At 36.5% G+C, this 72,089-nt stretch overlaps 1 protein-coding gene across 2 annotated transcripts; it reads right to left on the bottom strand.

The window, feature by feature from the left end:
* Positions 1 to 22,965: 22,965 nt before the first annotated feature.
* TUBGCP5 (tubulin gamma complex associated protein 5) lies at positions 22,966 to 61,797 on the bottom strand. Of its 2 annotated transcripts, none has more exons than XM_044667005.1 (23): positions 61,652 to 61,797; positions 57,025 to 57,078; positions 56,509 to 56,617; positions 55,080 to 55,176; positions 54,760 to 54,839; positions 54,092 to 54,227; positions 49,415 to 49,532; positions 48,385 to 48,474; positions 47,329 to 47,422; positions 46,167 to 46,413; positions 45,795 to 45,997; positions 43,624 to 43,739; positions 39,989 to 40,257; positions 38,627 to 38,825; positions 37,601 to 37,789; positions 37,133 to 37,315; positions 35,150 to 35,234; positions 34,928 to 35,048; positions 34,111 to 34,289; positions 33,249 to 33,374; positions 32,340 to 32,428; positions 24,691 to 24,791; positions 22,966 to 23,106 (listed from the first exon to the last, which is right to left on the bottom strand). In XM_044667005.1, exons 1-23 carry the CDS (start codon positions 61,795 to 61,797, stop codon positions 23,060 to 23,062), a joined length of 3,078 nt encoding a protein of 1,025 aa, XP_044522940.1. In that variant the 3' UTR covers positions 22,966 to 23,059. The 2 variants fall into 2 exon arrangements, with proteins under 2 accessions (XP_044522940.1, XP_044522941.1); XM_044667006.1 differs by having other exon boundaries at positions 49,415 to 49,529.
* Positions 61,798 to 72,089: the final 10,292 nt, after the last annotated feature.

Below are 72,089 nucleotides of genomic sequence, written 5' to 3'. Positions count from 1 at the left end.
AACCCTTTGGGCATAATTCCAAATTGCCTTCCAGAATGGTTGGGTCATTCACAACTCCACCAGCAGTGTATTAGTGTCCCAATTTGCCACATCCTCTCCAACATTTATTATTTTTCCTTTACTTTCATATTAGCCAATCTGCCTAGATGCTCTTTTTTAAAGTCTCATAAAGATGACATTAAATTAAAAAAGGTTTGTGAAAATAAAACCAACAAAACCAAAATTGTGAGATAAACAATAAATTTGGCAAAATATTTTATAGCAAATGTCTGACAAAAGTCTCATGTCTCAAATATATAGAGAACTGAGCCAAATCTATAACACAAAGCATTCTCCAATCAAAAAACGGCCAAAGGACATGAACAGGGAGGTGAGGGGGGTTTGGGAGGAAGGGAAAGAACATGAATCATGGAATCATGGAAAACTATTCTAAAATAATTAATTAAACGTTTTCAATTAAAAAAATAAAGAAAAACCTGTAAAGACTAAAATGAACTGATGCAAAGTGAAGTGAGCAGAACTAGAAAAACAGTATATACAGGAACAGAAATATTAAACAATAATCACCTGCAAAGGACTAAACTATTTATCAGCAAAACAAGTCTCCACAATAAGAACAAGGGACTCATGATAAAAATGCTATCCACAGCCAAAGAAATTGTTGTAGTCTGAGGCAGATCAAAGTCTCATGAGGTTTACTCTCATGCAGCTTAATTATCTACACCTGACTAAAACATACTCCGTAGAGACCACAGCAGAATTAGTGTTAATAATTTCTTTTACTACCTATACATGACACCATTTGGGCAAAAGATCAGTCCCTACGGAGGAACAACTAGGTGGCTCAATGGATAGAGAGACAGACCTGGAGAGACGGGAGGTCCTGGTTCAAATATAGCTTCAGACACTTTTTAGCAATGTGACCCTGGGGAAGTCATTTGATCACAATTGCCTAGGCCTTGCCACTCTTCTGCCTTGGCACTGATACTTGGAATCAATTCTAAGTTGAAAGAAAAGGGTTAAAAAAAAAAAGTCAGATCAGGTCCCCAGAGGGTCCAGAAACCACAAACTGATTTCTACAAAAGGCTAATGAGCAAACTCAGGTGAAAGTTGCACCCTAATTATATTTAGGAACTAACACGGCATTAATAGAGGCAGTGTGAGAAAGCTTAAACGTCCTGGAATTGGTGGTTCTACCAGTTAAGGTAAATGACATCATGTCCCAGCCCCCTGCATTTCTTCACCTGTAAAATGGGGATGAGTATCTATGGTAGCATGTGCACTAAAACTGGAACTAGACAAAGATTACCACAGCCCTCCAAGCAATGAGGAAATATAACGTGTGAAGCGTTCCATATTTATTTCCAAATAAGATATTTGTAAAGCCCTTGGCACAGAGCAAGTGGCACATGGTATAAAAATGTTTATTAAAAATAAAACAGGGATGATAGTACATGACCATCTCACCTCAGAGTTACAAATGGCAAAAATGTTAAAATTATTCATAAGCTGCAAAATATTATACAGATATGTGGGGGACAGATATAGGAAAAATAATCTGCATTCGCCTGAGGACATTCTCCTTGATTGCCAATCCAAAACCAATTTCACTACACTAAACTGGAGGAAAAGACTTTATTAATTTAGAGATTCAAAAATAATGTCCCTTTGGACCAAGTTTTATTCCCAAACTAACAAATTTTCTCCCCATCTTCCTATTCCTAAACCAAAATGAGTCTGATATTAGGAAAGCAAGACATACCTGGTATAGAATTAAAGTATTTAGAGCTAAAAGAGACCTTGGATAGCACCTAGTCTACCACTCCCATTTTACAGATGAAGCAACTGAGTATGTGAATGATTTACCTAAGGTCACACAATCAACAACACTGTATCCCATCTAGGCTAAGGAACTGTTCTAGATGCTGAGGATACAAAGACAGAAATGAAATCATCTCTGCCATGGAAGTGTATAAATGGACATTTTGAACCTTGGACTTCATCCCCAGAAGTCCCTTAGTTTTCCAAAAATTCCCTTTAATCTCTCCTCGTTCGCGTGGTCACGTTATTGTTTTATAGTTGGCTGTAACTCCTCCCTCTCTCTCTTATGTTCCTGGGAGGGAGCTGGTTAATACCTTTTAGTTAGTCTCTTTTGTTAGTTTATTATTAATAAAATATTCATAAATATGATATTTAGTATTTTGCATATTAATTTTAATCTTCACAGAAAGCTTTGCATTTTATCAGGGGGAAAATGTACACATAAGTACCTCAAAATACATATGAAGTAACTTTGGGGGTAGAACAGCTAGGTGGGCTAGCCAATGGACGAGGAAGCCCCAAGTTCAAATCCAGCCTCACACACTTACCAGCTGAGTGACCCTGGGCAAATGACTTAACCCAGTTTGCCTCAGTTTCCTCACCTGTAAAATAAGCTGGAGAAGGAAATGGCAAACCACTCCAGTCTCTCTGCCAAGAGACCCCTATGGACAGTATTATGTGCTATATAGTTCACAAGGTTACAAAGAGTTCCCTAAACAATTAAGGAATTTTTTTTTAAAGGATGGCAGAGATGTGGGCATGTTCACAGGTGAGAAGGATTAGTGATTCCCATAGTGGGCATTGCAGCGATGGGGGGGGGGGTGATGGCCACAAGTGCATTTATCTTTTCTATTAATTGCTATTAAAATTAAAAAAAACATTAATTTCCAAGGGGGCTAAGTAATATTTTTTCTGGAAAGGGGGCAGTAGCCAGCCCCTTCACTCCAACAATTTTCTCCTGGAATAATTCTTATTTTTTTAGACAAGGGGAAAGCAATATAATTCTATTATAGCTTTGTATCAATATCGAGTACAAGTATTTCAGTGGGCTGATCAATAAATACAAGATTATCTGCACCTTAAAGGCAAGAACCATTTCCTAATTTCTTCTGGATCCCCCAAAGAGTCTAGATTTCCAAAGCATATGATACAATTTGTGAATTGAATGACAAAAAAGGACTCAAAAAATAGAATGTCTCCAAGGAGTTCAGCCTTTTAGGGAAGTCAAGATCCCTTAATGACTAATGTAAACCTTAGAGTTGAGGATGTGTTTGAAGTTCTGCTAATAGCAGCCAACGAGGCTGACAGTTCCCTGCCAACTCTATACCACAGCACTGTAAAAGGACTGATGGGACGTCTCCATTGAATAAGCAAAATCAAATTCTATTCATAGAAGCGGGGAACTGGCGGGGGCAGCTCTCCTTGTCGTCAACTGAAACGCAGCCTCCAGAGGACTTGGTGTTACCAGGATTTAATCATCATGATTATATCTCCACCTTACATTTGTGCCGCATTTTACAGGTGACGTCTTTTGGTTAATTTCCCCAAATTTCTGATTCAGACCTTGTGATTTCATTGATATAGGGAAATGTGGTTTGAGGAAACCCCCTCCTTCAATGCAAAGAAGCAACTGTTCTATAACTTAAGAGGCTTCAAAAGTTGCCAAGGTCAGAGAGGTTAAGTGACTTGCCCTGGGCACCATATTCCAGAGGCAGCCCTGAAATCCATGCTCCTCTCTCTCTCTCTCTCTCTCTCTGTCTCTCTCTGTCTCTCTGTCTCTCTCTGTCTCTCTCTCTCTCTCTCTCTCTCTCTCTCTCTCTCTCTAATCTGTTGCTCACATCTGATTCTTTGTCTCTCTCCCTCTCTCTCTCCTTAATCTGTTGCTCACATCTGATTCTTTGTGACCCTGTGGACCACAGCACTTCCGAGTGGTTTCCCATTTCCTTTTCCAGTGGATTAAGGCAAACAGAGGTTAACGGACTTGCCCAGGGTCACATAACTAGGAAGTATCTTAGGTTGGACAAGGAATTATCTGAGGAGGGATTTGAATTTAGGTCTTCCTGACTCCAAGCCAAGCACTTCACCCAGACGGTGCTATATCTCTCTTATCATATTTTGCATTACCATATTTATCTATGAGATCATTATCTTATTTGTGCCCCACGACTACCCTATAAGATTGGCTGAAGTTACAGTATAATAAAAAAGACCCCTGAACTTTGGGTTGAAAAGATTTTAGCTGGATTCCTACACCCACCAATCAGCACCTAGCTGTATCATTTTGGGCAAGTTACACTCTGTGCCTCTGGTACAGCAGTTGTATTATTTCCATATTGTTTTATGTAACTGTAAACTATTTTTTTTTCAATATCAGAATCCTTTGCTCACTGGAGGTGGGGAAGGGGAGGGGGAGAGGGGGAGAGGAGGAGAGGGAGAGAGAATAATAGAAAGAAACAGAGAGAGAGGGGGAAAGAATAGAAAGAAGGGGAGAGAGAGGAGAGGGGGAGAGAAAGGAGGGGAAAAGAGAGGAAAGGAGGGGAGAGAGATAAAAGAAAAGGGGAAGAGAGGGAGAGAGAGAGGGAGGGAGGGAGAGAAACAAAGAGAGATATGGAAGAATGTGAGATGAGGAGGTGGGGATTGTTTTCAAATAGATTTATCCAAATAGGTCACCAAGGGGGCTGAGGAAGATATATGGATGGATCAGTGGAAATATACTGCCATTACTGGAAGAAAAAAAAAAATCAAAATCATGGGTCCTTCTGCAACATCCCCATTAATTAAATGATAATTAAGAAATAGACTAGCACAGTATAAGTGATTTTGGAATTTGGCCCAAAAGATAACTTTTTTTTTTAATCTTTACCTTCTGTCTTGGAATCAATTCTGAGTATCAGTCCCAAGTTAGAAGAGGAGTAGACAATGGGGGTTAAGTGACTTACCCAAGAACACAAAGCTAGGAATCATCTGAGGCCAGACTTAAACTTAAACTTAAGAATGCTATCTATCCACTGAACCACCTAGCTGCCCCTCAAAGGATAACATTTTTAATAACATTTAATAAAAATAACATAACCTTAAGAAAAGTCACTTCATATCTCTAGGCCTTAGTTGCCTCATCTATAAAAAGAAGGGAATAGACTAGATCAGTTTTTAACTTTTTATATGACATGGACTCCTTCTGTGATCTGGTGACACCAGTGGTCTTTTAAAAATAGTTTTTCAGGGGCAGCAGGGTGGCTCAGTGGATTGAGAGCCAGGTCCAGAGATGGGAAGTCCTGGGTTCAAATCTGGTCTCAGATACTTCCTACCTGCCTAGACCTTACCACTCTTCTGCCTTGGAACCAATATATAGTATTGTTTCTAAGATAGAAGATAAGGGTTAAAAAAATAAAATGTTTTTCAATGCATAAAATACGTAGATTACAAAGAAAACCAATGATATTAAAATATGATTATTAAACTATTCAAAACAATTCATGAACTCCAGATTAAGAATCCTTGGTATGATCACTAAAGTCCCAAATTCAAATGTGTACGCACACTCTCTCTTTCTCTCTCTCTGCCTACAAATCTTTTTTGGCCCAGGAAATCTTCAACACCATAATCCCATTTTACTATAAAGGAAGACCATCAGTGGACTTGAAAGTAGAACTGTAATGCTAATATTTAAAATTATTTTTTAAAGGAAACAGTATTTACCTATAATACCATTTAAAATTCGGATTTAATTTCTTTTGGGCCCCAAACTAATTTATGTGGCATTAAAACTCCTTCTACTAGAAAATGTCAAGTAAAAGTGCTCCAGAAATAACAAAATAACAAGTGCCAATCTAACTCATGTGCGTGAGAATGTATAGTTTTAATAATGATACACTTTTAAAATTGTCAGACATGACAAGATTGGTCAAATGTTCCAACACACTCACCAATATGCACTGGAATTTTTCCTAGTTGAACACTGTTGAAGTCTACCCTGGAGACAGCTCATAGAGATTAATTAACATTTCACACCATCAAGCCAAAATGAGCATAAATCATGGTAAATGGCATTCTAAGGCATACAGTATTGAAATTGTCTTTTAGTATTAAATATTGGGAGACCAAAGCTTCAGCTGCCCAAAGATAACAAATAATACAATTCAGGCTTTAATAAGCAACTACAGTCTGTCATTGTAAAGACATCTACCCTGGGATTGGCATCAAATACTCCTGGCTTTAAAAATGATGCTTAAACTTAACTCTTTAGTTTTTCATCTCTTTTCCCATACCCACGTAATTTGTGACCTTTCTAATAGGTAGACATCTTATATTTAAAATATGGAAATTTTTTTGGTATTATTATTTTTTTAAACTCAATATCAGGGGAGGAAAAGTGTTTCTTCCATAGTTCCAAAAACTGACCATTGAGCACCAAACACATCAACAAGAAGCTAGAGCAAAACCTTGCTTTACATTCTCAGTCCAGCAAATTCCATTTACTTTAGAATAATCTCCTCTCCTCAGGGAGAGGCATAGCATTAAAAAAGTTGTTTAAAGTCTTGATCTATCATCTTCATGCAAGATTAACAGGCTTACATAAGTGCCCTTTCCTTTCCATTACTTAACATCTCAGCCTCAGTTTACTAAAAGGATATGAACACTAGCTTTCCAGGGCTGTAAGTTTCAAATAAGACAAAGCATTTTGTAAGCCTTAAAGCACTACATAAGTGACAGTTATTGTTATTATCTGCAATGCTCTACATGTTACTGGTGTTCAATAATTGATTTTCATTGCAAATTCTCTAATTTCGCAAGTGCTCTGAGACCTTTGTAAAGACAAATGTGAAGTGGGTTCCTACGTTCAAAACATAAGTTTTAAACTTAAAAAGCCAACCCTACACCACTATACTAGGTGAGTGTACCCCTAATAACTGTCTCTTCCATAAACAGCGGAATTATTTCTATTTTCTGGTTTGTTAACTGAAAAAGAATACACAAGAAAAAAAGGCCACGAAATATTTTAAAAATAAATATTTCATGCAAGATCTCTAAGAATTGCTGCTTACTATCCTGTTCCGATATAATAACCTGGCCACTACTGATTTGAACCATATGCTATCCGAACAACCCCAAATCTGTGCCACTGTGACTCACAGAAAGGTAGCTGTAAACACCGAATTCGAGGCCTCTTTCTCCTTAGGGTAAACTAGGGCTCGGTGTAGAAGAGTAAACCATTGGCCAAAGCCAGGGGGGATTAATTTTATCCGCCCCAAGCCACCCTTTCCGTCTTTTTTTCTCGGAGTTTATTTGAAGGGATGGCATTTCCAAAGGACCACGAAGATGTGAGACTCTAAAACACACACATATACACTGGTTGGAGCATAAGGCTGCCCTCACGGTCACCCCATCTTTTTCTAGGAGTTGATTTCAAGGAGTGACATTCCAGGGAACCAGGAAGGTGTGGGACAGACGGATGGACGGACACAAACCTACACTCTCACTCTCACTCACTGCTTGGCCGTGAGGTTTCCCTGGATGGGATTTCACGCGTGGGTCCCTCCAAACCCAAGAAAGAATAAGTCCCGGGGCTGGGCTCTGCTCCTTCCAGAAGGGACATCGAGGCTCTGAGCCAACTTGGAAGGGCAAAGGGAGTCGGTGGGGGCCGGTGCAGGATCCCGGGTGCAATCCCACCTCCGCGCAGCACAGACCGGAGCCAACTGGCCCTCCACCCTAGCCCCGGCGCATGGATGCAGTAACTGGCCGCAGGGAAGGCGCCAGGGAGCACCCCCAAAAAAGGGGTTCCCCTAATTCTGGCTTGGACGAGAATGGAAACCCTGCGCCCAACTGCTGGGGACCACCGCGTAGGGTGAGGGAGCGAGAAAGGGGGAGGGGGATGCAAATGTTGGGGGGTGGGAAGAAAGCAGCACTGGGGACTCCTGCGCCTCTTCCCCAAGCTCCCACGGCCCGCGTGTGGTGCGGGCCCCGAGGGAGAGAAGGAAGGAGAGAGAGAGAGAAGCAGAGAAAAGTTTCTTACCGGGCGGTAGGGGAGGCGCCTCTGCCCAGCTGTGACTTCGCAGCAAGGCGTCCCTAGTCCCCCCGGGCAGGACCGAGGGGTTCGCTCTCGGGACCCCGCGCTCCCCTGCTCCGGGCTGGCCGGTCTTGGGGAGTTTCCTGCTTTGAGTCACTCAGAATGGGAACAGCCCTAGGAAACACCCTTCCTTCTCCTCTTCCTCCGCCTCCTCCTCCCAAGTACACACACACGGTCCCGACGGCTCCTCCTCCTCCTTTTCCTCGCTGCTCCAGCAGCTGCCGCAGCGGCGAAGGCGGCGGCGGAGGCGGCCCCAGCTGCTGTGGCTGTTATCCCATCCCTTCCCCTTCCTCCCAAACAGCTCCACCTCCTGCTCTTTAGGTCCGCTCCCTTCCCCTTCCTCCCTTCAACACGCCGGGCCCCGCCTTCTCTAGTCCGGTTCGAGGGAGTCCAGCCCCGGCACCGCCCAGCTCCGTCCAGCCCGGCCCCAGGTCACTCCAAAAGCCACTCCTCACGCTGTCTCCTAGGCTACCCACCCCACCCCCGCCTCCTCTCCTCTCTTCTCGGCCCTCAGCTACGGAGCTCCAGTTTTCCTCGCTTTTCTTCCTGTCCCCTCCCCGCCCCCATCCCAAGCTCCCTCCTCCTATGGTTGGACACGCCACCCATTAGACCATGTCCAGGGAGCAAAGCTCCGTCCGTACCCTTCCCCGCCTTCCCTAGTGCACGCACATACATGCATACACACTGAGACACATACACAAGCTCTCCCCACCCCCCTTCTCCCTTCCTCAGCACGCCCCCACAATCTGGTGAAGAAGGAGGATGGAAGGAGCGAGCTATTGTTCCCCCGCCCCCGGTTTGCTAGGCTGGTAGAGAAGGGAGTTTCCTGCCTTTACAAAATGGAGCCTGGGCCCTTTTATTTGGGAACTGGGACGAAAAGCCCCAGTCAACTAAGAGGGAAGCTGCGCTAGAAAACTAGCCGTCCCTGAGAAAAGGGAAGGTATCCCTGCTCTCCTACCGTGTGGAGACAACGTGGGCTGCTTCCTTTACAGAAAAGCCTGGAGAGATTTGCAAACTTTTTATGGGGAGGGGGTTGGAATATTCTAGAAAACTCTGGGGTATTGGGAGAACTAAAGAGTAGGGTCATAACCTATGGTTGATAAGTTTTCCATTAAGTTCGAATCTCAGAAAATGGATGCGCTATCCCATTGGGAGTCTCTACCTCAGGATCGGCAAGAGGAGGATTCGGTTGAACAAACGATAATGCCAACCACAGCGTTTGGTGCCAGGGATTCAAAGTCAAGTGGGAGACGCTGATGAAATACCAGTTTTACAACCTCAACTTAGTTGATGAATGTACTGGAATGAGAACCTACACCTAGGCTGTTTCTATGTGCTTCTTTAAACACTCTGGAAGAGACTTACAGTTTCCTACTTGTCAAGCCTCCCCTAGAAAACAAAAAACCCTAACCTAAATAAAACCATCCCCGAAATCCGACGGTTGGGGCAGGTCGAAGAGTTGGGACCTGGGGAATTGCATTTTTACCTGCTCTAGTGTATCAGGTGCCAACGTGCCCCACTACACTATTGTCAGCCCCACAGGTGGAGCCCAGGGAAGGCAAGATCACTATCACAGCTACACAAAAGGTACACAACACCTTTCAACAATCTCACCTGCCTCATTTAACACAGCTCCAAAGGAATGCACAGAAAACACAGTCTGCTAAAAAAAAAAAAAAAAAAAAAAAAAAAAAAAAAAAATCCCCAAAATTTATGTGCTAAAAACAACAGGATACAAATTTGTTAAGACTAGGAAGAAGTGGATTGGTGTCCTGGCTAGATTCCTGTGTAATTGGGGTTCTAACTTCTTTAGAGCCTCAGTTTTCCCATCTAAAATGTCAACAATCCTTGCACCACGTTCACAATATTTTCCACAAGGTTACTGAGGCAATATATTAAATGGCTTTGTAAGTAAATAAGTGCTATTCCAATCTAAAGTATTACTACTAAATACGTTTTCCAGACATATCCCAAATACTAGCAGGTGGAGGGTTCTTTCAACTGCTCTCTGGTTCCTCTAAATCATGTAAATAAGGGGAAAAAATTGACCTCATCACTATGATTTCTCCAGGTAATAATCTCTTAATTACCAAATTTTATGATTTTTTTTTTGGTCCTGTTCCTTCTTGACTTATTTGCTGCCTTATACACTGTTTAGTCCCAGATATTCTACTCTCTGGGTTTTGTCATGCAATACTCTCCTCAGTCTACTATCTAACTGTTCCTCCTTTGATTTATCAGCCAGATTACATGCACCCCTAACTATAGTGGCTCCCTTGGATTGTGTCCTAAGCCCCTTACTACAATCTCTATATTCATAATATATGATATGATATGATATGATATGATATGATATGATATGATGTAATAACCTCATTAGAATCCATGGGTTTAATTGTCATCCCTTTTCTGATGACTCCCAGGTCTCTATAGACTGCCCTAGTCTTGCACTGCTGCAAGACCAATTACGTATTGGGCATTTCAATGAATATCCCTGAGATATTTGAAACTCAACACATTCAAAATAGAACTTGTCTTTCCTTCCCGATTCTGTTCCTCTTCCTGACTTCCCCATTTCTATCAAAAGCACTCCATTTCTTCCACTCACTCAGGATCATAATTTCTATTTTCCTCAGCACTTTATTGTCCCTCATTCCAAATAGCGAATCATTGACCAAATCTGCAAGTTTTTCATCTCCAATCAAATCTCTCAGATTTCTAATCTCACAAATTGTCCCTGTGTAGGACAACTGCCTTCCCTGACTTCAGGCGGGCATTGTTGCTGCCCTCCTTTTCCTTTCGTCTCTTCATTAACTTTCTGGCTATTTAAGCCTCAGCCCTCCTTGCTGTAGAACTGTCTTCTTTCTTGGCATCATTATAATCTTGGTTCCTTCTTTAATAAATTGGAGAGGAGAGAAAAAAATGACTCTCCCATACGACCCCTTCACTCTATTCACAAAGTTACCAATTTACTTCAGGTACTCATCATTTCTTAACTAGATTATTTTTAAAATATTTTTAAAATTTATTTTAAAATTTTTTTATTTTTATTTTGAATATTTTCCCATAGTTACATGTTTCATGTTCTTTCCCTCTCCCGCAAGCCCCCCCCCAACCCCCTGTAGCCAACGCACAATTCCACTGGGTTTTACATGTATCATTGATTAAGACCTAATTCCATATTATTGTTAGTTGGACTAGAGTTATTGTTTAGCACCTATATCCCCAATAATCTCCCCATCAGCCCATGTGTTCAAGCATTAACTAGATTATTTAAAGTCTGATTGGTCTTCCTGCTCCATCTCTTCCACATTACTGCCAAAGTGATTTTTTTCTTAAGCACAGATTGAATACCATGTCATTTTCTCCATGAACTCCAGTGACTTTCTCTTGCTTCTAGAATAAAATCTAAAAATCGCTGCCTAGCTTCTAAAGCTCTTTACAATCTGTCCTCAGTTTATCTTTCCAGCCTTATTTACATTAACCTTCCTCCCACACTAGGCAATCCAGCCACACTGTCCTCTCTATTATACATACATGATGATACTCTTTCTGTCACCTTGCCTTGCAAAGGCCACTTCATTTCCCAATGCCTGGAATTCCCTCTCTCCTCACTTCTACCTCATTGAAATCTCTCATTAACTTTAAAAAAAACTTTAAATGTTTTAGTTTTAATTACATTTTTTTCAATTGGTGATATAATTTTTGCTCCTTCCATGTCATTGCACTGTTGAATTAAAAAATAAACTTTCTATTGTGCATAGTCAAGCAAAACAAATTCTCCTGTTGGCCATGGCCACGGGGTCCTTTGCTTCTCAGATGTGTAGCATGCTTTATATTTAGCCCTGTAGAATCACAGTCTGTCAATGAATTTATGAGAATTCTTACATTTTCAAAGTTACTTGGTTTTTTGGTGCTCTTGCTTTGTATAAATTGTATTCTGCATGTTGTTTTGGATAAACTGTTCCTTTTCTTTCTGCTCATTTCATTTTTAGTGTATTCAGTTCTTTCCATGTTTCACTGAACCATAATATATTCAGCCATTCCCTACTTAGTTTTTGGTTTGGGACTACTATTAAAAAAGTTGCTATAAATACTTTTGTACATACAGGTTCTTTTCCTCTTTCTTTGATTCCTTTAGATCAGGGGTCGGCAACTTTTTTGGCCGCGAGAGCCATAAACGCCACATTTTTTAAAATGTAATTTCTTGAGAGTCGTACAGTGCCCACAGTGCGCCCTCCTGTAATAGCGCCTGAAAAAAAAATTGACTTTATGGCTCCTGCAGAAAGAGCCATATCTGGCCCTCAAAAGAGCCAGATATGGCTTGAGAGCCATATGTTGCCGACCCCTGCTTTAGGGCATAGGTCTATAGTGATATTGCTAGGTGAAGGGGAATAATGTAGTTTAATGACTTTTGGGACACAGTTCTGAATTCAAACACCATCTTCTATATGATTCTACTGATAGTGCCCTCCCTCTCAGATTACCTTATATTTAACTACTTTATATTTGTTCTTTTTTATTTTTATCCTATACAGATATAAGCTATGTTGATAGGATATATAGATAGATAATTCTTATTTCCCCCCTTCCTGCCTAAAATGTAAACCCCGTGAGAATAGGGATCATTCATTGTATTTGTGACCCCAGCAATGGCATACAGTAGGGTGGTAAATACTTTCTAGAGGCTACAGTTTGGTCAGAGAATTTCAATTAGAGATTCAGTACTGGCATTTCAAGAAGCCAAAAAAATCAGATATATCTGTCTTTTGAGAACTGGTGAGATTACCCAAGAAGAAAACATTGAGACTTAGGGAACATATATTTAGGAGGTGGGAGGAAAACAATGATTAAGTGAAGAAGACTGAGGAGTGGTTGGCAAGATAGGAGAACCAAGAAAGAACAGTGTAATGGAAGCCAAGGGATGAACATAAAAGGAAAAGGTGATCAAAAATTATTTTTTGGGGGGGGCAGCTGGGTAGCTCAGTGGATTGAGAGCCAGGCCTAGAGACGGAAGGTCCTAGGTTCAAATCTGGCCTCAGACACGTCCTAGCTGTGTGACCCTGGGCAAGTCACTTGACCCCCATTGCCTACCCTTACCACTCTTCTGCCTTGGAGCCAATATACACTATTGGCTCCAGGACAGAAGGTAAGGGTTTAAAAAATAACAAAAATAAAAAAAAACAATTATTTTTGTTCTCTCTTTTTTAATCAATTAATTAAATTAATTAAGAATATTTTTCCATGGTTCCATGATTCATGTTCTTTCCTCCCTTCCTCCCTCTTGGAGCCACAAGCAATTCCACTGGGTTTTACATGTATCATTGTTCAAAACTTATTTCTATATTATTAATATTTGTAATAGAGTGGTCAATTAAAGTCAACATCCCCAATCATATTCCTATTGAACCATGTGGTGATCAAAAATTATTGAAAGGTCAAGGAGGAAACAAGTTGATATTACAATTTTGAGCACATTTCTGGAAATTGAACATTCATGGTAGGGGTGGCTAGGTTGCTCAGTGGACAGAGCACTAGACCTTGAGATGGAAGGACTTGGGTTCAAATGTGGCCTCAGACACTTTGTAGCTTTGTGACCCTGGTCAAGTCATGTAACCCCAATAGCTCAGCCCTTACCACTCTTCTGTCTTAGAACAGATATTAGTAGAGAGTCCAACGCAGAAGGTAAGAGTTAAAAGAAAAGAGTTAATGGTAGAGTAGTGAAATAAGTCTGGAAAGAGAGGTTTGTGATGATGTGGAGATCTCCAAAAGCCATGAATGAATGTACTTGACATGATGGAAATGGTGTTTTAGTTACCTGACCTCTCTATCACTTACTGCATCTGTAAAAAGAGGGGATCAGACTATATGGTCCCTAAGATTTCTTTTACCTCTACAGCCATGGTCTGAGGAAAAATAATTTGACAATTCACATAGACTAAATGTAGAGGTGAAGAGAGCTTTAAGGTGAGAAAATTGCTTCAGAATTTATTTCTTCATGACCAGCTCAAATGCTTCTTTCATAAATCTTTCCGACTTCCCGGCTTTTTTTTTTTTTTTTTTTTTCATTTTAAACCCTTAACTTCTGTGTATTGACTTATAGGTGGAAGAGTGGTAAGGGTAGGCAATGGGGGTCAAGTGACTTGCCCAGGGTCACACAGCTGGGAAGTGTCTGAGGCCGGATTTGAATCTAGGACCTCCTGTCTCTAGGCCTGGCTCTCAATCCACTGAGCTACCCAGCTGCCCCCTTCCCGGCATTCTTAGAACACTTTTTGTACTTATTTCTCTTGTTCTATTTATTTACATATGTTGAAGGAATTGAAGGGATTAGGACAGCAAGTGGTCATTTGTGGGAATTTAGTGAACCACACTGACTACATCCAGTGACTCAATTCTGGAGCTAGCTCAGTTCCCTTTCTATTCAATTATGTACCTAGTTCAAATTCTGTCTCATGAGAAATTTTTATTAAATTGTGAGAATTGGGAGAAAAAATTATTGAATTGTTTAAGCTTAGTCCAGAATGGCTAGAAAACTGGACTCCCTGGACCTAGGTTATGCTGACCAGAAATGTAGTCAGATCCTAAGATGGATGCAAGGAATTTTCTCATAATCTTACATCTCAAGCAACTCATATGCTTTATCTGAAAACTGGCCCCATTTATTGTTTGACACTTGAGAGGAGTAGGATCCCTCTTTTTCTGATTTCAGGGAATTGTACCCATTCACTCTCCCCCTCCCAACTTGGAAAGTCCCTAATCTTTCCTCCAATTAGAGATCAGATTACCTAATGTATTGTCTTCTGTTAATGGATTGGCTTTGATTAATTATTTTTAATGTATAAAAGTCTGTCTTTCCCTGTATTCGGGGCCTAGCCCTAAGCTGAGGAAGGGGCCTTGTCCCAATTTGTTAGGCAATTGGCATGCATTGCTTAATAAATCGATATGCTCAGGAGATTGAACCTTTGTTTCCTCCATCATTTTATCATTTGCTTGTAACAATATGTTTCATCTCCCCAAATAACTCCTTAAGAATAGACATGTCCTTATGTACCTTTGACTCTCTCCTGGGCCCCATTGCTGTACTGCAATTAATAATACTTAGACAGATGGATGAAAGAGAGAGCATTTATTATGAGCTAAAAAGTAGGATACAAATACAAAAGCAAGACCTTAAGGAGCTCCTCCCTTCAGGGAGCTTATTAGAAACAAGCAAGATAGAGTTTTTTACATACATTCTTTTTTCTTTTTCTTTTTTGGTTAAATGTTTCTTTCTCTAGTGTGAAGAGGAGAGGAAGGGAAGGAGATAACTGGAAACTTTAATGTAACAAACAAATAAAACGGAAATTGGGAAAAAAAAACTCAAGTTGAAATATGTGTGCAGTTGTGGGGCTAACTACAAAGTCCAGAGATCCTTTAGTCCCAGCTAAGTGGATGAGAAGTCCTGGCTTTCCAGAGGGTACAGTGGTAGAGGAAATAGCAGAGTCAGAATTTCTGGATAAATATTCATCATTATTTGTTAAGTTTAAATGTTTAAGGTTTGGGATTAAGAAGATCCACTATTATTAGAATAAAATAATCAGGATTTGGACAAGATGAGAGCTTGAAGAAACTTCAGCAAGCATTTAGTCCAGCCTCACTATTTGGCACGAAAGAAAACTGAAGTCTAGAAAAAGTGAGTGATTTCCTCAGGTCACACTAGTGCGTATGTCCTTTTAAGTTAGAATTACCCTTTATAGTACACCACAGCTACCTCTGAAAAGAAGGAAACTTGGAATACATGGAAATACAGATATGGAGCATGGAAGAGACAGTATGGTTCAAAGTAGATTTGGAGATCATTTTTATAGCATTGAAACTGCAAAAATGTATAAAATCTCAGAGAAAATATAGAAAAGGAGGCATAAGAACCAAAGACTTCCATGAGGGATTTCGTTCCAGCCACAATGAAACAACTCCTACGTCATTCTCCCCCAGTGGAACCCCAGGCCTAGCTTTGGTCTGTAAAAGAAAGGAGACCTGATGATTATGAACATCCCCAGAGTTTCTAGGGCCATGCTTTACTAGAAACCTCTAGGACATTTGGAGAGGTTGGGTGACTTGCCAGTATCACATAGGAAGTGGGTGGTTGAACTTGAGACCAGGTCTTCCCGACTCAAAAGCTACTCAAATGCTGCAACATCATTGATCTCTGTGGCTTCCAGAGTATAACATCCGGCTCCTTCTGAGCAAGGAAAAGGGAAGAGGGAAGAAAGGAAGCTCTTGCTTGTAGATCTCTCCGAAGTTACTTAACCTCTGTTAAGTCAGGAAGCCCCACATTCTGATAGGGGCGCAGTGAAAATAGGGAGTCATCCAGAGAATTGATTGCTCAGGCTGATTTCATGATGAGCTTTATTGTAATATAGCAACAGAGTAAAGATAGAGGGCTAGCTAGTAAGGGGTAAGGAATGGGTGTGAGGGGTTCCCAGGAAGCCTTTTAAACTGGATTAGTTACTAAGGAAGAGGTTGTTTGGGTGTTTGTGGTCCTGTCATTCCCAAGGAACTGATGTCACTCTACTCATAGTCCACATTAGTCTGTGTGGCTTTACCCATGATTCACTCTGCCCACTGTGGTGGGGGGAGTGTAACAGGCAAAGCCCAAAGACCTCCATGGAGTAAAGCTCTGAGAAATACAGACTCTAGTAAAACCGAGGCAGAAGCTCAGATGAAGTTAGACCCACCGCTCACCCTTCACCTGAGGCCCCCAAACCTCTCCTTTCCACCATCTAGCTGTAACTGAATATTCTTACAAAACTACTGATGTATGCATTCTCTGGGAACCTGGGTTTGATGGTTACATATCAACATATTGATTTATTAGCCTATAGAAAACTCTGTCTAGATTTGATGAGGTAAACCAGATCCATTGTACATATTGACATACTGATTTGTTAACCTATAGAAAACTGTGTAGACTCAATGAGGCAAACTAGATTACATTATACCACTTTGCCAAATATTTACCTTCATTGTGTAAGTGGAAATTTGTGCAAAATCCCCAGCTTGCTTTCTCCCCATATAAAAGGAGATGTAACTTTCAATAAAGTGCTTCTGGTTGCTTTCAGCACCTCTAGCCCTCCTGACCCCCAATTGTGTCTGTGTCATTTTCCTTGCCACCTTTTGGGGACCCTAATTGATTCTGTCAAGCCAGCATTTGATAGATTTGACAGGGGATACAGGGGAGCAAACTATAATGTAAATGGATGTTGATAGGTTAAGCATCCCAGGGCAACTTTCGAATTTTGCTCTTTCTGGGCAGGCTCTAAGGAAGGCAGTGATTGTAGAAATTGGGCATTGTTTGAACCTAGTCCTGTGTGACTGGGAAACTGAACCCCTTTAACCAGGATCTTAGGTTATGTGATATTAGGAGCTTTCTCATAATTGTAAATCTAAGTAACCCATAGGTTTTACCTGAAAGGTGGCCTCATACTAATCAACTACTATTATTCCATGTTTATAGCTACTGGGCAGGGTTTAGTGGGACATTTCAGCCCACATTGGTTCAAATATGACCCCAGACGCTTCCTAGCTATGTGATCCTAATCAAGTCATATAACTTCTGATTATCTGACAAAAGGATCTGCTGGAGAAGAAAATGGTATCCTTGCCCAGAAACCACCCTGGCTATATCAGACACAACTAAGCAACTGAACAACATTACTGGATAAATGTTTGTGGAAAAAATGAATGCTGGACTGCCAGTCTAAAGACTTGAATTCTAGTCTTGACTCTGTCATTTACTTGAAGTGTAAAATAGATGTTTGGTAGACTGAACTCTATGTAAAGTAGAATGTTTGTACTAGTTATAAGTATAAACAAAGCAATTGACTGTGTTTATTAGAAATTTACTATATATTGGGCACTATACTAAGTACCATAAATACAGAGAAAGATTTAAAATAGTCCCTACTCTCAACATATACATACATACAAAGTAGACCTGAGAGCCAAAGGCACCAACAGTCATGGGAGCCTGGAAAGGACTATATAAGATGATACTTCAGTTATTCTTCTACCCTTAATCTTTAGAACCACTGAAGAAAACAAAGTTTACTTAGAGAAAATCTGGTTTTTATGAAAAAATTGAGAGTAAGTCCAAGAGCATTCCCTATCAAGCTAGTAGTTGATAGAGAATCTATAGTCCACTGTTTTTCTTCTCTATAATCAAGATGCTAAATCCATTGAAAGAATTGTTTTTGTTTTATACAATAGCCAACATTTGCTGATGGTTTAAAAATAAAACTCATCTAAAAATTACTAAATCAAGAGGACTGTATTTGTAGTTTTACATTTACTTGTTTAAATTTCATATTAAAAAAAACCCTTAGCCTCTAGATGGCACTAATGTATGCCTTTTCCTTTCAAAAGTCATTATTTAATAACTTTAAATATATACGATAACTACAAAGCTATCTAATATTTGGCTTCTAAAAAAATGTAAATCTATAGTCCGTGGGGGGAGAGCATACTTTAAGGTATCTAGTTAAACCCCTTTGGGTAAGGCCATCCCTAAAATATTTCTTGACCTAAATCTCAATAGATGGGTATTTTAATTTCATTTTCTAAATGGCCCACACTATTATTTATATTGCTAATAAACTTTTTAAAAAACCCTTATCTTCCATCTCAGAATCAATAGTGTGTATTGGTTCCAAGGCAGAAGAGCAGTAAGGGCTAGGCAAAGGGGGTTAAGTGACTTGCCCAGGGTAACACAGCTAAGAAGTGTCTAAAATCAGATTTGAATCAAGGACCTCCCATCTCTAGGCCTGGTTCTCTATCCATTGAGCCATGAGCTGCCCCTATAAAATTAAAAAACAAACGAACGAACAAACAAAAATCTAACCTGTGATTTCATTTGCTTAGGGAAATAGTGGTGAGGCACTTTCTCTATCAAAGTAGGTCAGCTCCTTCTTGGCAATTTACAGCCTCAGATAGTTGCACAGGCAGAGTATGAGATTTGCCCAGGCTCTCACACCCTATATGTCAGAGGAGAAATCCAGCTATGGCATGATGGTAATAAACATAATGAATTATAATCAGCATTACTTGAGAGTTTTTTGTATCAAATTCAAAACTTAGCAGGGAGCTTTTTAGAGAAAATGTACCAAATAGTTCCAGAGTTACATTACTGAAGCAATCACTTCAGGTATACTTCCAACTTAAATTAATCTATTATGGCTATCTGAACAAGAGAATTTTGCTTCATAAAAGGATCTCTTACTTTATGGAAGAATTTACCCTAGGAATTAAATATGTTTACTTAAACAATGAGCTTCCTTAGTATTTTATTTCCCTATTTTAAATTATTCTGTTTCTAAGAATTCATTTTCTCATGTTTATGCACACCTTTCTTGGACCACCTGCACTGGGTAAATAATGTGAGAAATACCACACTAAGGGCTTAGATCAGCATTTCCCAAACTATGTTTTCTGTTTATTATGTAACTACATGGAAATTTCAATGCTGGCAATATTTATCCTTCTAAAGGGCTAAATGTCATACTTAGTGAATGCATCATCTAAGAATGTGCATAGAAACCTAATTACCGAATCAAAGACCCTCAGAGTTGGGATATTCTTTAGAGGCCATCAAATCCATTCTAAAGATCTGTCTGGCTACTGACAACTGGTACCAAAACATCTAATAGCTGATCATTCAGCTTCTTTTTTTAATTAAAATCCTTACCTTTGGTGTTAGAATTGATATTAAGTGGGGCAGCTATGTGGCTCAGTGGATTGACAGCCAGACTTAGAGACGGGGAAGGTCCTGGGTTCAAATCTAGCCCCATTCACTTCTTGTGTGACTCTGGGCAAGTCACTTAACCCCCATTGCCTAGCCCTTACTGCTCTTCTGCCCTGGAACCAAGGCACATTATTGATTCTAAGCCAGAAGGGTTAAAAAGAAGCCATACTAAGTATCAATCCCAAGACTGAAGATTGGTAAGGGTTAGGCAACTGGGTTGTGACTTGCCCAGGGACACACAGATAGGAAGTATCTGAGGCCAGATTTAAACCAAGGACCTCCCATCCCCAGGCCTGGCTCTTGATCCACTAAGCCACCCAGCTGCCCCTTGAATATTTCTAATAAGGGGAAAACCACCACCTCCCTGAGGCAGTCTGTTCAATTTTTGGATAGCTCAAATTGTTAGAAGATTTTTCATAAATGAAACCTAAGCCTTAGGTTTTTAACCATTGTTGCTAGTTATGCCCTCTAACAAATCTAGTCCTCTTCCACCAGATAGCTTTTCAAATGTTTAAACGTAGCTAGTATCACATCCCAGGCAAGCCCTCTCTTCTCCAGGCTAACCTGCTCTAGTTTCCTCAACAATCCCCATTTGGCATGATCTCAAAGCCCTTCACCATCTTGGCTGCCCTGTCCTCTGGATACTTTCCAGTTTACCAATGCCCTTCCAAAACTAAACAGAGTACTCTAAATGTAGTGACCAGGGAAGATAACAGCAGGGCTTGTTAGTCCTGGATCCTAGATTTAAAGTCCATCTGATCCAAACTTGTTATCTTACAAATGAGGAAACTAAAGCTGGCAGCGGTTAATCAACATGCCCAAGGTCCCAGAGGTAACCCAGGTTCTCTAAGTTCAAATCTGGACCTGTTTGCACTGTGCCACACTGCTCTGTGAGGCAGGCTAAGACCACGTTCGCTTTTTGACCCATATATTGTTGAGTCATACCAAGCTTGTGGTCCACTAACCTCCTCCCTCATCTATTTCTAGGTGAATTGTTTATCCAGCAGTACCGCGCTCATCTTGTGCTTGTGAAGTTGATTTTGTTGAACTTTAGTGTAAGAATTTATATTCATTTCTATTAACTTCATTTTAGATTCAGCTCAGCACTCTTGCCTACTGAGATCATAACTGTGGGACACTGGGTGAGTCACTTAACCTCTGTCTGCCTGTTTCCTCTCTGTAAAATAGGGATAATAGCATCTACCTCCCAGAGTTTATTTAGTGATGGGGATAAAAGGAGAAATCTGTAAAGAACTTTGCAAACCTCAAAGCATTATAACAGCTGTTGGGGGCGGCGAGGTGGCTCGGTGGTTTGAGAGAGAGAACTGGAGATGGGAAGTCCTGGGTTCAATTCTCACCTCAGACATGTTCTAGCTGTGTGACCTTGGACAAGTCATTTAACCCCCACTGCCTAGCCCTTACCATTCTTCTGCCTTAGAACTAATACTCAGTATTGATTCTAAGACAGAAGGTAAGAGTTTAAAAAAAATTGCTATTATTTTAATCCTATCATCCCAGACATCTGAAAAGGTTATAAATCTCTAATGTATATAAAATATCCTGCTTTCCTCAAACACCTTCTTCCCATTTATCCAAGGCACACAGCATTACCCCAGATTAGCATTTATGGGTTGGAGATTTTCTTTAAACCTAACCTTAAGTGTCCTATGCCCAAATCAGTTTTGGAAAATTGTACTAAAAATATCGCCAGTAACTTCTCATTGACAGAGGAGGTTCCATATACACTAAACGGCTTTATGGAAGTGGGAATTCATTCATTAGATATTACCTTCAATTCTGAAAGCTGGATGCCAAAAGATACCCAATTACTATTCATTCAGCAAGCATTTATTAAACCTCTACTTTTTTTTTTAAGACACTCTTCTAGTATCTACTGTTGAGAGTGTAAAACTAGTTTCTTTCATCTCAAGAAAACCAGAGGATACTAAATAACTCTATGATTATGCTGAATAAAGAACAACTTTTGAGAAAAAAAATAACAGCAGCAAATGAGCATAAGCATGCAATGTTCTAACATAAAGGAAATTTGTATATGCCTGCAAAAATTGATGAGCTCACACTGAGCTGATGGGCTATAGTTGGGTATAGTGTAGTTAATCCAGATGGCTAAGAGACGTGGTTAGGATCAGTGAAGGATCAAAATGCTACATTAGGAAATAGATTTAAAATGATTACACATTGTTTTTAGGTTAGATTTCTAAATCAATCTAACAGGAAACATAGCCTTTACTTTTAGTTCCAACTTCATGTGACCTTGGCCTAGTCACTTCCTTCTTCAGGGTCACATTTTTCTTAAATTTGTAAAATGAGAAGGATGAATTGGATGCTCTCTTAGGCTCCCTAACAATTATAATATTCTATAACTCAAAGACATATAAATATCATTTGCTTGAAGTTATCAGAAAAAATATTATAGGCTTAACAAAAATTAAAGCAAGAATAAAAGATAACTGAACTTACATATGTAACTTACCTATAACTTAATAGGGTGGCATGTTTTTAACATAATTGGTTTATTTCAGAAAGCAAGTCTATGAAACATATACCCTGAGACATAGCACTAATTGATATTCCCATGCTCCCCTTCCTATAAAGACCTCTAGTAATGTGAGCTGGAGGGATTCTTTCCATTTTTTGTCTTAAGAAATAACTAAAAATCTCTAGATCTAGTCAGATGTGACCATGAGCCTGCCTTAATATTTACAAAGAAAATATGAACACATTGCATAAACCACATTTTATTTTGTCCTGCTAAAGTAAGTTGCTGGCTAACAGCAAACAAAAGTAAGTATGTTCTAGTGGTTGATACTATAGTATAATAAGCATTTTCTACTTGTAACATTAGACAAGATGAAATTTCTTTTGGCCAGTGTATTTAATCTACCCGTGATGGTGTCCAAGAAGCCCTCACATAAAAAATAAATAAATGTAATTCAGAAGTTAAAATGAATTCAAAGCAACATTCAGGGAAACAGGTGTCTAAGACTACATTAAAAAATCCTATGTTGAATGTATAGCAGCAAAATGAGAATTTAAAGTGCCTTCAGTCTGTTTTAAAAATAAGCAATTAAAAATATGAAATATTTCAGTTTGTAGTCTAATTAGGAGACATTAGACAATATCATTAATCTATAGCTTACAAAAGGAAAAAATAAAGTACTAATACCTTATATTTAATATACATTATTTACATACTTTCATATGCACAATTCCATATAGTTTACAATAGTCTCTGAAGGGAAATAGCAAAATATTTATCCAGTTATACAATAGTTATTTCTTTAAACAAAACTAAAAAGTACATAAATATAATGAAGAAAATAAAGCCTACAAGAATAACTTTTTGAGGTATTCACTAGACTGAAAATGCCTTAACTCTGTTCCATGCCTGCCATAAGTGACAATGCCAGAGATTCCACTGCAGAATAAAAAGAAAAACAAATAAATAAATATGTTTAGATCAGTCTCCAATAACTTTAATAATAACTTTAGAAATAGAAGGGTTTTCATGTTTATCTGATTTAATTTTAAATAAGTAGTAAAAATTATACTCAAGTAAAGACAAATTTTTCTATTAATAATTTGTATTTTTGGATAAATGGCCACTGTCTCAGTCTCAATACTTAGAGTTTGAGGACTTCAGGTTTGGTAGGAACTTTTAGGGCAATCCTCCCAATTGCAGAGATGAGAAAATTGAAGCCAGAAATGTGATTTTCCCCAATGTAGAACCACTAAACGATAATCCAGGTTTAATAATCCCCTTCAAAGCCTAGGTTTTTTTTTTTTTTTTACATCATCTTGCATCAATCCAGCTACATATTACATCATAGTTTAAGCTGAATTCTTGATGTAATGTTGCTATAATCATACTATTGTGTGGCACCTGGTATAAAACCCCATAAAACTAACACATTTGGCAACAACTGCTATTATCATATCATACACAGTAAAACTACATTTTCAATAGATAACTGTAGCAAACATTCAACTCACCAAACTTTATAACTAATATGTCAAAAAGGTGACTACAATACAGGTTTGTTTCCATTCACTATGTCTCATCAGGTAGCTTCTTTCCAAGCCTGCTTATTTCATATACCCTGTTATCCAATCTGTTAGGCCCACATTTTGTCTAAGAGTTATCTTAGTAAAATCAAAATAACTTTCAAAAATTTTTAAGAAGAGTAGTAAAACCCTCCAAATGGCATAGCTGCCTAAATGAATCCCATATAACTTTTCTGATTTATATTAAAATAAAAAATAAAGTGGCCAATAGTGTGGAAAAAATTGTCAACTCTGTCTATTAACTATGGGTACAGTCTTTTTATTTATTTAATTATTTACTTTGTTATATGACTAATAAGAAAATTCAATACAGAACTGTTAAGTGGTTGTGTGGCTGTTTAAAATGCTAAGAACACCATCTAGAGCTATTCAGTGATATTAAAGATACAATAAAGAGCCTTACTCTGCTCTTGTGATAAAAATTATCATAAATATAATCCTCAAGGGAAAAATGAAGAGCTTCTTTCAGGACAATCGTGATGTGTGACAAGCTGTTAGTTTCTATCATCTACTGATATTTTCATGGACTGCTGATCTGTTTTTAAGGAAAATGTGCTAAAGGTATAACAGATGGTGCTTACATTTTTCTCTGTAGAGGGAATACATACGTCTATAACGTATTTGATGATTTCATGTGTGATTTATAAACAAGGCTATTTTAAGAAGCAAAATTGTTTCTGCTTTTCCTATGTCAGAATCATTATGAAGACAATACTTTTCCAAACTATAAAAAGCACCATGCCTGTACATCGTGAGAATTCACTATGACCAGTCAAAAGTCAATCTGGTATATCAAATATTAATAATACCTTTAATCATGCATGCTATGTAAATGAATTACATCTGTTAAAAATATTTTTTAAAATCTCAATTTTGTATAGTAATAATCATGTCTGAAAAAGACATTTAAATATATTAACGGATTACATATACTCACAATGTGGAAAGGATCCTCTACAGACTGCTTTGTTCAAGACCGTTACAAGAAACATATGACAGTTTTTAAAATCTGACTCCATCTTTTCAATCGATTCCATCCTAAAGGAGAATACAACTTCAATTAAAAGATAGCAATGAAATCATGCACACAAAGTATGAAGTACATCAAAGATTAAAACAAAATCTATAACATCGCCTCTCAGAGTTAAAATGGACCTTTGAGATCATCCTATCTGGTTCATGCCTGAAGTTTCCTTTTATAACTTTTGAGATATTTTTCACAAAAATTTTGTCTAGCCCAGGACTCCTTCATCCCATCCTTGTACGGTTGATTTTTTTTGCACCCATATATAGCTAACTCTTTGTCCAAATGATAGTTCATCAAAATGTCTTAAAATAGGCTCATTCATCAGCATGCAGATGATCACTGACTCCACAGTAGCTGATGAGATCACAGCCTTGGGGGATGCCCGGGGTGACCTAGATGAAGATCTAGCAAAGAAAACTAAAGAGTACTCAGAAGTGTAGAACAAACAGGAGAGAACAGTGTCACAAAATTCCAGAAAGAAGAGAGCATAAAGAAGAGCATGAATGACACACTCAGTGGCTATGTCAAGAAGGATGAGGGCTGGGGCAGCCGGGTGGCTCAGTGGATAGAGAACCAGAGCTAGAGTTGGGAAGTTCTGGATTCAAATCTAGCTGCAGACTCTTCCTAGCTGTGTGACCCTGGGCAAATCATTTAACCCTCATTGCTTAGTCTTTACTACTCTTCTCTCTTCTGCCTTGGAACCAATACACAGTAGCAATTCTAAGATAGAAGATAAGGGTTTAAAAAAACAAAGATGAGTGCTAAGAAAAAGCCATTTGATTTAGGAATTAAAAGAACAGAGGTAACTTTGTCGACATCATGACGTCATTGATGAAGTTGGAAGCCAGAATGTAGACTTTAGAAGAGAGAGGAATGGAAGTGAAAGTAAAGACCAGAAGTTGATCTCCATTGACAGAGGAGGTTTCTGCACTGGAAGTTCCTTATACCAATGAAATCACAGAAATAAAAAGTAAAATCCAATCGTTTAATGAAGCATTTTAATGCACCAATGCTATTGTTTTTTTATCTTGTTGGTATATCAGATGTTAGTTTAGCTCAGTCCTTTATCAGAAAAAGTGCATTTTAAGTATATTTTGAGTTTTATGATAAGGCACAAATGAGTTCTGTTTCATTTTCAACTATAGAGTTAAAAGGGTCAAAGTGACCTGACCATCCTATTTTCAGTTTTATCTTCACAGAACACAGAAGACACTAGTAATCTAACTCATTAAGATATTGTGAAAGTTTATACGAGATCAGGTTTGAAATGTATTCTCATCCTCTTAGAGTAAGGCACTGAATATAGGGTATGACTAGAACAGAGGCCAAACAGGCAGCCAAAGAGAAATGCCAGAAGGAAGAGGTAAATGGGCTGCTGCTAATCACTGTCTATTCTTATCTCAGGGACCAGATTATTGGGAAAGAAAGTACTTTGCTATGCTATAAAAGTTGGAGTTCCTGAGATGGTGGTAAAAAACTGAAGACATCAAACAGGTGAGACAACTATAATTTATTCAGTAATTTCCTAATCGATAAGCACTCCCTTAGTTTACCAATTTTTATCACTACAAAACACTGATTTGAATATTTTTCTACATCTGGGTCCTTTTTCTCTTTCAGTGATCTTTTTTAAAGTCAAATTCCCAGTAGTACTATCACTGAGTCAGAGGGTATGCACAGTTTAATAACTTCTGGGGCATAGTAACAAAATTACTTTTTCCAGAATGACTGAACCATCAACAGTTCATGAATATTCATGGTATATGAATGTAATGGAATATCACTGTCATAAGAAATGACAGAATGAATGGTTTAACAGTCTAAACCTGAGAAGACTTGTATGAATCAAAAAAAGTGAAATTAACAGAACCAGGAAAATAATTTATACAGTACCATGCAAAGTCAAAACTTTGGAAGACTCTGATAGATGCAATGGCCAACCACAATTCCAGAGGACGACTGATGCTAACAGAGCACAGATACTATAAGCAGGAAGAGACAGACATTTGGGGACATGACTATAGTAGAATGTTTTTGCTTAACTGCAAATTTGTTACAAGGGTTTTCCTCTCATGGGAGTTGGGTGGGTAGATGGGAGGTTGGAGTGGAAGGAGAGAAAGTAAATGCTTGTTACTTGGGAAAAAAAAACAACAAACAAAAACCCAACCAGTTAAGTGTAAATTGGTTTTTCTGACAGAGAAAAAGGTAAAGGAGCTTCAATTTACTGGGAAGAATGAATTGTTCATTAACTGAATGAAGGAAGACTCACATATGGTGTTTATCACTGATGGTGATTGATGGCATGGCCTTTAAAAGAGAAAAGCAGCATGTGGGAAATGAACAGCTGGCTAAAAAGATTTCACCAGAAAAGAGAATTTGGCTTTCAGATCACAGCTTACAATACTGGTGTCAAACTCAAATAGGAATAAAGGCCACTAAACCATACATAAGGCTTCCTACAGACCACAATGACTTAGAGAAACCATGAATTAACATTATCTGTTTTATTGTATTTTGTTACATATATCTCAATTATTTTTAAATCTGGTTCCAGCCTCACTCAGGGTTGTTGTGGGCCATCATCAGGCCTGTTTGACACCTGGGTCCTAAGACAGAGGAATGATGTACTTTCAGCAAGTGAAGTGAATCTGAAGTGAATTTCTAGTCATCTCTTCATTTCCCATTAGCTGCTGTGCTTGGTTTTGACTCTACTAATATAATATTTCCCCCCAGGATAAGCTCATTACCTGAAATCTCATCATCTTGGAAACTGCATCAACTTTGGTACTCAACCCTTCTTTCATACCCTCAGCTGCTTCTTCCTTAATTGGAGAATTAGAGGGCAGAGCAAAAAACTCCTCCCAAAACCTTTATTGATAAGGGGGCTCAGAAGTTGGAGGCTTCTCTTCATTTCCAACCAAAGGCTCTGCTTGGTTACAACTCCATCAATATTAAGTCTTTTTCTCCTTTTCAACTTCTTTTGGTGCACTGTTTTCTACCACTAGACTGTAAGTTTCCTGAGGGCAGGGACTGCTGCCTTTTTTTTTTTTCCTTTAAATTTGTAGGCTCAGTACTGGTACAAAGCCTGGCACATAGTAGGTACAAAGTTTATTGTACTGTACCAAATAGTACTATATTGAGTCAAACAAGGGTCAGCAAGAATATATTTGCTAATAATTGATCTGGTTAAAATGACTTTAAAATCAAAAGACAGGAAAGGGAGTGTCAAAGTGGATTTTTGGATAACCCAGTTTACTCTTACCTTTGAGGAATCCCAGTGCCAAGAACCCCTATTTTGGTTTGTATGTTAAGCACCTTTTTGTTTTAGAGGCTTCTCTACTGGATGAAAGTTTTCCTCTCATGAAGCTTAGTTTCTTAGTTTGACCTTTACCATTGATTTGTTACAGCTGACACTTCTTAATACTCTAGTTGCTGGCTGCAAAGAGGTTTACAAGCTTGCTTGTGATACCTAATTATCCAGAGGATATAAGGACTCCCAATTTCCTTTCCTTCCTGGAGAAAGTAACTAGTGTGTGTTCTCCCAGGGTGGTGAGAGCATTTAGTGTGGTGCTTTCTCCCAGGGGTATGGTCCCCAAAGTCTCAAGGCCTTTGGTTTTGTATGGTGTTTATGTTTAGAGTTTGACTCTGTGTAATGACCAAATACTTGGACCCTATCCCTATTCCTGATTAAAGAGGGGGTTTTATTGATTACTTGGTAATTCTGTGTTATTTCCAAGTTAACAAGAGAAAGGTCTAAGTAGATATAGCTACCTATCCAAATAATGGAAACAATATTTGGATACAAATACTGGAAACTTATGACACTCAAAAAGTAGTAGCGAAATTAATCAAGAATTCAGGAGACTATGAGTAGGAAAAGAGGCAGAAATAATATTTTGGTCCTTAAGATGAATATATATAGCAAAGATTATGGGCAATTAAAAAAAGTGAGCTAGAGATCTAAATACAACTTTATAGACATAATAGAGTTTTGGTGATCACAGAGTCCTGGAATGTGACTCAAGACTAAAATACTATGTAAAGGTACAGATTTTTATGTTCATGGATTGACACTCAACTAAAGTAAAGAAGCTACATAATGAACCTCACTCTTGACCCTGTTTGTATGGTAAGTCTTTGGTAGTTTGCTTCTTGATCAAGAACAGACTTTAAAGCCTGAATCTGCTCTGGTAACCAGTTTTCCCATATATTTCCCCTTGGATTTTGTCATTCTTCAGATATTCTGGTAGAAACATGGGCTGGTTTTTCAGTTTACTCTTCATCCCTTCTTTGCTTATACCACACTTCCTCTCTGGGTGTCATTTGCCCTTCCCACCAAGAGACTTGCCTAATTAGCTCAAGGCAAGATATGACAAATCTGACACATCAGATAGAGGGGGTAGCAGAATAGTATTTTACAAAAAGGAGATATTCACCTATGTGAAAATATATGAACCCGAGAGGGAAAGCATGACATAATATATTCTGGTGATGTTCAATGGAAGAAAAAAATAAGTGATGTTAAGATAGGAATGTGTTATAGACTAACTACAGAAAATGGAAAACAAATTTCTGGTTCAGAACAAAAAGTGGCAGAATAGTTTGATGTAGGACTTGAATAATCTTTACACGTGCCAGAGTACTCTCTCGGAAGTGGAGCAGTTGATCACTTCCTGACTAGACTTACTGATACATTATAATGGAAGTGATTCTGACTATTAAGAAAGAGATTACTGATGAAGTGATGATGGTGAGAACCTAGGAAGGAAGTTAAGAGTTCATACAGATAAAGAGGAGAACAATGAATAGTCTACAGTGTATTCTAGTTTAGAGAGTTCAGAGATAGGTTACACAAGAAAGCCATGGCACAAAACAAAACAAAATTTTAAAAAATAGGTTGAAGAAAGATATTCACCCTCCCAGGAAACAATCACAAATAAGTCTGAGGGGGAATAAATGGTGAAGACTGATGTGGCTATAAAGGGTGCTCATCAAAGAGTTCAGATTTTTTTTTTTTATTTTAAACCCTTAACTTCTGTGTATTGACTTATAGGTGGAAGATTGGCAAGGGTAGGCAATGGGGGTCAAGTGACTTGCCCAGGGTCACACAGCTGGGAAGTGTCTGAGGCCGGATTTGAACCTAGGACCTCCTGTCTCTAGGCGTGGTTCTCAATCCACTGAGCTACCCAGTTGCCCCCAAGTTCAGATTTTTTAAAAGGATATATAGGAGAGGTAAAGGCAGGTAACTGAGGATGAATCCAGAGAGAGGCACAGTCCTATGTGAATAATGTCAGGAAATATAAAGTTCAATATGAGCTAACCCTTGGGATAAAATGCTAAGAATAATCAACAAAAAGGGACAAAGGAGCAATGTTGGAAGAATTGAGATCAAGAAAAGAAGGTGAGATCATGATAAAGGACCCAAACTATGCAACTCCTAATTATCTTCCAATTGAGTAAAATAGAATAAAAATTATTTTTAACAATGAAAACTGAAACCCAAGATAAATACCTTCAATGAATTTGGGACTCCTGGTAATCTATAACCCAGGGCACAAAAAGAACTTGTGGATATGATTGCTTAAACTCTGTGGTTGATCTCTGAAGATTTGTGGCAAAAGCAATTCCCACAGCTCAAGTGCTGCAGAACTAAAGGCAGATAAACCACTATCCTTATTTTTGAAAAGGGGAAACAAGGTAGATTTTTCACTCTAGGTCAGTGTACTTGACAATGTAATATGATCAAACATTATTTAAGGTGTGGTTTATGAATATTTAGAAAAAGAAGAGATGAGCATTAGGAATCAGTATGTGCTGAATAATAACAACATATGCCATATTAACTTTACTTCTTGTTAAACACAGTTACAAGCCTATTAAACAAGGAGAATATTCTAATTCTAATAATTTGTTAGATGTTAACAAGAAATGTAATGAAGCTTTTCCATCGACTCCCATGAAAAAAAGAACAGGGATGTAGACAGGATGGTAGTACAGTTTGGTGCATTCAGAAATCCTACTAGATTCTAGCCTGTTGATTAAAGAATCTATGTCATATATAAAACTAAGAGCCATTCTCCATTGGATTAATGGTCAAAGGACACGAACAAATAATTCTCAAAAGAAGAATTAAAAATGATTGACAGCTATATGAAAGACCACTCCAAATAATGAGAGAAATACAAATGAAAACACACTGAAATTTTACCTCATACAAACCCCCAAATTGGTAAGACAATGAATAAACTTGTTGAAGGAACCACAATATTTAGCCTAAAGATATAACTTACTAATAATGAAAATCAACAATTATTAGTAATTAACATTACTAATAATTATTAAGCTAATTATAAACTAATACTTAAACTAAACTAATGGCAAGGACTGTTTTATTTTTTTAATTTGCCCTCAAACCCTAGCATATTAAGCATTAAATAAATTTGCGGACTTGACTGTTATAATAAATAATTAAGTTTACATTTACATTGCACTTTAGGGTTTATAAAATATGTTCAGACACAATCTCATTTGATTAACAGTTCTGGGAGATAGGCAGTGCACATAGGGGCTTTTAGGAACACTGCATATTATCCTCATTTTACAAAGGAAGGAAAAGAGAACTAGAGAGCTTAACATTACCAGCACATGACAGGGCCAGAACACAACCCCAGATCTTGGCCCTCAGGCTGGTGCCAGTGGCTGTCATCATCAAATGTTTAAAAGATGAATTAGATTTGTTTTCTTTCACTACACACAGTAGAGCACAACTAGAAATAGTAGATCCCGGCTACAAGTAGGTAGATTTAAATCAAAGCTGTCCAGAAATGATAGGGAATAAATTTTCTGGAAGTGAGCCTCTTATCATTGGTGGTTTTCAAGTAGAGGCTGAATAAGCCCTTAAAAATATGGCAGACAATAGGCATACTAAGATCAGGGAATAGGCTAGAAGTTCTTTAAGGTCCCTTGCAACTTCTTATCTCTGTGATTCTTTAACAATCGTGTGAAACAATTCACATTTTCAGAAGAAATATCAGAATGATCATTATCCTAATTTTATAAATAAGAAAACAAAGTAGAAAAATTATGTTTCTTAGTTAAGGATAGAGCAGGAAGATGAAAGAACTACATTCAAACCAAAGTCTCTTTGAATTTTAGTCTGTCTAACCTGAGCTTTCCAAACCCAAGTGAAAAATGTGAATCAGCAAATAGTAAATGCCTTAATGTTAGCTTTTCAAGTCCACCAAACACGCTATCATTAAATATTATCAAGTGAAATAAAATGAAGAAATATTACTTAAGATCAGCCCATTACCATGTTTGTTAGTGCAAAAACTTTTTCTAAAGAACTCTCTCCAGACTTTTCTTACTAACATTTAACCTTCTGAATATATATGTATACATAAAATTTAATATCAAATATCAAACTTAACTCTTTTTAAATAAGTATTAAGGCCTAAGTAAGTGTTTCAAGAGAAAAAACATAACTACTACAAAATAAACCCAACACAATCTGCTAAAACATTCAAAATAGTAATATTTTTAAAATGACTCCTACTTACTTCCAGGCTCCCAAACCAGCTTGCCAACGATCTGCAAACATGAGGACTAAATTTAGGACTTTCATTATAGCTTCCTTCACAAAACTCACCTGTTTGGAATTAGACATACAAAAATAAACATCCATTTTGACGGCTATAATTTTGATCATTAGGATTTATCCCCCAAAAGATAGAAACATTTTGCATTCATTTTAAATAAAGTGATAGTGAAACATTATCATCAATATTTACTGAACACTTACTGTGTCTAAGGCACTAAAAAATCCAGAAATTGAACCAGGCTGCCACAGAATAGGCAGACATTAATTAGCAATACTATGTTCTAACTACCCAGACCATTATCTCCTGGACACCTTTCTTTAAAAAACAAAACAAAACAAAACAAAACAAAAAAAAAACCAAACCCTTGCCTTCTGGCTTTCTGTCAGAATCAATTCCAGGACTGATTTGGCAAAAGTGTGGTAAGAGCTAGGCAGCTGGGATTAAGTGATTTGCCGAGGATCACACAGCTAGGATATGTCTGAGGCCACATTTGAACTCAGGACCCCCTGTCTCCAGGTCTGGCTTTCTATCCACTGGACTACCTAGCTGTCCCAAAACCTTTTCCAAGTTATAAAATTTGGCAGTCAAGTGTCAATGCATTGAGATTTGCTCAATGTTATAAATACAATTAGAAAAAATTTTAAACTATGCCTCTACCAAATATAGGAAATTACTCTTTTAAAAATAAGAAGTAGTACTAACTTTTATAAAAGAAAAGAACATTTCTCCCAGGACATAACCATCTCAGGAGCACAGACCTTGGTGATCCATTAATAATCATCATATATCAAAACCAGATAAATTGCCTGATTAACAATTCCCATTGCTGCCTCAGTCAGCAAGTATCTCCAATTTTATTTTCTATACCTTTTCTCTTAGAAGACATCGATCATGAATTGTAGACAAATATCTATAATGGATTTTAATCAGTTGATCTAAATCCTTTGCTTCTTCTACTTGATGCTGAAACTCTAGACCTGTACTGTGAAGAATCTTGGAAAAGAAAAATAAGAAGCTTTAATTTCTCAAATTAGTCATTGTTTTTTTCATCCCTGAACTTGTATAAATTTTATGGAATTTTTTACTATTTTTTCAAATTTGTTTCAAACCCATCTTCAAAACATTTAAGTTTGTAAATTTACAAAATAAATTACTCAAGGTTTTCTATACTCTTCTATTTTTTTTAAACCCTTACCTTCCATCTTGGATTCAATACTGTATATTGGCTCCAAGGCAGAAGAGTGGTAAGGGTAGGCAATGGGGGTCAAGTGACTTGTCCAGGGTCACACAACTGGGAAGTGTCTGAGGTCATATTTGAATCTAGGACCTCCCATCTCTAGGCCTGCCTCTCAATCCACTGAACTACTCAGCTGCCCCCTTATACTCTTCTATTTCTTCATGGCCATTTGACATAAAATTTTCTTGACATTAATGGGAAATTGCTCAAGACATATTTTGCACAAAAGTGAATGCTGTGTAAGCACATACAATTAGAGGGGGAAAAAAAGCAGAAAAGGTGAATGGAAAATAGTTATGTTCTGAATCATATTCACTTGGGTTTATAATGTTTTAAGGAATTAATCATATTATTTTATAATTATATCCTGTGCCTCCCCCCATCTAGATCATAAACATTTTGAGGGCTCATATGTTGTTACAAGGAATGCTAAATAGTTCCTTTTATCTGAAATAAGAATGAGAAAAGGAATGAATCAGCATAGGCCCATACCCTAGTCATGATGTAGTTATGTAAGCTGTTAACAAAATGCATAAGCTTCACTCTCAAGAGGAACATTCGATGAATTTGTTGTTTTACAGGTTCCTTTTGTGGTCCAAACTGAGCAAGAGTGTCCTGTTCAAAAAATGGTCCTTCTTTAGTAGGTGGCTTTTCTGCAGTACTAACCAATTCTAGAGAAGAAAAAGAAGGCAGAGTGGGTGGGAAGCTCATCTACATAGAGCACTATACTTATCATTACAGATGGTCTGGAATTCTGAAGGAAGTGGTTATTTACATTTCAAAGGATGTACCAAACAGGGATACTTTGAAAATGGCAGAGAAAGGGGTTCAAATTTCAATAGCTTGGGAAAGGAAGATAATGGGAAGTTTCCTATTCTTTCAAAACTCATATCTCATTAACATTAACTTCTAATTTGAAAAACAACCTTGCCAGTGCTTCTACTGACATTACCTAGGTAGAAGGGTATTTGTTCTGGTTAAATTCTAAATTAAGTTATAGCATTTCAATTTTACTTCTACCTAAATATCCATGGGGATTTATCTTCAACTTTAAATAGTGAATAAAATCATTAATTAAAAGGTATCATTTCATATGGAATTAGGGCTTAATATAATCAATGATACATGTAAAACCTTAGGGGGGTTTGGGGAGAGGGAAAGAACATGAAACATGTAAATATGGGAAAATATTCAAAATAAAAAATGAAAAAAATAAAAGGCATCATTTCAATGTTTGTGTGTATGAAGAAAATATAAAAAACAATATTACTAATACTTTAAATTTTGACAATTAACTGTTATTTCTTACCATCAAATCGTAAAACATCTAGACTGTACTTGGCCCACTTTATTTGCAATAAAAGAAGAAACACCTGATTATAAATTTTTTGACATTCTAAACTTATAACAATGTCCACAGGCCAGGGAACCTAAGGGGAAAAAGCAGGAAAAGTGAATGGAAAATAATTATGTTCTCCTGAATTATTTTTAAGAGAAAGCAATTTTTTTTGTAATCAAGATAATTATATACCTTGTAACTCAATGTTAGGCCATCCAAGATATGAACAGGGAGTTTCTTCTTAGTTGGGTCAACATTTTCAAAAGATATTGATAAGCTAAATAAAGACATTTCCAAGTCTGAGTTCATAAACCTATTCCATCATTATCCAAAATAGTTTTTAGTAAATAAAATATTTTTATTATCTTTAAAGATTAAAAGCATTCAGTTTTTGCATATAATGATTTAACTTTTTAATATATTGTCAAAGAAAGTATTACATAAATAATTTATACAATATTCCAGAAGAGGGAGATTCTATTTATAATAAATATGTAACCAACAATCATCAACCTAAATATATACAACAATAAATCTGAAAGACTACATGCAATTAATTCTAGCTACATTTTAGAATGAACTATAATAAGCTGGAATGTGTTAAGAGAAGAAAATAATGGGATAATTAGTGGCATGACCACATTATTAGAAAGTCAGGAAGAGGGAAATTATGAAGGGCTTCAGAAACCAGACAGAGGACTTTCTATTTAAGACTGGAGGTAATAGGGAACAATTGAAGTTTACTGAGTGAGGGGGAATGACAATGAGGAGGTCAGTTTCAATTGCCTCCAAGGTCCCTTCCAGCTCTAAATCTTTGATCAAATGTCCAAAATAGAGCTTATTAACTTTTCCCAAAATATCTATCCCTTTTTCAAGTTCCCCTTTTTTCATCAGTGGCACCACTATCCTTATAATCATTCACATCTGTAATCTCAGCATCATTTAATTTCCACTCTTACTTAATTCACATATCCAAAAGTTGTCATATTTTATTGTTTTTATCTTTACTTCTTTCCTATCTGTCTGTTTTACTCCACTAACACAGTCAACCATCTTAGTTCAGGTCCTAATTATCTCTCACCTAGACTGCAAGTCTCCCCAATGCTTGGCTTCCCTCAGACCTCTTCTACTCCAGTCCATCCCACACATGGGTTTACCATGTCACTCTTCTACTTATTAAACTCCATTGCCTCCCTGTAGGATGTAGGATCAAAAATAAACTCTCTCTATGATATCTGAAGCCCTTCACAATATGGACCCAAATTATATTTCCATCATTATTATATATTTCTTTACTTAACTGGTCCTCTTGATTTTTCTGTTTCATCATTGTTTGCTATTTTATTAGCCTCAATGACTGACACAAAGTATGTGCTAAACAAATATCTGGTGACTTATTAATTGATACTTGGAAGAATCTTAGAAATCATCTAGTGTGAATCATAGCCACACCATGAACAACATCTACAGTGTCCCTGACAAGTTAATTCAGAGGCAACTTTTTGGCACAATGGATAAAGTATCAGGCCTGAAGGCAGGATGACTCTTCTTCTTGAGTTCAAATCTGGCTTTGGATATTTACTAGCTTTGTGACCCTGGGCAAGTCACTGAACCCCAATTGCTTAGCCCTTACTGCCCTTCTGCTTTGGAATCTATACTTAGTATCTATTCTAAGACAGAAGGCAAGAGTTTTAAAAAATGCAGAATGGGTAGCAGAGTGGACCTAGAGTTAGGAGGTCTTGAGTCTGATCTCAGATACTTCCTAGCTATGTGACTCTGGGAAAGTCACTTAACCCAGATTGCCTAGTCATTGCCACTCTGCACTCTTAGAATTAATACTAAGACAAAAGTTAAGAGTTTTTTAAAAATACAATAGGGTATGATGGACAGATAATTGGCTTTAGAAACAGAAGACCTGGGTTCAAATCTTTCCTCTGATGTCAAGTACTTGTGTGGCCTTTGACAAGTCACTTAACTTCCTTGGGCCTCATTTATAAAATGAGGAAGTTGGACTAGATGACCTCCAAGATCCCTTCCAATGCTCTGGCTCCTCTAATTGCATCATACACTTAATAAAAACACACTTACATACATTTATATCCCAAACTGAAAGGTAAAGAAAAACTGATAGTGAGATATCCTGTCATGATTATTATGAAACCTCCCACATTTTACCGTGAACTGTCTTCAGTATGACGTTGCCCAACTGCTTCTTGGAGTTGAACATTAAGAAAGGAAACATTCTGCCAGGTTTCTTTTTCTCTTATTTTATCAAAAATTGATGTGTAAAAGTCATACATTGTGTCTCCAGCTTCAAGTAGGAAAAAATTTCTCATGGCCTGAAGATATTCAACCAATCTAAATGGGAAAAACACAGACAAAACAACTTTTAGAAATCCAATCTCAAGTTTTAGAAGCATGAAAAATTTTGCCTTCTGTACCACATTAAATAGACTAACAAAGTTTTCTGCACTATTTAATAATAATAAAAAATACTAAATAATGTATGCAAAGGCAAATTGCTCCAAATACATCAATTATAAAATGAACTTAAAATTTGGAAAATAAGTCCAATCTTTTGAATTGTTTTTAAAATACAATAAACAACCAACCCTTTTTATTAAAATCCATTTCCCATCTTACTTGTAATCTTTCTTTAAAGTTTGCATTAGATTTCCACAGCATTTCAGATACTGCTTATCAATATGAGGGTAAAGACAGGACCTCAGCGTTAGTTCAAAAGTCTGGCATGTCACAGATTCAGATGATCTATCCATACAAATATCACCAGCAGTGAACTTTTCATGAAAATCACTCTGCTCCAAATACAACCTTTAAAATAAACATATAAATCTTGATTTCTTACTGCTGCCATCAGATGAATTATTTAGATGTAGGTATGCATGAACTCATTTTTATGCCTACTTATTCTCTTCAGAAGTATCATAAAAGTATCAAAAGTCATATCATAAAAATAGTACTTAAGTATGTGAAAATCTCTCTGTTGTTCTTAAATTCAAGCATCTCTGGAAGTTTTATTTGTTCTTTTGGGCTCCTAGAGCATCATTAAAAATTTTTTTTTAGATTCTCAAATATTTCATTTTGTCTAAATTTTTACAATTTTTATTTTTTGTTTATTTAAGTATTTTTCCATGGTTACATGATTCATGTTGTTTCCCTCCCCCTTTCCCCTAGAGCATCATTTATTAAATAACAACTTTAAGAACTTATGATTATTACATGGTATTCATTTTAGAGTAGCCCTGGAAAATTAAGGCTTCTTAAAGTGCGATACTTCCAAGCTTCAGTTTAATCAGTGAAAGAATATAATTTAATATGTTACATAGCATTTACCTAGGACCAAAGCCTTCAAAAAAAACCCCTCCCTTTTCTGAACTATTTTCTATAAGGCAAGCAAATCTACATCAATGTGCTAATGTTAACAAATACGACCTAAAACCTCACATGAAGTAGCAAAAATGTCAAATGTTACCAAAAAGAAAACTTTAAGAATGCCATTCTTTGACATTCTTTAAAGCAAAAGCTTTGTGTGCTTTGTTGTTACTGTTTTTTAAGAGAAAAAGTTTTACTTGAACATCATAAACAGTTACTGGACAGTGCACAGATTCTGAGACTCCTACTGTCACCAATCTTGCAAATGTGTGTTACCTTGCAAAGTTAATGGCCAGCAAGGGATCGTGAACATCATCCAGCTCCAGGTGTCTTTCTGCTATAGACTGCATCTTAATCAAACTCTCCTTGGTAGCCTGTTCTTCAGTAATGATATCTGCAAAGGAATCTTCCCCATGTCGAAGACGGGACTGCACAGACTCGAGAAACAGTGTGTACAAACTTTTTCTTTCTGCATCTGAAGCACAAAAGAAAAAATTTAGGATTCACATTTGCTCTGGTAAATAACGCTGACTAAATCATGCCTGAAATAAGTAATTTCACATTAATACTGGCCTAAAAATAAAGACTTCTACCTTTCAGTGTGAATGGCAAAGAATTTTTATCATCATCATGACTTGTGGTATTACATGTATTATGTAAATGCAACAAAATATGAGATGCTTTGTATGAATAAATTTTCTCTGTACAAAGTTCTAAGTATCATCATTAAAATAAGCATAACTTCCAAAAGCTCTATGTATTTCTAATGGTAAAATGACCATAATGGATAATATTGTGTTAACACTATAGTCATACTTTTGTCTGCAAAAATTACTTAAGACAGTTGTCCTAGATAATCAGCCTGCCTATGGGGACTGTAGAGCAGACTGAGAAGTGCCTCCAGGAAGATGGTTCATCTCCTTAGGGGAGCTACTATATTTTATAATGAGGACCTATTACATAGTCAGAAAAGAAATATTTCTCCAAGTTGAATGTTAAAATGCAAGCAACAGAAAGTTTGTCTTTCGAGTGAATTAAAATGAAAGAAAAAAATCTGTGTCTACGCTTCTGAAGAGGCAGTTCTTTTCAGATGATGAAGGTTGATTTCTTCTTCACTGCTTAAACTGTATCAACAGACTATGGAGAGTCTCAAAATACACAAGAAGTTCTAAGTTTATATGTAAATAGCTAACATAATTGTCAGGATCAATGAGCATCAATATCAGCAAGTTCTGTTTTTCCTATGTTAATACCTCTATATTCAATTCAATGCTTTATTTAGCTCATCTCATTAAGAATTTTTTAGGGGGCCTGTTTTAAAAATGCCTTGGGGACAAGAATGAATATAGTATATGCAAAATTTATCGTTTTACTTGTTCAAACATTGTGCTAAAAGCTCCTAATGAAGACTGTCACCTTTAAATAAACCATTTAAAACCTTACTAGAACCACCAACACTGGCATAATTTCCTCATTTGTAAGGGGTGATATACCTTATATAGTCTTGGTTAATTTAAAAATGTAATACCATCATGTATAATAGACAATTTAGATTCTAAACAGTGAGTGGCTAAAAAGCAATCAAGTCTTTATAACTTGATGACTAAGTACAGCAACATGAAAAGCATGCATTTTCACCTCTTGAAGCAGCTTGGTGTGGGGAACTATCTGAGCACTGCAGATTCTTCAGTAACTGCATAGATTTCCCAGCCATTATAATGTGCTTTAAGACAGGTTTGAGGAAGGACACCATGGTATGCTGCCTGCTTGAGGGAGCCTGGTCACTGCCCGAACTGGCACTAGCATTATCACTCATTTTCTCTTCATTTTCTGTCTTTTCAGATACACTATATAGTGTGTAAGTTGCATACCAAAAGTCTCTGTGATTCACTGGAACATTTTTGTTCCTAGAAAGGAAATCAAGATAACTATATAAATTCAAAACATCTCTATACTAATGATGTTGTAAAATTTAAGTGAGCAGAATGGACTTTCCTGACCTGGAATATCACAAACCATTAGTGAGAATCTTTTACTCTAAAATATAATGAAATTGACAACAGATTTATCAATCAAGAAGTACATGCAAGAAGTACGTGCTGTAGCATGTCCCACTGTGTCTCTACAGTCCTAATCCAACTCTGTTGATCTCTAGGTAGGAAACTAATGACCTCTCTTACCACCCACTGTGAGAGTAATTTCAGCAAATCTAAATTACTCCAGCACAGGCAAATAAAATTCTCAAGTGGACTACTTTGAACAATTAAAGAGAGTTCAACTATTGATCCCAGAAGAAGTAACTATGGCAAGGCAGAGTCTCATTTAAACTAATCCTCATTATAGGAAAGTGTACAATATAAAAATCAGTATAAATTTTAGTTATTAAAGGATTCTTTTATTGCTATAAAAAAGGATTCGATTTTCAAAATTACAAAAAGAATAAATGCTATCACTGATGTGTTAATTAAAAATATATAATATACATATATATGTATATATGAAAATCAACAAAATCTAATTGAGATTACATTCTATCTTCAGATTGTTTCTATTAAATAATGTCAAAATTATACATTTTATAATTGAAAAGCTAAGTTACACAAATGTGAACAGTTTTGTACTCAAGTGTGTGCTTCTCTGTGCAGAATTATCAGAAGTTATATGGTATCATAAAGAACTTTGGGGAGGAAGCTCTTACTATTAATACAATAAAAGACTAAGAAAATATGGAATCTATTTTTAGCATATACACCAAAAGAACAGCAATTTATTTTTATGAGCTAACCCCACTGGGGCAATACCCAGGCAAGTTAGAATACTTCAAATTGAATCTAGTTAAATGTATTTCATAGAAACTTGAATACCATTAAATGACAAGTCTATTAAGATGTGTTCTCTTAGCAAAACCAGCAATTTTTAAAATAAAACAATTTGTTTTTGTCAGAAGATTACTTTTGGAAAACTCTCTTGTTACATTAGTGCTAAAATGAATTGGGGAACATCTCTGTCTGTTCCCACCCATGCTCTCCAGGTTGACTATGCCCATTACCCCTCCACACATACACTCTTAAAAATAAAAGTAAATATAGTAAAGGCTCCTGTCTTGTGCTTTGCTTCTATTCCCAAAATGAGATGCTCTAATATCTCAAAATATTTTCTTATTGGCATAAAGAGTTTGACTCAACTACCTACAGAAGAAAAAATATGGTGAGGAGTGCTCAGAGAGACGATTGATTAGGGAGGAACCAAACCAGTTTATTTTAAGCTGTTATTTTCTTTTTGTATTACTTTCATTTCTTTTCCCCATTTTTCTTATTTGATTTTTTAATTCCTTTTTGAGTTTTTCCACTACTTGAGGCCAATTTCCAATTTTCTTTGAAGTTTTTCATGTGGTTGTTTGGACTGGGCTATCCCCTATTGACTCTGTGTTTTGCTCTCTATCTCCACGGAAATTTTCTATGGTTAGTGTTTCTTTTGCTGTTTACTTATTTCCCCAGACTTTTTTGCCTGTAGACTGGGATTTCTGAAAGCTGCTGGTTTTGTCTCCTCTGCTGATGGCTTGCAGGGCTTTGTGCTGTGAGCTATTTTGCCCTGGGGCTAGGTCTTCATTTCAGCACAGGCCTGAAAGGGCCAGGCACTATGGATTTCTGGGCCTCACTGCAAGATGGTGCCAGGGCCTGGGACTTCAAAGGTGGGTCTGGGGCATGGGGTGCTCTGTTGTTTCTGTATCTAGGATCCTGGGATCCTAAAGTTGGCCTATGCCCAGGTTTGTTACCTGGCACAGTAGGTGGTGGGGTGGTTGGCCAGCACTCCTCTGTGTGCAGTTTTGCTTCTGGTTCTTACTTATTCCATGAAAATCTACTCTCTCTCTGCCTATCTTTCAAGTTGTATTTAGCAGGAGAGCACCCTCACTCCATCTTGCTTTTGGTTTTTGACTCCTGTTGTTTTTAGGAGCTTCTTAAAGATTGGTTTGGAAGAATCCAAAGATTCAGAGTGGATTTGGTTTTTGTTGTTATTAAGCTACCATCTTGGCTCTGTCCTCCTCACCAACCCAGTTTGGAAAACAACAACTTAGAGCTCCCATGTTGATAAGTAATAGGATCAAGCATGTCATTGGCCCTTATTCTTTCAGCCTGGATGAAATAAAGACTCAGTCTTAAAAGTATGATGATATAAAATAAAAAATAAGAATGAGATGATTAATAATCACAATATCAGAGACAGTGAGGTAACTCAGTAGACAGGGCACCAGGCCTGGAACTGGGTGAACTTGGGTCTAAATCTGGCTTCAGATACTTCCTAACTGTGTGACCCTGGGCAAGTCACTCAACCCTATTTGCATAGTACTTATCCTTCTGTCTTAGAGCTGTTACTAAGACAGAAAGTAAGGGTTAAAAAAAATTAATAATCATGAGATCAATGTTCTGTGATATATCTTTCTATAACCACCTCCTCTAGGAGCCTGATTCCTTAAAAAAAAAAACAACAGAATTGGAAGTTAACAAAACTAGCCTGGTTAATTAAAAACAAAGTCATATAGAACCTAATCAAGCAGATGAAAAGTTTAAAACAAGACATTGTCAAGCCAGAAGTGACAAATTAACAATAGGTGTCTGCCATACCCTCATCTTGTTGACATCCTTTTTATTTATTTATTGTGTCCCATCTTAAATGCTCTCTTCTCTATGTAGTTTATCCTGAACCTCTAGATGGAAAACCTCTATTGGTTTTTCTTTCCTCAAGTCTATAAGTCATATTCTGTTTTAAATATGTCCACAGCCATAGAGCCAAGAGGGGCCCGACAGGTTTTAACAGCCCCACTAAGCCTTAAACTGCTTGAAAACAGGGCCCATGTCATTATTTTTTTCTTGATCTCATCAAAAATACATCAGAGAATAAAATCCTCATATACTTCAAAGATCTGCAATTCTCTCAGTGGAACTTTTAGTAAAGGAACTCCTATCATTAGAGAGTACAAATTCTCTTATAGCCACATCCAAAAGAGTTGCCTAAGACAAATAATGCAAAAATGATTTGTTTAGGGTTGAAGAGCAAATTAATGTCAGAAGCAGGGCTTAAACTCAGATCTTCCTTGACTCCCAGCCCAGAATACTCTACCACACTGTTCCCCACCCCAGCCAAAAGGGTAAAAAAAAAAAAAAAAAAAAAAAAAAAAGACATCATGACCTAGAAAAACAATTACTGTTCTGTTTGCTTTCCAATATTATTAAGTTAATTTAGGGTGCTGATACAGAGGTTACTTTTGTTCTTACCTTTGAATGATGAATTCTTTTGCAGGATCAAACAAGTTACCATGTACTATCCATTCATCCACAGTCTGTAGATATGGCCTTACAGTCTCAACCCAAAGAGAAAAAAGGAGGGAGACCTGATAACATTAAATTTCATAGTTTAAGTCTCTAGATACAGCAGAATGATATACACTGAAGAAATGTATATTTAAAACACTTCTGCAACTTATTTTTAAAAGTGATAATATTTTATAGGGCAAAGTCAACGAAAAATAAATACATGGAAATGTCAGATAAGAGTGAGTTCATATTTCTCTTAGTCATATACAAGGGATAACAGTCATATAAAGGGGATGCTGGTGTAAATAATCAAGGTTTTTAAAATCATTTCATCATTTCACATTGATAAAGGAAATGTGCTTATTATTTTCCAGAATGTCCTTATTTTCTATTTGGAAGTGGGTTAGGATCAGCTTATCTTATTTTCCCTGGCATTTAGTTAATAACAAAGAAATTTTTTTCCTTTGTTTTAGTTTTCTGAGACTCTTATTTTTATTTATTGAATAACTGAAAGCCAATAACAAACCTATTTTTTATAAAGGAGGTGGTAGGCAGTGAAAGTGATGCAAAAAAGAAGGAAAATAGAAAAAGAGTATCAATGAAACAAAAATATAACACAGAAGAGAACATAAGGAAGTTCAGAAAGTTAAAAAGACATGCAGAGGTTTATTACTAAAGAATTAAATTGATTATATGTTGGAAAATATAAAACTATGGAACAATTTCTAAGTTCACAATTTCACATGAAATCTTCTTTTCTGTTCTTTAACGACTGAAATGTTCATTTTTTTTGCTGTTAAGTTAAAAATGTAAGTTAAGTTAAAAGAAGAATGACCTCTTATCTGAGCTAGTCTGGTTACTCTGACAAACTGAACTAAAATAAACCTAAATTAATTATACTCTTAAAAATATTTTATGGGTTTATTATATTTTAAATATCTCCCTATAATTATAACTTAAATATATGCTTATATTTAAAATCTTACCTTATCTTAATATCCATTCTAAGAAAGAAGAATGTCAAGGTCTAGGTAATTGGGGTTAAGTGGCTTGCCAAGGGTCACACAGCTAGGAAGTGTCTAAGGCCACATTTGAACTCAGGTTTTCTGACGCTCTATCTATTGTGCTTTCTAGCTACCCCATAATGATAAGATTTTAAGGCAAAAAGAATAATGATAGAACTTAAGAGATGAAAAGAACCTTAAAGATCATAAACCCTTGTTTTGCATATTACACATCAGGCCTAGAAACATAAAGTGATTTGCATAATATAACTTAGCAGAACTAAGGTTAGGACCCCAAATCTCCCATCTTCCAGTCTAGTCCCAGTGTTCATCCCACTATGTGGTTGCCACTATCCTATTCATATATATATCAGTGGTTCCCAAACTTTTTTTGCCTACCGCCCCCTTTCCAGAATTTTTACTTAGCCCCCTGGAAATTAATTTTTTAAAAATTTTAATAGCAATTAATAGGAAAGATAAATGCACCTGTGGCCATTACTGTCTCCCTGGATCGCTGCAGTACCCACCAAGGGTCGGTAGCGCCCACTTTGGGAATCAATTATATATATATATATATATATATATATATATAATTAATAATGTAAGGATTACAGGTAAAATTATATTTATAAACATATGCTAGAATAGAAGTTCAATCTTTCTACTTTTGCAAATCTTAGCCTCTAAACTTTGGCTTTCATTTCTGTTTTTCTCAAAAGAACATATAGGCTTAAAAACCTTTAGGTTTTTAAATATCATAGCTTCAAGTCTCCCATTTATTAGCCCCATTAGGTATTGAATTCTTTTCATACTTCATAAGATTCCTAATTTTAATGGTGTGGGTATTCCCTTCCAGCAATTCATTCATTACCCTCTATACCTTAGTCAATGATCTTCATAATTCTGTGGCCACTTTAGGATGACCCTCTTCAAATTTAAAAAAAGTTCATTCTTTTTTGAGAGACATATACTCTATCGATTAGTCTGGATCAAACATTTTCCAGGTTAATTTAATCCCTAAGAGTTAGCACCCTATAACAAAGCTTATGGAAATCAAGTTTCCTCTCCTACCCTAGAGTTTTGTTAGTCTACTTCACGTGCTTTAGACTGAATTTTAGGTCCACATACCGTTTGCTCAGAGGCTTCACCAACATTATCATATTCCAGAATGGCTTTGTAAAGTGTGTTAAGGAGGTGAGATGCTCGAACAACATTTCGAGTGTCAGGTGGTACTTCTGCCACTCCAGTGCTAAAAACTTTGTGGAGAACCTTCAGTTGTACCAGACGAGGTGATAATTTGTCCACCACTATTGAAAGAGTAACTGTTGTATCTGCAAAAATAAATAAATCAAACTCAACAGAAAGAATAATATAAAATTATAAAATGAATACTATGCATTTTTATGGTGTCAAATATGCAAATTAATCAAAAAGCCAAAAAATATTTAAAAGCTGTAAGCTATAATATTATTAAGTAACACTAAAGAATTATTCCAATACCTTTATTGATGACACATTTCTCAATCTCACTAAGTTCTTCTTTGAAACTAATAAAATATTTATACAAGGCCCACATGAAAGCTTGATAGGTTCTAAATTGAGGTTCAGTAGACTTCTTAGGTGTGTAAGTATTTCCAAGCAATGTACTTTCTGAACTGTGCCCCATTACTTCATCGATGAACTTCTGTAGTCTAAACACAACTTGGCCATATGCTGCTATTTGTTCCAGGACCGATCTTAAACAATTCTGTAAAAGTATTTCATAATTAAATTAGTGTCTCTCAAAACCAGAAATCTCAAATGTCTACCCAGCAAAATAAGAATTTGATTGCTGCAAAGTAAAATAAAATACTTAAGAGTATGATTTTAATTGTAATCCAGGATATTTTGTAAAAGAAAATAAAGTTAGAATGAGTACTCAAATTTCACATCCAAGGGAAATATATTAAAAAATACTCATTTTATAAGGCTATATTACAACAAACTATATTTTTTTACCTTTTTTAGAAAACAGAGACATCAAAGAGAGCTGGTGTTACTTAATGGGAGTGTTTTAAAGGTAATCAATACAATTATTGTATATAGCTTTTGGGTAATATCAAGACCTACGACCAGAAAGAATTACATTTAAGAGCGTAAAAGAATACTTAGTCCAATTCCCTCACCTTTTCAAGTGAAAATTTGAAACCTAGGTTAGGAAAATCAAGAAAACTAAGTAGGTATTTTGTCTCTTTTTTCTCTCCCTACTCTAGCTACTTTTCTTACCCTTAAATATTATTATAAATTTATATTCTAAGTTATAGCTCATTTGTGTCTTTAGTGCAAATAGGCTTTATCGAAGTGTTTCTTGTATAATTTGTGTTGCAGAAAGGAAAGTTCTGTCACCTGGCACATACAATGGATCATTACTGTACTAGTGTTGAATCTACATATTTGCCCTAATATTTTTGTGAGTCAGAAAGAAAGAAAAGTCATCTTCTTTTAATAGCATCCTTATTTAGGCACAAAGGAGACTACACCAATGAATAAAGTCACAACTTCTAATTTTTAATTCATTATTCTTTAGATTTGTTTACAGCTGACAAAAACCACTTGAAGCTCGGGATGGAACTGCTTTAAACAAATAAAGGGAAGAAAAGGTGAATTTACTAAAATGACTTACATGTGTCAAGTGAGTTACTACAATGTTATTTCTCACAGTAACTTTCCCATCATTTAACTGAAATATGAAAAGTTTTTTTACTCCTGAAAGTAACCTGTAATAAAGAAAAAAGAGAATATGCTTAAAATCTAGAAAAAAAAAAGGTCTTTCATAGGAATATGTGGAAAGTTCCTTTAAAAGGACCCCTGATTTAAGAAAGGTAATTTTTTTAAAATCAGAAAATGAAATGAAATATATCAAATGTGCACATCTAATCCCCATAAAGTTTTTCTAACCACAAAAAATTAAAGCATTTCTATCAAATGGTCTTCTGACTCAAAAGAAACAGGTATAGTGTTTTATTCTTCAAAATCTGACCAACAATTTTTTGCAATCAGCTCTTCCCAAATTTATCATCAACCTGAGAATGTTGATGAATGCAATGAGCCTGGAGTAATATACTATTAATATTATGGACTGCATTTTCCATTTTTACTTATATATAGTCCAATTTCTTAAGAAATACAGTTTCTTTCCATATGGAGATCTGTAATCACATGCCAGTTTTTATGATTATTTTCAAGCTAATGAAAATAGCTGTGATTATGTTTTCTTTGAAATTTATCAACCTCTTTAATCTTCTATTATCTGTTTCTAGTACTTGCATTCTCTTATATTTCTACTTTGTACTGAACTGAGTATTAAAGCTGTCATAATAGCTAATTTCTAACCTGAATATGTAATACTATAAAAATAATTACCCTTTAACAAACTCAATCCAAATTCTTTACTAATAAATTCTCTTATGCCATATCATTTTGGACATTAAGCATAACAGAGGCAGTGAGTGGATACAGGGCTTGGATTCAGAAGGAACTAAGTTCAAATTCACCTCTGATACCAATCAAACTGTGTGATTTTGGACAAAGCAACTGATTTCTATTTGACTCAGACAATCCCTAGGATTTACCTAGCTAGGTAGGTAATTCTCCTATGTAACTTGGGGAAATCTTAGATCGTGCTCCCTATACTGCATAAATTAGAGTTCATTTGTGTCTTTAGTGATATAGGTCTTACCAAAGTGTTTCTCGTATAACCTGTGTTTCAGTAACAAAGGTCCTGTCATCTGGCACATACAATGGGTCACTACTGTACAAGTGTTGATCCCTAGAAAGATCATAAACATCTATTGTTAACCTAAAATGTTTCTGTTAAAATAAGGCAGGAGTCATTTTTTACTTTAACTATATCTTTTATACTTTAGGAGCCACCTTGTGGTAACAATCAGTGAACCATAAGCAAGTAAACATAGTGACAATTATAATTTTAATACATTTCCAGGATCACAATCATAAACCAATAAGTGTACTTTTAGAAAAGCTATTCAAAAACCATTTAAAAAGACAAAATGATAGTTTTTTCCTTATAATCAAAATAAATAATAATACATACTATTCAGCATTAAAAAAAACTTCATTCTATCTTCACTGCTTTTTCCTCACAAAAACAAAACAAAACTAAACTAAACCAAACCTTTGTTCTCATTCTATGCTTTTGGTTAATTTTATTTATTCATTTATTTTTTACCAATTACCACATAAATTTCCACGTAAGTTTTCCAAAGCTCCTTCCTGTCCCCTCCTGGAGCTGACAAGCAATTCAACCTGGGTTATACATTATTATGATATAAAACATATTTCCATATTGTTCACATTCTATGCTTTTTGAATGTATTGATGTAAGTCATTGTGGAAAAAGGGCCCACCTTCTTTTTCCATTAGCAAAATTGCATTTTATTTTTATATTCACTTTGACCACAGTGCCCAGTACTTAGCACAGTACGTGGCACATAGTAGGTGTTTAATAAATGTTTCTTGATTGATTGGTATGTAAGGTAAAATAAGCCAATAAAATAATCTATATATTGAATTGTAAAAGATAAATCATGAGAATCCAAAACTTAAGTTAAAAATTTAAAGTAATTCAACCAAACATCCATTTCAGAAAAGCACCACCTTTGTAGAGCAAAATGATTTACTTAAAATGTAAAGGAGTTTAACAAGAACCATCCAAATCAAAGTTATTTCCATCATTTTTATTTCCTTACCAAACAGAAGATAAATTGGAGTGTAGATGCAAACTATGAGAGAAACGTGATGGTCTGGCTGTCCAATACTGAAGAACAACATGCTGCTCCAACCAACTTCGTGCATCTGGTTCACCTGCTGGAAAGATATTGGGAGAACTGAATTTTCTATAATAGTAAGTATATAATCATTTGAGTGTACAACAATAAATGATTCTTTTTCTTAAACCCTTAGTTTCTGTCTTAGAATCAATGTACATTGGTACCAAGGCAGAAGAGTGCTAAGGGCTAGGCAATGGAGGCTAAGTGACTTGCCCAGAGTTGCACAGGTGGGAAGTGTCTGAGGCCAGATTTGAATCTAGGACCTCTTGTCCTTAGACCTGGCTCTTAATCCACTGAGTCACCCAGTTGCCCTTCAATGATTCTTTTTTTAAATATTTTTTGTTTTTGTTTTAAATTTTTTAGAGAATTTTCCCATGGTTACATGATTCATGTTTTTTCCCTCTCCTCCACATCCCTCCCTCCCTATAGCCGGCGCACAATTCCACTGGGTCATTGATCAAAACCTATTTCCATATTATTGATAGTTGCACTGGGGTGATCGTTTAGAGCCTATATTCCAAATCATATCCCCATCAACCCATGTCAAACAGTTGTTTTTCTTCTGTGTTTCTACTCCTGTAGTTCTTCCTCTGAATGTGGGTTCTTTCTCATAATTCACTCATGGCTGTCCTGGGTCACTGCACTGCTGCTAGTAGAGAAGTCCATTACTCTTGATTGTACCACAATATATCAGTCTCTGTGTACAATGTTCTTCTGGCTCTGCTCCTTTCACTCTGCATCAATTCCTGGAGGTCATTCCAGTTCACATGGATTTTTTCCAGTTTATTATTCCTTTCAGCACAATAGTATTCCATCCCCAACAGATACCATAATTTGTTTAGCCATTCCCCAATTGAAGAACATCCCCTCATTTTCCATTTTTTTTTGCCACCACAAAGAGTGCAGCTATAAATATTTTTGTGCAAGTCTTTTTCCCTATGATCTCTTCCCTCAATGATTATTAATAAGAATAATAAAAGACACATGCCTTAAAATTTGAAAAGTACTTTATGACTTGGCTACTCTCAGCAATGCAATGATCTGGGTCATCCTGAAAGACTTATGATGAGGAATGCTATCCACCTCCAGAGAAAGAACTGTTGGAGTCATCAGTTTATTTATGGTTTTATTTTGGGGTTTTGGTTATGTATGAATGTGTTCTCACAAAGTGTGTTTTGTGTGACAATAAAAAAGATGTAAAAAAAAGAAAAAAGAAAAGTACTTTATCTGATAGAGCCTCCCAACATGTTGGGTAGGTATGGAAGGTATATACTCATTTCATTAATGGGGAAGCTCAGGTTCAGAGAGGTTAAATGTCTGGTCCATTCACAAAGCTAAAAGTAGCTGGTTAAGAGGCAGGATATGAGCCCAGATGTTCCTGACTACAAGTAGGTCTACACACGACACTACAACTTCTAAAAACTGGACAATTAAAAATAAGAGTCATGTTCTATAACATATGACAGTTACTTAATATGTTACTAATGTTCTCAACTGATAAATCTAGTGCCTTTTCTTCTTTCTCATCTCTCCTGCTACTCTGTAGCATTTGATATTATTTACCCATTTGTCCTTTTTGGCCCTCTTCTTCTATGGTTTGATATGCGTTAGTCTTGGTTCTCTTTCTACTTGCCTGGGAAGTTCCTTCTCTATGGCATTTGTTTGATCATCCTCTTCTTTCTGCCTATTATGGGGATCCTGGGTTCTTTTCTCTCAAAACACTTTCTCTTCATGATTTAATTAGCTCTCACAGGTTCACTGATCATCTTGATGCAGACAACTTCCAAATTTATATATTCAGCCCCACTATCTTTCCTGAATTCTCACATTACAGAATGCCTGAATATCTCTACCTAGATTTCCCACAAACATGTCCAATTCATCATGTCCAAAACATAACTAATTTCATTTCTCTCAAAAAACTATTCTTCTTTCAAGCTACTCTATTTCTATGGGCAATGATTTTAGTTAGCCAGGATTCAAAAACCTTGAAGTTGCTTAACTCTTCCTTCTCCTTCAACTCCCATTTCTAATTAGTTGCCCAGTTTTTATAATCTTACCTCCAGTAAAATATCTTATATTTCTCTCCTTCCTTTCATTTATAGAGCCTAGCCTCAGACTCTCCTCTCTTCTCACTTGGGCTATAGCAACAACTTTTGAAATGGTTCTTTATGTCTCCCTTCTCTCTTCCTCTTCAAGCCATCCTCTGTATAACTGCTAAAGAGAAATATGTAAAACAAGGATTTTATCATGTCACTGCTTTACATTCAAAGATCTTTGATTGCATCCTATTTCCTTTAAAATAAAATACCATCTCCTCAATCTAACACTTGAAGTCATGTACAGTCTGCTCCTTACCTAATCTTCCAGTATTATTTCATGTGATTTTCTTTTACATACTCCTCAATTCAATTAAAATAGCCTGCTAGTTGATGCTCATACATCTATCTCATACCTCCATGACTTTGCATAAATGGTCTCCCATGTCTGGGACACATTCCTCCTTCACATTCACTTCTCAATCTGAACTGTTACCTCAAAATGGATAACAGTAGTTCCACTGAGTTTTAAACCAGAACTTTCTGCATGTAAAGATTTGTCAATGATGACACTGAAGCCAGTCACAAGGCTGAAACACCTGACCCATCTATGGCTCTTTGCTCTACCTCCATCTAATCAAATTCTAAATCCTATCATTTTTTATCTCCATAAAGGTAGCCATTTCCTTCCCATCATTCCCACCACTATCACTGTAGTCCAGTCCATTCTTATCTAGGCTGCTGAAAATAACTTATTTCTTGCTCTCCAGTTTCTATTCTATATAATGTTTTGAGTTAATTTTATTATAACTGAACATATCTCTGACATAGTCTATATGTTTTGCTTAACTGAACTTCTTTGTTACAAACAAGATCCAAGGGTGGAGCAAGGGGAGACATTGAGGTGTGAAAGCAATGTTTAAAAAAAAGTTAACATCAATTTTTTTTCAAAAAAGCTTTAAAAAAAAATCTCATTTGCTCCAGACCTTTGTCATAAAAGCTTCAATGGTTTTCTATTACCTACTTCCCCTAAATCTATTAAAACAGGTTTCATAGGCCCTACATAATTAAAGGTCTCATGACTACTTTGATCCTCTTCAGTAGAAATAACCCTCCTCTAAACTACCAAAGCATTTTGTAACTTTCTTACTTAAGTTTCACACTATAATAATGTCTTTTTTCTTTCTCTCAGCCTGTGAGCTCTAAGAAGTCAGGGACCAGGTTTTATTCTCTCCTATCTATGTATTCAACAAATATTTTCTGAATGAATGTTGAATTTTAATAATTTTTCAATCCATTCTAGAAAGGCTAATAAAAATGGAAATACTAATGTGTAAAGGGAACCCTCTCCCCACTGGGGTGGTGCAACCTGAGTCCCTGTGCTGTGTGACTGGATATTATATGAATGCACAAGTGATGTGTCCAGGCCAAAAGAAAAGAAAAAGAGGGGGTATGAGGAGGTATGCTCTCCTCTCTCTATTTCCTTGAATGGTGGTGGTGGAGGACAGTGCCTGGTTGAGAGAGATAGCCATGTGGAGAGACATGTGGTTAGAATTAGATTAGAAATAGGCTTTGATCTCTACCTATCTGCTTTATCTATTTCAAGTCAATATTAATAAACTCTATGGAAATTAAGAACCAGGAGTTTTTAATTTAACTTTAACAATAAGAGTTAGGAAACTTCAATTCTAGTGCCAGTTTTGCCATTAACTAGTTGTGTGACTTGGGGCAAGCCATTTGACTTGTTCTCTAGGTCTTACTTTTCTCATCATAAAATGAATGAACTGGAAGAAATAGTCTCTTGGGCCCATTTCAGTTAAAAGTGCTATGATTATATGACAAGTTAAAGTAGAAATTGAACTAATTTTGTTTTTGCTTAAATCTGAATGAATCCAATCTAACTTTCTAGAAAAATTCAATTTTGAATTTTGTGCCCCCTCCCTCCTAGAATGAGAAAGTTTAAGGCTAAAGGAAAATTTACATATTTATAAGAAAAATCAAAGAAGAGAAATGTCATATAAACATTCCTCATTAATACTAATTATTTTTTGTTTTTTAAATTCTTATATTCTCTTAGAACTGATACTAAGTATTGGATCTAAGGCAAAAGAATGGTAAGGACTAGGCAATTGGGGTTAAGTGACTTCCCCAGGGTCACATAGCTGGGAAGTATTAAAGGCCACATTTGAATCCAGGACCTCTTGTCTCTAGACCTAGCTCTCTATCCACTCAGCCATCTAGCTGCCCCCCTCATTAATATTAATTATGACATGCTGCTTTTAAGACACTAAGGTTAAAGGTCTTTTAACTGCTTAAAAGGAGCTTTTGAAAATATGAGGAAATATATGAATTTGACATGCATTTTCTCAATTTTCAATTTCAATATTTTGTTAGGTATCTCTATTAAAGATGGCATTTCCTGCGCATCGGCCATGGGGAGGGGGAAGGTCAGGGGGTGAAGGGGAAAGTAAGAGCATGAATCATGTAACCATGTTAACTTTTCTAAAAAATAAATATTAATAAATGTTAAAAAAAAAGATGGCACTTCCAACTTTACCTTTCCAACTAACATGAGGAACTATTTTCTTATTTTGATCTTGTTCTTCTAATGGTGTTCTATCCACTTGAATCCCAGAGTCTTCTCTACTAAGAGGTTGTTGATCATCATCATCTTCACTTTCTTCAGACCAATTCTATCAAATAAGTTAACAGAGATTATTTTAGTAAAGAGTAAGAAAACTAGAGCTAGTTAAACAAAAGGGAACTCATTTGAGAATATAACAAAAGTCAGAACTTTGCTAATAATATTGCCTTTTTCTTAAAGTCCATCAAAGTAAATTGGACAATGGTCAGGAACTTTTCAATATGAGAGTCTCAAGGATGGAACCACCTTTTTTGGCGGCAATATACCTACCAAATTATTAAGCTACAAAAAGAGTTCTCAGATAAGATGGTTAGCTTAATACATAATCTACTCGAATTCTGAGTTGCTTATTATCTAGTATGAATTTTGCAAATCTATAGTACTATTTTTGTAGTGGTATAATAAGAGGATTTCTGCTCCTCTTAAGAGCAGAAGGCCCCTCCAAAAGAGAAGGGTAGCTTTATACTTTTTTGGAAGGAACAAAACAACCAATCCACTGCAGCAGGTAATACCAGGAAAGATTTAAATCTGTATGCTAGGCAAGTGTTGAAGTATTTAATAGCAAAACTACTATGACTTACTGGTGTATCTGCATCTGGGCCCAATTCAATTTCTTCACCTTCCATCAAGTATTTCCCCCAGTCAATTTCTTCTTTCTTTTCTAAGATACAACACAGTTTTGGTTACTAACCTTCTCAGAAAAAAAGAGTTAAAATGCCAGAAAAAAGAAATCAAAGTAACATAGGTCAACAGATGCAAAATCTAAGAACAAAGGCGTTCAATAAACAAATATAGATTTTTCTAACTTCAACATACATTTCATTTTGAAATTAATTTCCATTTCATACAAAATTTGAACCTGGATCAAGCTCTTCTAATGCTATATTAAACTACGACTTACCCACTTCTTTTTCTCTTGGCTTTTCCACATAATTGGTGTTTGAAGGAGAATCAGAAAGACACAGAAGGAGTGACAATATTGCATAATGTGTATCTGTCTTTAAAACAAATTAAGTGATGTTATTATAAGTAGAAATATGTTATTAAAGCATACATAAGCCTAAATTCCAGTTTTAAGTGAATAAAAACCTAACTTTTCATGGTTATGCGATACTCTTTTCTAAATTTATTTTTCTTAGATAACATTAATTTGGATTATATTGTAATAACTTCCAACTTTTAAATACTTACTCTCAAACTTCAGAGTCAGAATGGACCTAATTGGTCATCTAGTCCAACCAATAACTGACAAAAAAATTATATCTACAAAATACCCAATAGATGGTCATGCAACTTTTGGCTTAATACCTCCAATAAGGAAGAACCTACTTCTTCAGACAGCTCATTCTTCTTTAGAATAACTCTAATTGCTAGTACATGATTACTCACAGCAAGTCTTTATCTGCAACTGCTACCCATTGCTTATACTTCTTATAATTAGTAATTTTTATTTTTTGTTCTAAATTTCAGTGAAAACTATGAGGTTTCATCTTAAGATTAATTTTCAAATTTCAAATTGCTCACTTTTTATCCCAAAATTTGCAGTTATCCATACTTCATATTATCAGTAAGATAGTTTCTAAATTTCAGGCACACTATTTTTTAAGCCTTACCCAGAATTCTTAGTATGAATTATAAGACAGAAGAGTGGCAAGGACTAGACAATGGGGGTTAAGTGATTTATCTGTCCACAGTCACACAGCTAGGAAGTGTCTGAGGTCAGATTGAACCCAGGTCCACCTAATTCTAGGTCTGTTGCTCTATCCAGCGTGCTACCCTGCTGCCCTGACAAGCATATTATTTATCTATACTCCAAATACTATTATTCCTGTTTTAGAGGTGAAGGAATTAATGTTCAGAGATGATTAATAAATTTGCCCAATCACAAAGCTACAAAAAGCAAGGTCATGATTAAAACATAGGTCTTTGGATACCAAATCGAATTAGTTTTCTACCACATACATTGTTCCAGTTCAGAATGTCCTTTTAATAATTTCACTGAATACTTATTTAAGGGCTACAATCTTCCAAATCACACAGGAAGTAGATAATTTTAAAATATATGAATCTCTTTCAGTATATAATGACAGTTAAATAAAAGAAAGGAAGTTCCTTCTTTCTTAGAGTTTAGAATGAAAGTAATGAACACCCTCCTTCCCAACTATATTCTCTCCCCTACATCCTTCACTGCTATAAACAATTAAGTGATCAAATTCAAAGCTAAGGGCTGAGCCTTCTGATGTATAATGTATTTAGAACATTATGCGTGCTTAAAGGTTAATATTAATAAGATGAAGAAAATCAGAGGGGAATTTAAAAACATAACATACCTTTGTTTCCTTAGTACTTGGAAGTGAGGCATGTAAAAACTCTTGAGTTAATTTCTTCCAACTGGCAGCTTTGCTGAGATCTGAATGAATGATGAGCTTTTCATAAATTCTAAAATAAAAAAAGTTAACCAATATTTCAAAAGAAATATATTAACAAAGGTATTTCGGCTAAATACATATATATGTTCTCCATTCTAATTTAATCAGGTATCTCATCAAAGTATATTGGTAATTCTAGAGACAAGTAAATTCTGTCAAGTCCTTTCAAAATGTAAAGTATGATCCTGGCATGGGACTGCATCTGCCATCCTTGGTTCATCTTAACAAAATTCAGAAAAGTTCATCACCAAAAGGTATGCCACAATAGAATGACTCCCTTTCACCACAGAAACCTATGATGTCAGTCTACTGAGATGTAGAGGGGCTGTGACCTGCATTAATGGTCAGAGTACCCACAAATCTCTAAAGCACTGGAATAAACACATGTACAAACAAATATAAATAAAATTGACTTACCCCTCTATCGTCCTCTCCACTTTATGACTGCTTACATCTAGGAAACGATGAAATCTAAATGAAATGCAAAGAAAATCATTTATTCATAGCAATTTTATCACATCTGTATAAAAAGTCTGGCTCAAAGATATAAAACTTGGAAGCAAAATATAAATATTTGGGACTATTTTTTCCCCTAATGGTTTAAAGGCTTTGATAAAATTCAGTTTACTCAATATATCTTTCATTCAATTCAATTCAACAAACATTGACTATGTGCAAAACAAAAGAGTAATTACAAGAATGAAAACCAACAAAGCTTCTGCCCTCATAGAGCCTACCATCTCCAAGGGTTTCTACCACATTGACAATGCTCAAGCAAAGAATAAGTAAACACTTATTAGAGACAGTATAGAAAATTCCTGTCCAAGTACATACAGGCTCTGCTAGGGAACTACTGAGTTCCTTTCCAATTCTGATATATTATGATTTGTGACACATACTGAGATAAGTAAAGACAATATGTAATGAGGCAAAGAAGGTATCCAGACAATGTGCTTTGGAAATAATTAATGAGTAAGAAAACATTTCAACTCTGATTATCAGGAAGTGCCACAGAAGAATCTTTAACTGAGCTTTGAAGAAAGAGAAAGGTTTTAAAGTGCAAAGATGAGAAAGAAGTACATTTCAGGCATGATGGAAAGCTTATGTGAATGCACAAAGGCAAGAGATAGAAAGATAAAATTAGAAGCAGTAAGTAGTCCAGTTTAGCTGCATAATTAAATGCTAGAAAAATAATCTATAAATATACAAATAACAATATTGAAAAATAATGTGAAACAGTTAGAGCTACACTGGAGCCAGACGGTAGAGGGTCCCATAAAATATCAGGTTATGACTAGTGGAAATGCTCATCAGCTCAGGGAGTGGGGGAAGGGAAAAAACATGAATCATGTAACCATGGAAAAATATTCTAAATAAATAAATGAATAAAAAAATTTAATAAAATAAAATAAAATAAATACCAGGTTATGGAGTGTGCATTTTATCCTTTTGGCCAGGGGTTGGAAAACTACAGTCACTGCCTATTTCTGTAAGCCCAGCCAGCCAACCTAAGAGTGATTTTTACATTTTAAAATAGTTTTCTTGTATTTAAAAATGCAAAATTCATTCTTAGTTCACTGGCTATATAAAACCAGGGAGCAGGAAGAGCTAGTCTTCTGACTATAGTATGTCAACCTCTGCACTAGGTAGCAGAGAATCACTGTTTTTTGAACAGGGGAGTGACATGGTCAGGCCTGAGCATTAGAAGATTATTTTCATAGCTGTGTGAATGGACTAGATAAGAAAGAAACTAGAAGGAGGCCAACTTGGTAGTGATCACAATCATACAGGTGCCAGGTAATTACCATATTACCAATAGTGCCTTCTGTGTGCCAGGCAAACTAAATGCTTTCATTTTATTTAGAAGGGGGGTGGGGGGAGGAAGAAGAAGCATGAGCGCAAGACTGAGATTGCTCAGCAAAAAACAGATTAAGGCTAGGTAAGATAATTCAACAAGCATTTAAAAAGGGAAGAGGGTAAAGAAAAAGAATAAAAATGACTCTTCTAGGTGCTCTCTTTATCCTTTTTCATGGAAACATTCTTGTGAAAAGTACAGATATAGTCTGATTACACAAAAAATAAATATAAGGACTATTCTCACTTCATAGGGAAAACCAAATTAAGTGAGTGCTGTGGTCTTCATTAATTTTTCCCCACAAAACACAACTGGGATGGGAATAGGGGGATGGAGGAAATGAGATAAAATCTGGTTTAGGAATGCTACCTACAAAAATCTGTGAGGGAACAGAAAGTGGAGGAAAGGGAAGGAAGATTATTATAAAGGTTTAGTCTTATTTCCCATTTCCACTTAGTACTGGGATGTGATGAGTCAGTTTTTTCAACTTTACTATAAAGAGGTTGGGCTAGATAATCTTTAGGCCCTTTAAACTTGTGTTATTAGAAAAAGCAGTACATCCTCCATTGAAATCCTAATCTGATGCCCCATGGTGGCATGAAAGTGATCCTGGGTTTTCTAAGGCTGTCACAAAAGCAAAACTTTGTCAGAGACTACCAAGCTGAAAAGACTTTGAATTTGGGTCAAATGATTGCTTACATGTCTGCATATCAAAGTTCTGCCTAGCTAAGCTTCAAGAAACTCTTTACCAGTTTGGCCACAGAGTGTAACAATTTTTGGCCATGACAAATCTAGAAGACCATCTACAAGTTATAAAGAAATGGTAATTTGTATTAGTGAAGGATAAACACTGATGAAATTATAGACCTGGCACTTAATAATAAAACACAGGAAATGAGTTCTGTTGCTTATTTCTTTTTAAGACCCTCAGACAGTAAAGGGCCTTACTATCTAAAAAATATAAAAGGGAAATGCCAATTTTTGGTAGCTGCATTCAGCTACTTAATTTCTGAATAGCTATTAATATATGTGACAAATGTGTTATAAGTCAGAGGCTAGCCAACAATTCAACAAATAACTAATTTCCTTGGGCCATGTAATTTTGAATTATACTTCTCCAATTTCATGCTTTGTATAGTTTTCCAAGTTATTACAGAAATCCACTTAATTATTTAAAAACTTTAAAGTCTTTTATTGTGGGTAAAGGGAGCACAATAATTTCAGTATAATTTGCACTTTGATCTAATGAGGCTAACTAAAACACATGAGAAAACTTTCTTGAAAGTTGCTGTTCAATTTAAACGTTAACATTGAATAGCACCAAGTATTTAAATCAATATTTCTCCCTACTGGTGTCTGTTTTAATAAAACTGTTCAAGATTCTCAGCTACCCATAAAGAATATAAAAGGTTCCTATTTCTGCTTCAATATCTTATTGAGATTAATTTAGGTATCTTTTAATGTTCAATCTATGTTTCCAAAATGATCTAGTTAAGATAATTTTACCTTAATTTGAGTTATCATAAAAGTATGTAAAATATGTATTTCTTATGGCATACAATTCAGCATTTAATCATGTACTTTTCAATGTTGTATCCTACTTGTTTCATGTACATATCTTGTTGCCCCATCAAAGACAGTAACTTCCTCAAGGTCAGGGAGTCTACATTGTACTTTTGTACCTATCACATTGCTTTGTAGGGTACAACTACAGATCTAGAACAGGGACTCAAATATATAATAATTCCTTATCTTCTTAATTATGGTTCAAATATCCATTCCTCTACAAAGTTCCTCTTAAATAAACAAAATGTTGCAACCTTTATTTACCTAGTACAATACTTCTCCTCAAATATAACATAGTAGACATAACATAGTAATTAGTAATATCTAACGTTTATATAGGCTGTTATGTGAAGTAGTGATCTTCTCGAGTTCAAATCTGGCCTCAGACCCTAGCTCTGTGACCCTGGGCAAGTCACTTAACCCGGTTTGCCTCAGTTCCTCTTCTGTAAAATATGCAGAAGGAAATGAAAAACCGCTCTAGTATCATTGCCAAGAAAATACCAATGGGGTCACAAAAGAGTGGGACACGATTGAACAAAAGATACGGTGCTTACAAAGAAATAATATTGGCTATGTTTGTTATGCCTTATTGTTTTTAAACACTGAGGTACATTTAGAGTAGACCCCATTGGTTCCTTAATGATGTCTGCCATCAGATCTCAATTAGTTCAGAAAGGTGGAAGACTACGTTACTCCATTTTGGAGTCCAAAGATTTTAAGGCAACTTACAGAGTTAACTTCAAATTAGTGGCAAAAGGAAAACGTTTGTAGAGGAAAATGATACTTCGGAAGCAGTGTAATAGAAGAAAAACACTAACACTAAGGAGCTGGAACTGTTTCCAGGTCTCTTTGCTGCTAAAAAGCTATGTAGCAAGTCACTATGGGTTTTCGTTTCTTTATGCAAACTAAGACTCAGAATACATTTGCCTAGCTTACCTTAAAGGGTAGTTTTGAGGACAAATGAGAAGCCGAAAGTAAAATACTCTTTTTAAAAAAAAGTTAAAAATATTTTTCAAAGACAGGTTGCCACTATTACAAATAGTTATTTTGTTTGGATGTTGCTTTGCTGGCCAACCCGTCTGGGCAGGGCGCTGTACAAAGTCGACAAAGACCTTCTTTTCCCCGGCTCCTTGCCGCTGGAGTTCGGGCTACTCTCCCATCGCAGGATCCTTCAGTAAATGGATAGCCACAGACGAAGACACAGAAATAAACACGCCCCCTGACATACAAACATCTAGAAGAAACTGAGCCTAGCGGGTCCCAAAGATGCCACCCTGAAAGGAATCGTCCCGATCCAATTCCGCAACTGTCCGTGCCCACTGCCTAGTCCCGCATCTTGTACAGCAAAAGGGCCCGAACTAGAATAAAATCCCGGACCCTAGCCTCAAGGAATATCGGGCCTATGGCGGCCCAGAAGGGCCAAGACAGATCGGGACACCAGCGGAAGGGCAAATGCAGAGACTAAAAAAGATGCTACGAGTGGGGCTTCCGTACCTGCAGGCGCGTATGGTGGCCTGGAAGGTTAGCGGCTCTAACAAAAGGAGGGGGTGGGGGTGGGAAAAGGAAGGAAAGGAAGGCAGGGTAAAAAACCTCGAGTTTCCCTCCACAAAGCACGTCGCTGACCTGAAATTGGTCCATGCGAATTGCAGAGCCAGCTGGAAGTTGCTGTCCGCCTCGTCTTGGAGGCCGCTCACGCGCCGGATCAGCTCGCGCACGTCCCGGTCCTGCTGTTTGTCCAGCCGGCTCCAGGGCGGCGCGGCCCCGGCCATCGGACCCCACCTGTGGCCTTAGCCAAAACTGACCGGGGGAGAGAATGGAGATGTCTTTATTCTCTGAGAGGGAGCGTCCCCCGAATCTGAGGCTCCCGCGGGTTCTGTTTGTGTCTGGCGGGGCTGCTGACAGCTCTCGCGATAATCTCCCCAGCCCGTAGTGCTCGCGGAGGGTGGTGGGGAATGAGTGCGCTTGCGCCAAAGATCTGCCTGGGCTGGTACCCGGCGTGGCGGGATGCCTAGGAGTTCTAGAAGGGGCGTTCTCGTAGGTTTTAGAATGGCATTCTTAAATACCATCTTAATTCGGGGGTTCTTAACGTGAAGTCCGTGAACTTGCATTTTAAAAAATATTTTGATTATTCTGTTTCAATGTCATCGGTTATTATTGTTATTATTAATATTTCATTGTTTTAAAGCATTCTGAGAAGAGATCCATGATACCGTAAGAATTTAAGAACTCCAGATCTAGTCCAACTCCCTACTCTTAAGGGACGGACGGTAAAGAGTGAGTCCTCGCCTTCTTTTCATTTATTTTTTAAGCATCTCTTTATATTTTCATGTGGTGCTTTGAGATGAAAAATGTATAAATACTTCCACAGACTTCTGTGAGCCTGCAAGAGGAGGTGGTGACAGGAGCCCTTTGTTTCACTGTGCTTTTGAAAATTCGTTCCCTTAATAGTCCTGCTTGTGGCCATTTTTTTATGTGAGTTCCTCAAGGGAAAGTGCCAGGTCCTCTTCTTTTTATGGCTTCTAAGAATCTAGTAAATGCCCTTACTAAAAGTATAATCTCAAATCCAGACTGAGGACGTTTTTTCTAATTCTTTCGTTTTCTGTAGTATGGATATGAGACTTTTCTTTAAAAACAAAAATACGCATCTATATACACGTTCGGTTGTATCCAACTCAATGACCCCATTTGGAGTTTTCTTTGAAAAGATACTGGAATGTAACCATGGAAAATTTTTCTAAAAAATAATAAATTAATAAACAAATTAATACATGAATGAATAAAAACCAGAAAAAAGGAGAAAAAAAGAAAAGATACTGGAGTGGTTTGCCATTGCCTTCCCCCACTCATTTTACAGATGAGGAAAATAAAGCAAGCCAGAGTAAGTGGCTTGGCCAGGTCATACAATTAGTTAAGTATCCAAGGCTGAATTTAAACTCAGGTCCTCTTGACTCCAGACCCAGCCCTCTATTCTCTGTACCCCTAGTTATACTTTCCCTCTGGGGGGAGGGCAAAGAGAGGATAAATAGAGGAGTATATGATGGGGATGAAGAGCTATCCTTTATTCTCTGGACTTCAGTACCATGCTTTAGCAGCTTTCTTCCTTAACCCTTATGGCCCTCTTATCCCACTTGGTAATTCGTCCTAGAACCTTTTACCTCAGGCCTTTTCAGCTTCCTTTAAAGTGTTGTTTTCTCCCATTAGAGTATAAGCACTTTGAATTGAGAAACTTTTTCTTTTTACATGTATTTGTATCCCCAGCACTTAGCCTAATACCTAGCATATTATAGATACTTAAGGAATGCTTGTTGCTTGAACTTGACAATAGTTATGACAAAAGTCATAATAAACATGAACATGAATTGGTTGAACTCACCCATAAAAGAAAAGAGGCCTGCAGACTGAACTAGAAAATTAAATCCAACAATAATGTCCTTCACAAAAAAAAATTGAAACAAATATTTACACATAAAATGAGAAACTATAGCAAAATGCATTATTCTTTAAATAAATTCAAATCAGCAGGAATAGCAATCATGATGTCAGATACAGTAGTGCAAAAAAGTCAGTAAGATTTTGACTAAAGAGATAAACAGAATTAAAACACCATAGACAAGTAAATACCATCAATACTTAATATGCATTGAATTTATATGTATATATATATATATATATACACTTAATAGCATAACATCTTAAGTATTTAAAGGAAAATAGAATGAACTTACCAGGAGAAATAGAAAACATATTTTACATGATTGCATAGGTAAAATCTGTATCAGATTGTTTACCAACTCAACAGGGTAGGAAGAGAGGGAGGGAGAAAATTTAAGAATAAAAATTATTTTTTAAATGTTGGAAAGTTTTTTTACATGTAATTGGGGGAAAATAAATTTAATTTAATTTTAAAATAAAAACATATTTTAAAACTTCAGAAGAAGACAAAGAATGGAAAAGATCACAGGACCAAATGGACAATTTTGACTAGATAAATTGAAAAGCTTCTGCACAAAATCAATATAATTCAAATTAGAAAGAAAAGAATTAAATTTGAAAATATTTTTAAAAGTTTTTCTGATAAAGATTCAATATTCAAAATACATAGGGAACTAAAGTGCTATAAAGCAATGCATACCCTTTGATCTAGTAATGCCACTGCTAGATCTGTATCCCAAAGAGATTTTTTTTAAAGGGAAAGTATTTGCTCATACAAAAGTATAGCTGCTCTTGGAAACTAGGGGGATGTCCTTCAACTGAGGAATGGTTGAACAAATTGTTGTATATTATGGTGATGGAATACTATTTTGCTGTAAGGAATGATGAACAGGATGATTTCAGAAAGAGCTGGAAAGACCTACATGAATTGATGCAGAGTAGAAAAATTAGCAGAACCAGGAAAACATTGTTCACAGTAAACACAATATTGTGGAATGATGAAATGTGATAGACTTAGCTACTTTCAGCCATACACTCATCCAGAACAATTCTGAGGGACTTAATAAATAAAGAATGCCATCTGTAATGGTGAGGTACCAGGGATGTTAATTATTATTATTAAAATGTAACTAAATGGTTTGTGGGTACACTGGGTTGAAGGAGAGACAGAACCAACCAGGATAGGGAGACTAGAGTTCACTGCCAAGCTTTTAACTGACACAAGAATGGCAGTTGGCCCAGTGGTCACCCAGCTCACCCAGGCCAGGCAAAGGTAAAAGTTTCTAACAGTTTAATTGAGGGTAACCAAATAAAGGATGGGATAGGGGATTCTACACTTGAAACCTAAGGGCAAAACACAGTGGGCAGGGAGGGACTTGACTACACTATCCTATTGACCTAAGCCAGGCAGGGCCCAAAGGAAGCAGTACTGAAGTCACAGGGAAAACTCCTCCAAACCTGGTTCCAGCCAGGTTTGGTCAGCTCAGCTAAAAGGCCAATTGGGGTCTCACGGTAATCCAAGGATGGTCACAGGATGCCAAGAGCCAACTCCACCAGATGATCTAAGGTACTCAGGTAGGGAGAGTGAGTTTGAAATGCTGTCCACCAGTTCACAAACCACTTCCCTTCTTGGTGCAGCTCTGCAGGTCTTGTCTACTTGCTGAAAGCCTCCACCTCTCAGGATCCCAGGGAATCTGGATGCAGTTTTTCCCTAACTCTGAGATCTCCCAGGGTTAGCAACAGTTATGTCCAACCATGAATGGAGTCCCACTCAGAGCACAAGCCCACTTCCTGCTCCTTCATTCCATTTTGGAATCCTCCAGCCCTTCCTGCTAGGTCCAACACTATTACTAAATTAATTGCTAAATAAACCCTCACAAAACATCCACCTCCAGAGAAAGAATTATTAGAGTCAGAATGCAGATGAGAGCAGATGATTTTTTACAATTGTGGAGTTTTGGTTTTATAAGAAGAGTCACTTAAAAATTAATAATATGGAAATGTTTGGTGTATTAATACATGTATAATCCAGATTGAATTGCTTGCCAGCTCCGGGGGGGGGGGGGGAAGAAGGGAGGAAGACAATTTGGATCATATAACTTTGGAAAACTTATGTGGAAATTTGTTATTACATGTAATGGATGATAAATAAATAAAATACATAGGGAACTGATTTAGATATATATGAACAAGAGTCATCACCTGATTAATAAATATCCAAAATGTATAAACAGGCAGTTATCAAATGAAAAATAGAGCAAGTCATCAACAATCATTTGAAAAAATGCTCCAAATCATTAATAATAAGAGAAATACAAATGAAGACAACACACAAGCTCTACTTCACATCCTTTAGTTGACAAAGACGACAAATAAAGGATAATGACATTATTTAATTTCTTGATCTAATGACCTTTCCTCAATCCTCATGCTTCTTGATGTCTCTGCAGCCTTTACACTAATGATCACCCTCTTCTCTCTTAATAGTCTCTTCTCTCTAGGTTTCTGTGACACTTCTCCATACTGCTCTCAACCTTTCTGATTGGACCTTTTCAGTTCTCTTGACTCAAACCTGCTAACTGTGGGTGTTCCTCAGATCTCAGTCCTGGACCTTCTTTTCATTCTATTCTTTTTGTTGGGTGATCTTATCAATTCCCTTTGAATTTTATGATCATCTTTCTGTTGATAATTTTCAGATTCAATTATCTAGTGCTAATTTCTCTCCTAACCATCTCACTCCATTGCCTATTAGACATCTCAAACTAGATGTTCCATAGACAGCTTAAACTCAATATGACCCAAACTTAACTCATTATCTTTCCATCCAAATTTTTTTTACTTCGTATTGTGTGATTAGGATTTGGTCCCCAGAACTCTAAATTGCAACTTCCCATGTTCCCTCTCACATTATGCGCTAACATAGGGAGAATATAAGTTTTGTATAGCTCCATCCTCTCGTTCTCTTTTCCCCTGATCGTGGCTGGGAAAGCTGGCTTTATGCCAGGCAGGAGAATCTACACATGTGGGTTTACTCTTTGTTAGATAATTAGGTTTGAACTTCTATTTATTTTATTTTATTTTATTTCTACTTCAAGTGATTATTAATAAACTTTATGAAATATAATACTTGGAGTTATTGAATGTTAATTTAAATTTTACACTAATGTGTACAAAAATATTGAAAACAGCACTTTTTCTTGTAGCAAAGTACTAAATCCTAAGAGAATGGGTTATCTTTAGTGGGGGAATGAGTTAAATTATGACACTTTAATGTAATGGAATAGCATTGCACCATAAAAAATTTTTTTAAGTGACAGAAAAACCTTAGAGTACTTGTATGAATTGATGCAGAATGAAGTGAACAAAATAAGAACAATTTATACAATGATGACGACATTGTAATGAAAAATAATCTTAAAAGAATTAAGGACTAATCAAGGCAACCAAATCTCTAGGGGAACAATGATGAAAAACATATTCTCCACTTCTTGTCAAAGAGATAATGTTATAGAGATACAGACATGTCCAATGGGTGAATTTGCTTTGCTTGACTATTCTTTTTTCTTACAAGGGAAGGTTTTTTGGCAGTGTGAAAAGTGTTGAGTATTTCAGGCAACAGGAAGGGAGGCTAATAATAATGATGAAAAAATAAAAGGAAAGAATGATACTAGGGTCAAGGAAGCATTTGTATTAAATACACAAAAGAGAACAGAAGAATGTTCAGAAGGAATCAGATAAATATAACCTTGTTTTTGAACTGATTTGCTGAATATGTTATGTACATGTATAATCTTGTTTGTTAATATTAGAATAATAATAACAATTTTATAAAGAACTAATACTCTAGGGGTACCCACTCAAGGAGTCAAAAAGAATAGAGCTTTGGATTGTAACTTGAAATCTAGGTGGAGGTCTTCCTATGACTTTGTCATTTTGGGTAATATAAAATGGATTTGTACTTCCTAATTAAGTCACTTAATCAGATGAAACAGCTTGAGTTTCATTAAGTATCCAATTAAAATAAAATACTAAACTTCTTTAGCTTTTCTTTCTTAATCAAGGAAAAAATTCCTGAGACAGAAAAATAGTCTACATTGTTCAAGTGAGATCTGATTAGCAAATTTAAATTTTATGTCAAGTAGCACATTCATTCATTCAACAAATATTTAGTTTCTCTAACCATCTGTAAAGCACTCTGACAGTTTAGATAAGACTTGGTCCCTGATTCTCATAGAACTTATAAGCTAGTGGGAAAAAAAAGACAAAGATAATGGTAATATACAATATTATATCATAAATATGTTAGAACAAGACAAGGTGTTAAATGAGACTCAGAGAAGAGGACATCAAAGAAAACTTCATGAAAGAGATAGATTTTGAATTTAACTTTAAAGTATGATTGATAATTAGGCAATGTGAAGAAGAAAAGCTGGAACTTCATGAACTGAAGCATAGTGGCAGGAGAATAGAAGGCATATTCTAGGGGCAGGGACTAGCTGGAGAATAAAATATGTGCATGTGAACAGTAAGAGATAACACTAGAAAGGTAGGATGATTCCAGAATGTAGAGGACTTTAAATGATAGGAACTTTTCTTATAATAGTAGGCATTTGGGAATCACCAAAGATTTTGCGTAGAGAAAAGGCAAAATTATATATAAGATGTGTAAGAGATGGGATGGAATATTAAAGCACATATCAAATGCTTACTATATACCACACATATGGTAAGCACGGGGATACAAATAGAAAAACAAGACTGTCCCTGCTCTCAAGAAGTTCACATTCAAATAAGAGAGGATAACATACATAGACTTGAGGGTTCAGCTGTAAGGAAGGCAGGAAGTCTCAGGTTTTCACCATTTTACCAGAAGGAATAATCAATTCCCTGCTCATCCAGGCCATGTTAGTAGCCTTGTCCTTGGCCAAGAACTGTTAGGAAGCCTTCAGGATGCAATGTAACAGGGCTTAGGGTTACCTTCAGTGGGGGTAAGAATGGAAGTGTTTAGCATCCAAATAGAAGGGGGTGTTCATTGCTTCACATGAATGGGGCAATAGTTTCTAGGCTAGGGAAAGGGAAAGATCCCCAGAGAACCATATTAATAATAATTTGGAAGGAGGAATAATTTGGGTCAGGAAGACCTGATATAGGCTATATGAGGGGCTTGTACTATGGTGGTACTAGTGAGAATAGGAGGAGAGAGATGCAAAAGATGTCTTACATAGGACTGGCTGACTAGATATGAAGAATAGGGAGAGAGAGAAGACAAAAATGGCCTGAAAATTCAACATGTGGATCATGAAGTAAAGAGAGAAATCATGAAGTCAGAAGGAAGACAGGTTTAGGGGGAAAAGATAACCTCAGTTTTAGACTAAATATTTTATACTGGTGGGACATTATAGTACAAATGCCTTGTAGGCATTTATACAGATGGTTTTGCATTATAGAGGAGAGATCAGGACTAGAGATATAGATATAGATATCATCCTCAGAAAGATAGTATAGAAGCTACAGGAGTAAATGAGATTGCTTCAAGGGAGAGGTTTGAGAGAGAGAAGAGAAAAGGATCACAGAAAAAAACTTTGGTGAACACTCACATTAAAGGATCTTGAGCAAAATAAGGAAATAGGAAAGGGACAAAGAGGTAGGGCTCTATCCAAAAGCCTGCCTAGCAAACATGGGAAAGAGCTTTTAGCCACAAAAGGTGACTAAACAGAAACAGTCAACCCAGCTCCCACATACCTACTCCAGAAAAACTTACAAATTGCATGAGACCAAATAATGATAATAAATCCAATGAAGCAAAGTGACTTCTTCCACCCTAGAATGGGACAAAAAAGCCAACTGGAAGCACCTGGGCAATAGAAAATGGTCTCACCAGCAAGGACAGCTCCAGTGGAGGCAAACAAGCAATCAGTTTCTAACCATGCCCAGGGATGTGCTAGAAACATGAAGCAAGCCAAACTCTGCTTTCAGAAGTAGGAAGAGTAGAAGTTTCCCCTGAAAATGTCAAGATGGTTGGAAACACACAGTATAGATCTTGGGAGGCACCAAGAGCATCAGCAACCAATCCTGGTGGTAGAACATACACCAACCAAGATACCCTAAGACTCTAAGATCACTAGTACTCTGTCCTGAGACACCAAAAGAAGTCCTGAAGATTCAGTACTCTGAACTTCAAAACAGCAAGGAGTAAAAAAAATTAATGTAGGTACTCAGATAACCTAAGTCAAAACTAAGTTGATGTGACTACCACACCCAAAAGCAGAGAAGGGTGAAGAGCCTGGCCCTGACACAAAGCCACAGTTCAGGAACTAAGGTTGGGAAGTTAAGTAAACTGAAGAAGGCACAACCACTATCAAGAATTATTGTGAATACAGTGATGCCCTCAAATCCAAACTGGAGAGAATAACAATATAACAACTTCAAACATAGACTCAAAGACAAAAATTGATTTTGCTCAAGGAGTACATAAATGTTGAGAAGAAAAATATTTTTTAAAATTCTCACAGAAGAGAAAGTGATAAACTTTCCCTGAGTAATAGATTTGTAGAAAATTAGAATAGATCAAACAAAAATTAATGGCTTAAACATGAGGCAGAAAAAATATTTGAATAAAATCAAAAGATTGAAAAAATAGAAGAAAGTGAAAGATATCTGGTATAAAAAAGAACTGACCTGTTAAATCATAATAAAAATGACCATTCTACCCAAATTAATTTACCTATTTAGCGCCATACCTATCAAACTACCAAAAAACTTCTCTTTGAATTAGAAAAAACTATAACAAATTTCATTTGGAATAACAAAAGATCAAGAATATCATGGGAAATAATGAAAAAAAATGTGAAGGAAGGGGGCCTAGCAGTACCAAATATTAAACTATACTATAAAGCAGCAGTCATCAAAACAATATGGTACTGGCTAAGAGATAGATCAGTGGAATAGACTTGGGGTAAATGACATCAGCAAGACAGTGTATGATAAACCCAAAGAGCCCAACTTTTGGGACATGAATCCACTATTTGACAAAAACTGCTGGGAAATTTGGAAAACAATATGGGAGAAATTAGGTTTAGATCAACATCTTACACCCTACACCAAGATAAATTCAGAATGGGTGAATGACTTGAATATAAAGAGGGAAACTGTAAATAAGTTAAGTGAACACAGAATAGTATACTTGTCAGATCTCTGGGAAAGGAAAGATTTTAAAACCAAGCAAGAGTTAGAGAAAATTACAAAATGTAAATTAAATGGTTTTGATTATATTAAACTAAAAAGCTTTTATACAAACAAAAACAATGTAGTCAAAATCAGAAGGGAAACAACAAATTGGGAAAAAATCTTTATAACAAAAAACTCTGACAGGGGTCTAATTACTCAAATATACAAGGAGTTAAATCAATTGTATAAAAAAATCAAGCCATCCCCCAATTGATAAATGGGCAAGAAACATGAATAGGCAATTTTCAGGTAAAGAAATCAAAATATCAATAAGCACATGAGAAAGTGTTCCAAATCTCTAATAATTAGAGAAATGCAAATCAAAACAACTCTGAGGTATCACCTCACACCTAGCAGATTGGCTAAAATGAAAGAAGGGGAGAGCTGGAGGGGATGTGGCAAAATTGGGACATTAATGCATTACTGGTGGAGTTGTGAACTGATCCAACCATTTCTGGCTGGCAATTTGGAATCATGCTCAAAGGGCTATAAAAGAATGCCTGCCCTTTGATCCAGCCATACCATTGTTGGGTTTGTACCCCAGGGAGATCATGGATTGGCAAACTTGTAAGAAAATATTTATAGCTGCGCTTTTTATGGTGGCAAAACACTGGAAAAGGAGGGTATGTCCTTCAATTGGGGAATGGCTGAACAAATTGTGGTATATGCTGGTGATTGAATACTATTGTGCTAAAAGGAATAGTAAACTGGAGGAGTTCCATGTGAATTGGAAAGACCTCCAGGAACTGATGCAGAGTGAAAGGAGCAGAGCCAGAAGAACATTGTACACAGAGACTGATATACTATGGTAAAATCGAATGTAATGGACTTCTGTACCAGCAGCAATGCAATGACACAGGACAGCTCTGAGGGATTTATGGTAAAGATGCTACCCACATTCAGAGGAAGAACTACAGGAGAGGAAACATAGAAGATAAACAACTGCTTGAATGCATGGGTTGGGGTGGACATGATTGGGGATGTAGACTCAAAACTACCACACCAATGCAACTATCAACAATTTGGAAATAAGTCTTGATCAATGACACATGATAAAACCAGTGGAAATGTGTGTTGGCCATGGGGGGGGGGAGGAGAATGGGGGGTGAAGGGGAAAGTAGCATGAATTATATAACCATGTTAAAAATGAATATTAATAAATGTTTAAAAAGAATAAAAAAATTAAAAAAAGAACTGACCTGTTAAAGCAGGTCAAGAAGAGATAATTTAAGAAATAATGGAGTCAGTGTATAAGCCAGTGGAATTGCTGGTCAGTTCTAAGAGTAGGGAGAGAAAAGGGGAGAGACTCAACATGATCATGTAACCATGGAAAAATATTTTTAAAATATAAAATAAAAATTATATTTAAAAAAAAAGAAAAAAGAATGGAGTCAGGGAAGCT

Source organism: Gracilinanus agilis, chromosome 3 (genome assembly GCF_016433145.1).
Source record: "Gracilinanus agilis isolate LMUSP501 chromosome 3, AgileGrace, whole genome shotgun sequence".
Taxonomy (NCBI): domain Eukaryota; kingdom Metazoa; phylum Chordata; class Mammalia; order Didelphimorphia; family Didelphidae; genus Gracilinanus; species Gracilinanus agilis.
Note: the sequence above shows the minus strand (reverse complement) of the source record. Positions and strands in the feature narration are given on the sequence as shown.

Bases quoted from the DNA above. Each gene is read 5' to 3' on its own strand.
- TUBGCP5 (XM_044667005.1), bottom strand. From the start codon at position 61,797: ATGGCCGGGGCCGCGCCGCCCTGGAGCCGGCTGGACAAACAGCAGGAC. The intron at 47,423-48,384 runs GTAAGACCTATA...TCTTTATTACAG, and splicing joins GTTATACGAGAAACACTTTG to GTTACTTTCAGGAGTAAAAA. The intron at 43,740-45,794 runs GTATGTGGACCT...TAATGTTATCAG, and splicing joins GTGAAGCCTCTGAGCAAACG to GTCTCCCTCCTTTTTTCTCT.